The sequence below is a fragment of the Amblyomma mixtum genome, chromosome 9 (assembly GCF_055824585.1).
Source record: "Amblyomma mixtum isolate Tamu chromosome 9, ASM5582458v1, whole genome shotgun sequence".
Taxonomy (NCBI): domain Eukaryota; kingdom Metazoa; phylum Arthropoda; class Arachnida; order Ixodida; family Ixodidae; genus Amblyomma; species Amblyomma mixtum.
Genome location: NC_143020.1, coordinates 4,573,204 through 4,645,292, shown reverse-complemented (window position 1 = coordinate 4,645,292; position 72,089 = coordinate 4,573,204). Strand labels below are relative to the sequence as shown.

At 45.8% G+C, this 72,089-nt stretch overlaps 1 protein-coding gene, 1 non-coding gene and 1 pseudogene across 2 annotated transcripts; 2 read left to right on the top strand and 1 right to left on the bottom strand.

The window, feature by feature from the left end:
* Positions 1-22,366: 22,366 nt before the first annotated feature.
* LOC149328126 (uncharacterized) lies at positions 22,367-55,584 on the top strand (annotated as a pseudogene).
* On the top strand, positions 46,450-46,575 carry LOC149328127 (U5 spliceosomal RNA). Its single transcript, XR_016285886.1, has one exon. It is a non-coding gene; the product is annotated as a U5 spliceosomal RNA (small nuclear RNA).
* A 14,165-nt stretch (positions 55,585-69,749) lies between the features above and the next one.
* Positions 69,750-72,083, bottom strand: LOC149328125 (uncharacterized). The gene is made up of 3 exons (XM_089562138.1): positions 72,017-72,083; positions 71,148-71,201; positions 69,750-70,471 (listed from the first exon to the last, which is right to left on the bottom strand). The coding sequence occupies exons 1-3, from the start codon at positions 72,018-72,020 to the stop codon at positions 69,750-69,752; spliced, it is 780 nt and encodes a 259-aa protein (XP_089418264.1). The 5' UTR covers positions 72,021-72,083.
* Between the last annotated feature and the right edge of the window lie 6 nt (positions 72,084-72,089).

The following is a 72,089-nucleotide window of genomic DNA, read 5'->3' as shown; positions in this document are numbered from 1 at the left end:
GTGAACGTCCTTACCGTTGCGACTGTTGTGATAGCAGCTTTACAAAGGGGAGTCACCTGGTGGCACACATCCGTACCCACACGGTGAAAAGCCGTATCAGTGCCAGCTGTGCCCCATGACATTTGCAGTACGTTCAAGTCTTGAGAGTCATATTAGATCCCATAGGGGCGAAAAGCCCTACCAATGTGACTTTTGCCAAGAGACATTCGCTCATACACAAAATTTAGGACGCCACAAAAGGTGATTCACAAAAAATAGTAGTGGTTTGTGATGCCCTTAGTCAATACGTTTTCCGAGCTATCTTTTTATATGCAAGCTAACGAGATTCTAGCTGAATTTCCTATGAAAGGTGTTGGTAGCTAACCATCATTATTTACATTTGTAAGGTTTATTCACTTTTACTGAGTTTTCAGAAAACAACATTCGATGTTTCCTTAAACTGCACACACACTCGCTCTTAGTATTTCCTGAACATGAAGAGTGAGCCTGCTGTGCTTGTAAAATCGAATGCAAATAAAATCATGGCCATACATGGATTGCATCACTTCTTGTTGGAGGGAGAGTTTAAAAACTTTGTACCCAATATTAGAGAGAGATTTACCATACCGGAGACCTAATAGCATAGATGTATGCCGGTTTACTCCTAATTGTCCACGCACGCGCAGTAGAATGGGTGCAGCCAGGCGGGGTCACCACCCTTTTGGAGCCGGCCTTCAGTAAACCAGTATAAGTTCACACTACTACGCCTCCGCTACGCTAAATCTCTGTTGCTGGTGCGATTTGTCAGCCTGACTCCGTGAAGACATTTGTGGAGGTAAAACATGCGCAAATATTCTTTTTATTCATTCAGTCTGAGTGGGTGTATTTTTGTGACGTTCATTGTAAATTCGCTCGTTAATATCATTGAGCCTGTCTTATCTGTGTTTGTATGACAACACAGGAAAACCTGCTCTGCTGCTAATCTTTGTGTGTTTAGTCACGCAGTACTGATGGCAGGTAAGAGTGGTGAGAGGCAGGTGTCCAACATTATATTGATGTCTGTCGTGTTAGTCTGCAGGCTTTATAACAGTTTTCTGTTCTTTGGTATGAAAGCCAACAAAGAGAGTTCATGAACATCTACATCACCATTTCTCACAGTGCTATCTCTGCTGGATATAAATGGCGTAATACTTTTGGAGCATTATGTCCGCACCATTTTTAATCTGTTTTGGTTGAGAGAATATCAGCTGTTTGTGACCATTTCATTATGTGCTAGCTTCTGTGTTGTGTACTGTGTTACTTGAGAAATCCTTATTTTTTTGCATAAAGTGTTCATGATAACAAGCTGCAAATGTTTTGGTTGTTGAAACAAGAAGTGCTGCGATTCGTTCCTATGAAAAACATTGATGTTTTGTAGTGTATTGCAAAGTTGGCAATATAGGTTGTGTGAATTTCACATGAGTATTTTATTAAAGTTGCCATTACCAAATGTTGAATACATTGGGCCTGTTTGTAAAATTTACTTGACGTATTGTGCATTAAATTCAAAAGCAGTGCATTTCACTGGTTAGCCTGCCTCTTGAATAGCTAATGTTTCCTTGTTTTTTTAGTTTTACTTCGAGTATCCATAGACATGATTGTGCCTTGCATCCAGGAAAGAATTTTTATCGTCACTTGCTTCAGCACTTGATGCTGGTACCCACAGCAAGGCTGTCCTGTCTTATGGAATTGCATTTCCTGTGGCATGACAATGGGTGGTAGTTTCATCGGTTGCTTTGGTGAAGACTTCAAACCTTTTTTCTCAGCCACTGTGCATTTACATGCCACAACATACATCCGTTCTGATAAGAAACATTGAGGAACCTTTTCGTGGAATTCAAATTAAATAGCCCCACCTTTTCTTCGTTGCACGTTGTGAAGTCAGTTCCATGTCTTGCACTGGCATTCTTTGAAGCTCAGGCACGGTTAATCATATGTACGCCTTGCATCCCATATGTAGAACACCGCTTTTTTGTGCAGAAACTCAAAGTTCATTCTGTGAAAGCTTGCGGCTGTTAACGTAGGTTCAAGAGGGTCTAATCTTTTCCTATGCAAGGATCGCGTTGCGGCGGAACAAAGAGGTCGACTAAGTGCAGTGCTGGATCCCGAGTGATGCCTGGGAGTGTGCTGTTAGTGACGCTCTTCAGTCAACGACCTGCGCTTTGAAGAAGCACCTTTACACTTGGTGGAGGTGCCTCTATCTCCATTCCGGTCCTCAAACTGGAACTTCGGAGCGGAACTTTACTCGCCCCACCCACAATGCCAGACGCGCCAACTCAGCCATCGCCGCCCATCAGAGCCACCGTCTGTTCCGGGGTGCAACACTAGCGCGACCCTTCTCCATTCAGTGGTACAGACGACCACGACGTCGACGACTCGCTGGCCTCATACGAGCGCGTCACCACTTACAATCGGTGGGACGATTCTGTTAAGTTGAGCAACATACTCTTCTACCTCACAGACATTGCCAACCTATGGTTGCGTAACCGTGCCCAACAAGCAAAGGACCGGCCCATGTGCGCCCAAAAAAGATGGAATGTCCCAGTCCCAGTACAGCATTTATCAAACGTTTCCAGACCATAGAGGCAACACATAGAAATACAAGGAAAAAGGCAGTGCTCCCATTAGAGGTCTAGACACGTTTTTTCGAGAGTTTTAAGCAGCAACAAAGACGAATTATGCATTTTGGTCCCAGAAAGGTAACTGGGTATAATGTTTTCGGGACCAATGGTTTTCAACAGGAAACAAAAATCGACTAGTCGCTCTGTTTTCTCTCTCCCTCGCGCCACAAGCTGCGGGGAGAGAAGGTTTTGATCTTGCACTCATCGTTTTGTGAGATGAAACAGCAGTTTCATTCGAACAGCCGAAGGAAACGGTAAACCCCGCATCTCTCTCGGCGCATGAGTTTCTCGCACCTGGGTCGTCGGCTCCATGCTGCAGGCAGGCGGTGGGGGTCTGCATTTTCATCGCGCCGCCGGCAGCAGCGGTCACCAGCTTTCCCGTCTTCTAGCGTTTTCCCAGCTTCCACCCAACTTCAACATCCCAGTTAACCACAAACCTCGTACCAGATAGATCCAAATGTCTATGTCTAAATATAACGTCCACTGAGCGTTACCAGTATGTGTCACTTCATGGCAGACATCCATTGTATGTAGCATATGCCATGATGTTGTACATCTTCCGCACATACACGAACCACGAGCATGGGATGTGCAATGTCTGGCTACTAGTGGCCGACCAAACTTGCCACACAACGCATGATATATGCCGCCTCAATATCGCACATATATATACATCTCTGCTCAGCTCAGCGCTACGCATTATCCAGATAATAACCGAACCCGACTGGAACCACAGATTGATTACAAAGCCGACGCTTTTGGATACCTTCTTCACGGTTGATCGGGTTTGGGCAAGAGACGCGCTTTTGAACCGTCTTGCGAGTCACTTTTCGCAGATCGGCATCGTATGAGTCATTCCATGTCTACATGAAAAATAAAATCTTTTAAAGCGAAAGGTTTACTACTTGCACTTTCAGCCTTTGGCGTGGCGCGGCGGTGCCACCACCACCGGCGCCTAACGCCTGCGCTCTTCGCTAGGAGCGCAACAGGTTCTTTGTGACGTCACGCCGAAGAGAAGGGCGACAGACTCGCGCCGTCGCAAGCCGCGGCGGTGCCACCACGGCGTGGCCTCCGCTATCGAAGCGCGCTTTTAAGGCGGAAGCCTTTAATGACTAAACGTTGTAAGCAGGAGCTGTCGACAGAAATGTCACGCTTTTCAATTGGTCGAAACGGTCGTGACGTCACAGTGCGCGAATTTCAAACGGGGCCAATTGTACTTTGGCTACTAACCATGTAACCAATTAAAGGGATCGTTTAGTGATGCTGCAAGTAAGTTTGACTGAGTTTAATTAATTCCCTACTTAACCAATTAGTCAAACCTTTCTAGTCAGACCAGATAAATAAATAAAACCCAGTAAGAAATTTGCCGAGCTTGGCAATCGAAACCCGGTCTCCAGAGTGCGAGTCGAGCACGCTACCATTCCGCCATGCCAGCTTTTTTTTCTTTATTGCCAGGATTTTGCAAAGAAAATTGGACAAAACAAACAATCAACAAAACACAATAAACGCTATGTACATACGACTCGTGGCCAGCCAGCATGAATCTGGCTTCGTCTAATTAAAATTCAGGCAATGTACAGAGCGGCTCTAGTTTTGCGAGCCACTCCGGAGGGTCCACAGCTGCCCTCTGAATGGCCAGAAACATGTCCATATTTTCGCGAAAGTAAATCCTGGCAGGTCTTGCATCTCGGTCACAATGGTAGCCTGCCATTCTGGAGCGCCATATACAGTGGAGGCCTGCCAGCATTATTAAGTCGAAAGGCACCCCATCCTCATATTCAACAGATAAGTACCGAATGCCCTACGGGTCTAGCGGAAATTCTTTCTTTAAGGTTGGCTGCAACACATCCCAAAAATAAACCCCTTCCCAACAATAAAAAATAACTTGGTCTATTGTTTCCGGCTTCCTGCAAATCAAATAGTGAGATCCCCAGGGTAAAAAGAACTCCTTTCCCTCTAAAAACTTTTTAACCGGTACGGTTCCGGTGTGCAGCTTAAAAAATAAGGTATTTGTTCCTGGCGGCACCCGCATTTTTTTCACTCTCTTTAAAACATCTTTGCCTGGGCCTCCACTGTACAAGGCCTGTACAAGGGCACGGGGAAAACTACAGCGCACAAAGCACGGTACAGTTTCTTTCGTTTCACAGTGGACAGAAAGTCATTCGAAATCCGCGCGGTATGAAACCTTACACTGCAACGATTTCCCGATAAAAACCGCTGACCCTACTGTAAACCTCAGTAGTTGCGACTACGTACTCCGGCAGCAGGCGCCGCAGCCTAACTTGGCATACGGTGCGCAAAAACGGGTCTCTTGTGTCCCGAAAAAACAAGAAACGATTCACCAGCTGCCGAAGAAACAAATGGCCCAGTCCCAACCCACCTTCCTGTACCCGTCTGAACAGGTTGGTCCGGCTGCAGCGCTCCCAGTCAGACGACCAGATGAAGACGGCGAAAATTCTGTGCAGCTTTTGAATGCCTAACCGTGAACAGTGCAACACCTGCATGACGTACCAGAGCCTGCTGATGAAGAACAGGTTGCAAACAGTGGGCGTATTTGTTTTTCAGTCCCGGACTGTCCGGGACTACTTGCGGACTCGAGTCCGGTATTTGTTTTTCTCGGGCAGCCCGAAAGCTCCGCCTACCTTCCTGCATCGCCATAGCAACGCGTTCGTTTTTAGCCTATGGCAGTCCGCGGGCTGCTTGGGGCTGCTGAGAAGGCAGCAGACGTTAGCTGCGCGCCGCGCTGGCAGCCATATTGAGTTAGACTCCGTGTGCATTTTGAGTATTTTTTGTGCTCCTGGAGGTCGATATCATACGTTAAACCTTCACATGAGCTCCGTAGCTGCTCTCTGAGCCATCGCAATACTTTTTGTTCTTGCATCTTCGTTTATTTTCTTGAAATCCACCGCACAGGGACGCGCGTTCGAAGCTGCGAGCGCGTATTGTTTGCTCGTGTCGTCAAGAGGTTCTCGTTCGCTTGTTTTGCGACATGCTGTCTGTACGCTTACCTGAAAGCATCGCAGGTGAACCACTCGTATACTGGAGCAGCTATAGAGCTTGTTGTCAACATTTTTGCGAAGGCTTTCGTCTATCTGCCGATCCGCAACGAGTTGGGCTACTTTGTGCGAACTTCACCGCAAGCAGTAGCGGCGAGCATACCTCCGAAGCTGAGTTCTGTAATGCACCTACGCTAAGCTGACAGTACAGTCTTTAAATCGACTCAGTATCATGATCGAGCGCACGGCGTTGCTTCGGCGTCGTGGTGGCCGTGGCTTGCGTCGTCTGCTAGCAGATGACAGCGTCCTTGTACGGTAACCGAGGGGGAGCCCGGCTCTGGCGCTGAGTTCGAAAGCAGCCTATGGCAAGTAGGTCATATGACCATGACGTTGTTTCCTGTCAGAGCGGAAGCCGAGACCTGTCAGCAAGTAGTCCGGGACTGGAAAAACAAATGCGGCCAGTGGCTCTGGCGAAATTTGACAAGGTCGTCCCTTTCCACTTATCCGCTCTCTCCCGTATCTCTTTGACCTGCCCTGTCGAATAATGTTCGCTGTCACGGTACGCATCGAGCGGAACGCCCAAGTACTTATCTGGTGTCGTCTTCCAAGGCACACTGGGCAACCGTTCAGGCGTAGACGCCCACCCGCCATGCCACAGCCCGAGGCACTTCGACCAGTTAACCCCGCTTCCCGTAGCTTGGCTGAAATCGCGTACACATTTAACTGCCTCGCTTATGCCTCCCTCGTCCACGGCAAACACTGCAATGTCATCAGCGTACGCTAAGAGCTTAACTTCAGCTGCTTGCAAACTGAATCCGTTTATACTCCTGTTTTTCAGTATCTTTGAACAAAGGGTTTCCACATAAATACAAAATAAAAGGGGGCTGAGGGGACAGCCCTGGCGCACCGAACGCTGCACGCTAATGGGGGCCCCCAGACTCTTGTTAACGATCAATCTCGTCGTGCAGTTCCGGTACGCCAGGGCCCCACCCTCGCGAATAACAGAACCAACATTAACATGGCACAATACTGCAAAAAAAAGTTCGTGGGCGACGCAGTCAACTGCCTTTTCTAAATCGATCTGGAGAATTGCCACCAGGCCACTAGTGTCATCACAGCATTCTAAGACACTGCGCGCAACGTGAATATTTGTAAGAATAGACCGCCCTTTAATCCCGCAGGTCTGATGCGGACCAACCAAGTAATGAATCACGGTCTGCAACCTTCGCGACAGAACCTTCATGTAAATTTTGTACTCGACGTTCGTGAGTGCTATCGGTCGGTATGCTGTTACCAATCGTAATCTGTCTATGTCGTCCGTTTTGGGAATCAGCACAGTATGGGACGAACCATAGGATGGAGGCAGTGCTTTTATTTTAAAGGCTTCATTAAAGATAACCTTCAAGATCGGGGAAATTACAAGCTTAAATTCTTTGTAGAATACCGCGCTGAACCCGTCGGGTCCAGGCGACTTACCTGGGTTCAAACTGTCTATTGCTTGCGCAACTTCCCCTTGAGTTATCTCCTGCTCTAATCTTTCTTTAGTTTCGTCGTCCAGACGCGGCATCTCGGCTAGAAACGCCTCCTTAAATGTGATAGCATCTACCGGATGTATCTATGCGAAGTGCGCCTGGTAATGCTCGAAGAAAGCTGCTTTGATGTGGTCGATGTCCGTTTTCAAAACACCTCCCCATTCTATTTCGTTAATGTGATTTCTTTCGGCACGGGCCTTTTCTAAACCAAGCGCTCGTTTCGTTGGCGCTTCCCATGCAGCCATGTCTTCTGCCATTGCCTTCAACAATGCTCCCCGATAACGTTCTTCTTCGATAAGCTCTCGCTTTTGTTTTGTTTTTCTTATGTCTTCTATCCATTTACCAGGCGCTCGGCATTCATGTTTTATCATCTTCTGAAGCAGTGCCTTTTGCTCCATTTCCTGTTTTTTTTCCTCATGACGTATACAGGTGGCTCTTTCTATGGCTTTAAATTTTAAAGTTTCTTTAGTGAGCTGCCACTGCTGCCAAATCCCCATCTTGCTACTTGGTTCTATTTTTGCTATTTCTTCCCTTACCGCTCGGTTATAAAATTCGTCCTGAAGTAGCTTGTCGTTTAACTTCCACATTTCCCACGAAAAACCATTCCCCTTATTATCGATTCCTATGCAGCATTGAACCAAACAGTGCTCAGAGAAAGAAACCGGCAGTACTACATAACTATTGCATTTAGGTACAGTATCCGCGGATGCATAAATGCAGTCTAGCCGTGCGTGGCTTGAGCCCTCCAATCGTGTGTACTTTACAGCACGCGCTCCTTCAAGACACTCGGTCACATCCTCGAGGTTGCAGTTAACAATCATTCGTAACAACACTTGAGTGCTCTTATCTCGGAAACTTCGGACGCTTGACTTGTCGCGCGCACTAAGGACACAGTTGTAATCGCCCATAACAATGAGCTCTCTGTGCGTGCGAAGCCGTTCTTCGACACTTTCAAAAAACGCGGCTCGGCCATCAACCGCATTAGGTGCGTACAGGCAAACAATGCGCCAGTCAGTGTTGTACAGCGAAAAATCTATCGACACGTACCGACCCGACAAGCACGAATGATGACCGTGTCCCCGGCAACTTCTTAACAAACAGAATAAAACCAGCCGATGTGCCCACCGCATGGCTAACAACAGCAAAATATCTAGACGTGAAACGTCGCACCATGCTCCCGGTCTCTTCCTCACCGTCGACTTTAGTCTCCTGCACTGCCAGTATATCAATATCTTGCTCCGTTATAAGTCGGTACAGCTGGCTTTGTTTTTTTTTTACCTGCCAGGCCTCTGACGTTTAGGGTGGCGACTTTAAACTGAGTTGCAGAAGCCATTTTAACTTAGGAAGAAGAGACCGAAAGCATGGTGCTTACCTCCCGCGCCTAGCATGTCGATGCCGTCGCCGCCGGTGTCATCCGGCGCGAGCACGTGCTCCTGGTCAGGAGGCGCCTTGTCGCCGCCACACTTCTCAGCCGGAACCTTTGGCCGCGACCGCCGACTGGCCCGTCGTGCTTGCGGCGTCTTTGCAGGCGGTTCCTCGACGCTGGGCTCTGCTGCCTTTTCCCCGTCGGCCTTGGTCTCGGCGTGCGGACGCTTAGCAGGGGTAGTCACGCCGGTGTTCATGCGGGCGTGAACCTTCTTGTCGTGGTTATAGCTGGCCGCCTTTGTTTCTGCGTCCACGTGCGCTGGCGGGCTTGCTCCAACTTCGGGCGTCTCCACAAGCGTCGAAGATGGGTCTGTAGTTGGCGACCCGCTCTCCTTTGCGCCAGCAGCGTCGGTGTTGCTGCTCGAAACAGCAGGCTCAAACCCCGCCGTTTTGCCCGTGTCGTCGATGCCGCTGGCTGCTTCCTCCGCTTCGACGACGTCCATGAGCTCTGCGGTGTCGCTCGCCGCTACACGCCTGGTAGCCGACGCGTAGGTGCGCACGCAGTCAGCCTCGGAGTGTCCATAGCGTCGGCACTTCGAGCACCTGGGCACCTTGCAATCACGGCGCACGTGCCCCGTGCCGCCTCAGCGCAGGCACTGCATCGGCCGACCGGGCACCACCACTAGAGCCAACTCGCCAGCGATACGAACCTGGTGGGGCAGGTCGTCCACCTTCATGCCAGGCTTCATCTTTAGCAGCACGGTCCTCGTGGTGGACCCCTTCTCCTTCATGCCGGCGACGCGCCAACGCTCCCGGGTGACCTCGGTCACGTTGCCGAACGCCGCGAAAGCTGTCCGGATGTCCTCGTCGGCGACGCCGTGTAGCACCCAGTGCAGGTGCAGCTTCACCTGGTGGTCTTCTGGGTCGAAGACGATGCAGCGGCGTCCCTTGACTTCTAGCTCCTTCATGGCGGCCAGTTTCTTTGCGGCGTCAGCGCTGCTGAAGGTCACCGCCCACACGTGGTTTATCTGGTACGCCCCCAACGCCACGACGTCGGAGAGCGCACCAACGTTTGCGAGGGCGTCCCTGAAGTCTTCGACCCGGTAGGGTCGCACACGCACGTCACCGTGCAGAAAAACCGTGTTTAAAACAACACGTCCGGTGGGCAGGGTAGGCAGAACGATCTCGTAGTCCCTATCAGCGTCGCTGGCAAACCCGTTTCCGCGGCCGCCAACGGCCGCTATCGCCGCTCCGTGGGAGCCCATGATTCTGCGACCGTCTGCTATCGCGTCTGGAAGTATACTCCGCCATGCCAGCTCGATGGTTTGGAATGAAGAAAGGTGCGTCTAGTGAATACGGTGTCTTCGTTGACTCCCATCTTCCTCCCTTCCCGTTACGGCGAGGTTTAGGTGTCCACCGAGATATGAGAGACAGATACATTTCCTTTCCTCAAAAACCAATTCACCGACGAGCAAGGCGTATTTGTCCGCGTTTCAGATTGACCCAAGTTGTCGTGACGTCACCGCGCGCGAAATTTGACGGGTGCCCACCGAAATATGTGAGACAGTTACTGCGCAACTTCCTTTCCTCAAATAAAATTTTCGACTAGGGTCTACTCAGATATGTGAGACAGTTAGTGAGTAATTTCCTTTCCTAGAATACAATTTTCATTTCGTTCATTACGGCCTCTCTTTCTTCTTTCACTCACACTTCCTCCCTTCCTGTACGGTGCGGCTCAGGTGTACACCAAGATGACAGAGAATTACAGACCATTTCCTTTCCTCAAAAAGCGTTACGTTCGAAGGGCAACGCACCGCGCCGAACAGGTGGTGGCGTTCTTTGGACTCCATGGCAGCGCTGCAACACGCTGTCGCGTTGCACTCCTAAAGGCGAAGGTTAAGCGTCATTAATTGGCAGTTAATTAATGTACCAACAAAATGTGCAGTGAACAATCGCGTAGCAGAATGCAGCACTCAGGCTTACGCCTTTCAACTTGGATTTACCAGGACACTTATCATGAGTGCCAAGCATGCCGTTGTAGCCAGTGCAGGAACAGCAGTTCTACAGTCTGCATCAACATCACCAGCAACCAAGTATATCCTCACAGCGCAGCGATTATAGTTTCACTACTAGTTGTACATAGAATAGCCAAGTGATCACCACAGCAGCACCAAGGTATACAACAAGTTTAACACAAGCACCACAACAGCACCACTATCATATGAGCGAGGGCGTAGCCATGGGTATTGCTTTCGCGATTTCCCGGCTTAACCAAGTTGAGCCACAGTCATTTTTTTAATGGAGAAATCATATCACTGTCTGCGGAAACCTTGGAGGCACAAAGCACTAAGAGCACATTGCACTACGCTGTCCACGAAAAAGGGGGAAAGGGGGAACGCCCTGCATGCATGCATGCACGAAGCTCAGAATTATTAAATTGGTTTCAGTTACGGTTTTTTTATTGGTCATGCTTTTACTTTTGCATTTGCGTTTTTGTTGTTTTTGCAATTAAAGTTTTCATTGAGAAAATTTTCGTTAATTTGTTCTTTTATACCTTGAATTTTTTTGTATACTAAAGCTTTCGCCTGTGTACTGTGCGATGTCCATGCACCTTAATGATCTCCGGCCGGATGTTCGAAATCATCTGGAGCCATCCACTGCGGCGGCCTCATAGCCAATTAGTAGCCGACCCTGTAAAACCAAAACCAAAAATGTCCGTGCAGCGGCTCGAACGCATCCGCCAACTCTTTGTAAGCTTTCCAGTTTTAAAAAAATGTCAGTGTAAGTGAACCAAACTGCGGGTTTTACTGAATGTCTTGCCACCTTTGGTCAATATTGTGAGAAAAACAGCGGTTGCGAGACTGAGATTTTTGACAGCCGTCCCGCCTTTTGCATTGAATTTTAAATACTAAGAAGTATTAGAAAGTAAGGTACTTGAGAAAAGTTTTGTGTACGTGATGCATTGCGGCAGTGCGTCCCGCGCCGCCGCGCTGGCGCCGCAGCAGACGACAACCGCGGCCGCGCAAGCGAAAGAGAGACGGGAACTACGAGCGTAAAAGTCGTGACGGGCCACAGGCTTGGCTGGGCTTGGCCTTGGCCTTGGCTATGCAGTCAGTCAGTCAAACAACATGATCTGCGTGGCTACTTGAACTGTCGCTTAAGCAGCTGCAAGGTAAGTCATAGAGAAAGATATTGGTAAAGAGCGGACACTCGGCGAAATCTGGCCCCAGGAAATGACGCGCAATCCTCCTCCTCCAATAGATACTCTGCCGCCTACGGGATGGCCGGCGCGGCGGCAGACCCATCCGAGCAGCAGACGACGGAGCATCGTGGGGGCAGTTTTGTGCGCGTGAAAGCGTGCGGCGTTTTCGTTCGTGCTGGCAGGCCGCAATTTTTTTCGTCTCTCTTGCCCTTCGACGCAGAACTCCCCCTGTTTATGACGGCGGCAAGGTGAGTAATGTTTCTTTGTGGAAGTACCCTGCATTGCAAGCAATTTAGGCGGCCGCGCCGGCCGCCGGTGCAGTTCGTGAAGCGGCGCGCTCGCTCTGTGGCCTGCCGGCTGTTGTTCACGGCATTGCAGTTTGTGACAAAGTCAAGGAAGGAATGTTTTGTTTTTGCAAAAGTACGCTACATTTCAAGCACTTCATGCAAAATTACGCTGCAATTCAAGCACTGTAGCTTAGTACGCCGGCGCAGTTTGTGAAGGGCGCGCGCACGCTGTGTCATGCTACACCGTGGGCGGGAGCGGCGGGAGGAATGATGGTGCATGATGCAGCTTCGCCGGTCAATGCGTAGAAAAAAAAAAACCTGCCAACGGCCTGTGGCCCGACGCGCTGTGCCTAGCGGTTAGTTTTGCTTGGTTTCGTGCTGAGTTTCTCGGGACGTGACGTTTTTGTATGCCCCCCGACAATATGTGACTTCTTTTGGGTGCCATTTGTCGGTGTAAGGTTAAAATGTACTTTTTTGAAAGTGGGCGAACGGCGAAGACGATTGTTCCCGCGCAGCAAGTACGGGACTGTAGATTTCAAGACTGGTGGAAAAAAAAGAGATAACACAAGAAAAGCTCAAAAACCTGACTCTTGTACGTATGTATGTATACGTGTGAAAGACTCCGTTATCTGTGCTCGTGGAAACGCATATTTCACCCGTGCATTGACAACACAGGAATGCGCTTTTGAAAACCGGCAAAAAAAGGCAACGCGTCGGCCTTTCTAAACTCTAAAGAGCTTGAAAACCAAGAACTGTTGCGCCGATAGTTTAATTTTCTTAGCTTCTTAAACCATACGTTGCACCCGAGTATTTCTCAGTGCTCCTAACACTTTGTGTACTTGTGGTTCGTAGTCCATGTTGTGGCCGTTCGTATACGAAATATTTTTCTCGAACAAAACGCGTACTCTGCTGTCCACCAAGGTTTTAGAAGGTAGACAAAAATGTCGGGGAATGTAGAAATGCTTGACAAAAGTTGATTGGTATCTGCCGTGTAGTAGGGTATGTGTATTGTACTTTGCGCAACGGTGTTCAGCCCGCGAGGTTCGCAAAAACATGTTGACTCCACTCGTAATTTCATTCCCTCGCCGCTTTCGCACCTTTTCACTGTTTACAGAGTTACAATCCAGGGTGAAAATTTCTGGTTGGGAGTCTGCTGGACCCAACACTGCTGGTTTTTTAGCAGAATCCCAACACAGTTGGAACCAATAGAGCTGGGACCAGCAACAGTTGGTCCCAAGAGCAGTTGGGGCCAGCTGCTGCTGGGCACAGCAGCAGGCAATGGAACCAGCTCATATATCTCCAAATCTGCATGAAAAACAAGATCAGTAGAAAAATTCCAAAGACAGTGTTGTGCCTCAGGTATTTTTGTTCATTTTACTGTGCTAGTTTTTTGTGTGCAGAGTTCGAGGAATATAGGCTGTCCCAAAAACACTTGTTAGCTCTGACCATTTTGAATTTTGCCAACCAAACACAGCTCACTGAATGCCACTTGCTGCTTTAAGGCATATTTATGCATTCCGTGTTCCTCAGGAGCAGGACAGGACAGGAATAGGTACTCTTCAGATTTGACTGTTTATTTGCCTCATGGTTCATCACTTCTTGACTGTTTGTGGCCGCCGCGGTGGCTCAGTGGCTATGGTGCTCGGCTGCTGGCCCGAAAGACGCGGGTTCGATCCCGGCCGCGGCGTGTACTGTGCGATGTCAGTGCACGTAAAAGAACCCCAGGTGGTCGAAATTTCCGGAGCCCTCCACTACGGCGTCTCTCATAGCCTTAGTCGCTTTGGGATGTTAAACCCCATAAACCAACCAGCTTCTTGACTGTGGAGGGTAAGGCTGCATGCAGGCCAGTCGGCAAGGCATATTGTAATCATAAAAAACCGTAAAAGGCACAAGATGGAGCGCGGCAACAACACAAGACTGCCCGCTGCTGTTGCCTCCCTCCATCTTGTGTCGTTTGTGGTTTTTCATCATTGCGATCACTTCATACTTCGTGGCCTCATTGCCCACATTTCTGTGCTGATTTTACATCGCCTTGTATCTTCTCATCCAATATTCAATTGATGTTTTTTGCCACTGGTTGCACATCCACGCCCTATTCCTGGCTCCAGTGCTTGAGAGTGGCTGTAAAAAAGTTTCAAAATCTGTTAAAAAAGCTACACAGATATTAGTTTGGGCATGAAAGGGGAAAGGGTGCAATATGTTAAAAGCATTGCTATTTGAAATGCTTGAAGCGGTAGTTCTAGTGCTCAGAACTCCTAGCCTACAGGATGGTCCAAGCAACCAGAGATATCCATCAGCCGGCCGTTGGCCGTCCGTTTCGGATGTTCCGGACGGCCGACGGACGTCCGCGAACAGCCGGTGGACGGCCGTCCTATAGGCGTCCGAAGGGACATGTTTGTCTGGCCAACGGACATCGATTTCGGACGTCCGTTCCCGGATCTTTCTCGGATGTTTGCATATATGGCACATGCATACTTTCTTCGTGTCCGCGGGACAAAAAAATGAAAAAGCAACTGAAAGTACAGCGAGAATATTTTATTGTAATTGTACATCAGCACAGGCCTGACTTACTGTGAAGTGTGTAACTCCTCAATAAGATGTAAAACTTCGAGCGCACACCCATCTTCCTACTTTCATGATAAAGCGGAAGCGAACAGCTTTCTTCAAAAAATGAAAAGAAAAAGGTTAGTACTCAAGCCCACACCAAATCTAAGTAGACCATGATAAATTCAAAAATGCTTTGCAACTTTGTTATTATTCACGTTAATGAAGCCCAAAATAACACAGAGGTGAGAGATGCACCGACATAGTCATCATGCTTGACACCAGAAGGTATTCTATGCTTGCAAGAGGCCAAGAGCTAGGAAATTGAGCATTTTTCATGATGGCACCCGCCTTACAATCCACCTGTTACATGCAGTCTCTAATTTCAGAGAAGTTCTGCCCTAATTTCTCTAGACTCAAGCAAAAACCAGTGTCAGGACTGCTGACAAAAAGATTATGCCCGCGCCAAATTGCAAGAGATCATGATAACTTCAAGAATGTTCGGCAACTTTGTCAATGCTATTCACGTTAATGAAGACCACAACAGCACAAAGAGGAAAGAGACGTAGCACAAGTCTCAACCTATCTGTAGCGCACACCACAGTATAGCCATAACATGGCCCAACTCTCCCGCGAGAGAATGTTACAGATCCTGCTCCATTGTCATAAAAGTAATTCCCAAGCAGTGTACTGTACTTACCTCCGTAGACCATGCCGTAGGCAATCACACTAGGCCTTCTTTCATTCGAAGTCGGTGTAGTACGATATTCCAGCGTTCCAGGAGGGCTTCAGGTCTTGTTTCTGCGCATGTGAAACCCACTTGTTTCACATGCGCAGAAGACGCACATACAGAAGAAAGATGCGAACGCACACCAAAATGCGTCAACTGCAATGGCGCACATGGCGCGTACTCCAGGTCGTGCCCAGTCTGGCAAATAGAAAAACAAAATAACTTTGAAGACCACAGAAAACCTGTCCTACTTTGAAGCAAAAAAACGCGTCTCTTTCCAACAGAAAGGGACATACTCTGAAGCGATGACGCGGGGACGGCCGCCGCCTTCAGTTTCTGTCGGCACACAGGTCTATCCGGTGGACCTGGTATCGACACCCAAGTCCCCACCACAGAAGTCGGTGGTACAGTTCACAGGGCTGAAACTTTCGCGAGAAGACCACGCGATCCTCGCTGGAGGCCCTCAGGCCCCACTTTCAGCAGCGGCACCCTCGGCGACAGACACCCAGAACAGCTCAGCTGAACTGGACCTGTCGCCCCGCCCCTCTAAGAAGGCACCTGCTGGCCCAAAAGACTCCGCCGCTGGAGCAGGGCCTGGTTCAGCGGTGCCAACAAAAAAGACGAATGCGAAGGCCACGGGCCATCGCAACCAAGAAGCATCCCCCACGTCCACCGTGGAGGATATGGATGTCGGCGAAAGTCCGCCGACATCTAAAACACACGCATCCGCGGCGTCTCCGTGGAAATCCGGCGCCACGAAAGTGGCGATGAATACAACTCCTGGTTCGCCACCGCTGCAGCGGCGGCGAGACTCCCTAGAGAAGAAAGGGAAACCACGAATCACCGCTCCTGAGAATAAATAACTTTCCCCAATCCCCAACTGATCACAATGGCGTATATAATACAATGGAACTGTAGAGGACTACACAGAAACTACACAGACATAACCGAAATGTTCAAAACAATGGCACCTACAGCTGTGTGCCTGCAGGAAACAAACCTTGGGCCACAGCACACAAACATCTTTAAAAAATATAATATTTTCCGGAAAGACCGAGTGCAAGCTAGCCGACTCTCGGGAGGCGTCGCTATCATTACGCAAAGCGATGTCCCTACAAGAGAGATAGCACTAAAGACAAACTTAGAAGCGGTCGCAGTAAACATCGTTAGCCATAAAACGATAACAATATGCTATGTGTACATACCACCACACAACACAATTATATTGCATGACCTAGAAGAACTTCTAGAACAGTTGCCTGAGTCATATGTGATAATTGGGGATTTTAACGCACACTCCTCATTCTGGAGAAGTGAGCATACTGATTCCAGAGGTCAGCTCATCGAGGATTTTATTCTTTCGAATAACATATGTTTAATGAATACGGGAAAAGCCACGTACTGCTGCCCCAGGTCTGGAAAAATGTCCTGCCTCGATTTAGCTTTTGCATCTCCATCAGTTTTTAATGATTTTATTTGGGATGTTTTAGACGACCTTCGGGGAAGTGATCACTTACCTACGGTTTTAAAGCTAACATCAGCTACAGTCATCCTCCCTACGAAACCTCGGCGATGGAAAATTCACCTCGCCGATTGCGCACTTTTCAGAACGAAGGCCACATTAGAAAAAGAATACGCCGAAACCCTTACTATAGAAGAAATAAATGAAAAATTTGTCACATGCTTAATATCTTCAGTAATAGAAGCCATCCCAGAAACGTCTGACATTGCACGAAAAACACATAAAGTTTGGTGGTCAAATGAATGCTCATTGGCTAAAAACCAGCAAAACAAGGCTTGGGGCAACATGCGCAGATATCCCACTGCAGAAAACCTGCTCATCTTCAAAAGGGCTAGGGCCAAAGCACGATACACTAGACGCAACGCAGAAAGGGTATAATGGCAACAGTACATATCCTCCATAAAGAGCTCAATATCATCAAAGAAAATGTGGGAGCAGGTGCGGAAATTCACAGGAAATTTTACTCCATTCACATTTCCAATGTTAACAACACCCGGTACTCAAACAACATTAGAAGAGCAGGCCAACATATTGGGTGAGCATTTTTCCACAGTTTCAAGCTCATCCAACTACACACTAACATTTCAAAAGCACAAAACAATAGTAGAAAAACAAAAACTTCCCTTTGGAACATGCATACACGAAGACTACAATCAGCTTATTACAATGCAGGAACTAAACACAGTACTAACATCCGGTAAAATGACAGCACCAGGCCCAGACAATATACATTATGGCATGCTTGCTCACCTCTCTGAGATTGCCATAGAGGCTCTCCTAAAATTTTTCAACAAAATATGGATGAGTGGAGAAATCCCCCAAGCATGGAAAGAAGCAATCATAGTACCCTTCCTAAAACCAGGAAAACCACCAACTAGTCCCACCAGTTACAGGCCAATAGCACTCACTAGCTGTGTAGCAAAATCATTCGAAAGCATACTAAACATCAGACTAACCTTCATACTTCAGTCCCAGCAACTTTTAGATATACATCAGTGCAGTTTTAAAAAGACATGTTCCACAACCGATCACCTCGTTCGCTTTGAAAACACAGTTCGGGAAGCGTTCATCCACAAACAACACTGTATCGGGGTCTTCTTCGACCTGGAGAAGGCTTACGATACCACGTGGAGGTTCCGTATCCTCCGTGACCTAGCGGACCTAGGTATCCGCGGCAGGATGCTGGGCTGTTTGAGGGACTTCCTAAGCAACCGTACATTCAGAGTCCGCCTAGGTGCAACCTTCTCCAACACTTTTATTCAAGAAACTGGCGTACCCCAGGGGTGCATCTTCAGCACGACCTTATTCATCATCAAAATGAACTCCATAGGAAAAGTAATCCCAAAATCCATAATGTACTCAGTTTACGTAGATGACCTCCAAATAGCATGCACGTCTTCCAGCATACCTGCCTGTGAGCGACAGATACAAATAACAATAAATAAACTGGCTACCTGGGCATTTAGAAACGGACTTAGATTTTCCCCTCAGAAAACAGTAGCGGTTCTGTTCTCTTTGAGACGAGGCCTACAGGCCGACCCCACACTATATCTAAACCAAACCCCATTACCTGTCAAACAAGAGCATAAATTTCTAGGGGTAACTCTCGATAAAAAGCTCACTTTCTTGCCACATATAAACAGCCTAAAGAAAAAAGCTTCCCAGGCCCTCAATGTACTGAAACTACTGTCAAGAAAACGCTGGGGGTCTGATAGGGCATGCCTGCTACATATATACCGTTCTCTGGTTCGCTCTAAGTTAGACTATGGATCCATAGTACATGGCTCAGCAAGACCATCCTACATAAAACGACTGCATCCTATACACAACCTTGGTTTAAGGTTGTCTTTCGGTGCTTACAGAACTTCACCAATAGCAAGTCTGTATGTGGAAACGAATGAACCTTCCTTAGAAGATCGAAGAACTGCACTAACTTGTACATACATCCTCAAAATCCTTTCTCAGCCCAAACATATCTGTTACCCAATTGTGACGAAATGCCCATCCCGAATACTCTTCAACAACAAGCCTCACGCAATTCAGCCGTTGCTCTTGCGCTTCGAAGAAAAATGCCAAGCTCTGAACATACTAAACGAAATTAAAGATATTGCCCCAAGACACGAAGCGCTACCACCGTGGTACACTCTCCCCACAGTATGTGACGTCACACTAACACGCCTGAGTAAAACCTGTACTCCACGCAACCATATAATACAAGAGTATCTAGCACTACAAGAAAAATACAGAAATTACACTGCATTTTATACTGACGGGTCAAAAACTCATGCTCATGTAGGAAGCGCAGTAATACAAGGAAAAAATGAAAATGCAGTGCGACTGCCCTCATGAGCTACAGTGTTCACCGCTGAGTGTTATGCCATTAGTGTTGCGGTACAGAAAATAACAAATGAAAACATCAAAAACATCATCATTTATACAGATTCACTGAGCGTCCTTACAGCATTAAACTCCAAAAATGCCACGGAGCCAATGATTGGAAGCATCATACACAACATAGTAAAGATCACAACACAAAAACATGTTATAAAATTATGCTGGGTTCCCAGTCACGTTGGCATTAGGGATAATGAGAGAGCCGACATGTGTGCTGCACAAGCCAGAACCATGGAAATAAAACATGCGAATTTGCCTCCTTGGGATTACATGAATTTAGTGCATAGCAGACTAAAAGCCAAGTGGCAAGCTTCTTATGGTAATGAACGACACAACAAGCTGCATACCATAAAGCCCATTTTAAAAGAATGGAAATCATGCCGCCATAAAGAGCGTTTTATCGAAGTAATTTTATGTCGTTTACGTATAGGTCACACACATCTCACCCATAACTTCTTATTAACAAAAAAAGATAAACCTCTGTGTGAAATGTGTGGTGAGGAGCTCACAGTAAATCACCTTTTAATTTCTTGTTCGCGTCTCGAAGAACTTAGAAAAAAAAGTTTTTACGGTATTTTACAATGAACGCATTCCATTTCATCCCGCATTGCTTTTAGGCGTGCAAACACTTGTCGAGTTTTCACTTGTTTGTAAGTTTCTAAGGAAAGCCAATGTTTTAAATCTATTATAATGTAACCTCTGTACACTTGACATAACATCATCTAACCTTGTGTTTGGCGCATGATAGCCATAGTTGCTTATGCGCCATAAAACCCCATATAACTAACTAACCATTGTCATAAAAGTAATTCCCAAGCAGTGTACTGTACTTACCTCCGTAGACCATGCCGTAGGCAATCACACTAGGCCTTCTTTCATTCGAAGTCGGTGTAGTACGATATTCCAGCGTTCCAGGAGGGCTTCAGGCGCTTGCTGCATCCTTCGAATTGTTCAAGTTACACACCACTTTCGTCCGGAGACTAAAAAAAGGCCACACATTCTAGTAACAGAGCTCAAAAGGGGCACCACGCTTCGCAGCCAACTGACAACGCCGCCAACACGCCAAGGTAGATGTGCTATGGTAGCGTAGGCTGCATAGAAGCCCATACGTTCAAAACATGGCGGCTTGTGGTGCGCAGCCAGCGCCGTCTTCGAAATGCGTGGACAACTGAAAAGTGACGTCATGATTAAAACAACAACGCGACGTCAGTCACGTGTTTTAGTGACGTCATATTCGTGACGTCAGCGTCACGTGCTGCTTGGCGGGAAAAATAAACTGCTGAACGCCGCGAAGCTTCAGCGCGACACCCGACACGAGAACGAAGAAAGAAGACACGACGAGTGCCGACCACCAAAGCTATTTTTAGGCAGTCAGTTCTCGTTGTGCCTTTTTCCTTCGTCCTCACCTCAGGCGTCGCGCTGAATGTCGCAGGTGTCGCGCTGAAGCGATGAAATGTGACGCCGCCAGACAGGTTATCGCTCGCACATCGTGTAACCGCACACCTCTTTTTTGCGTACGGGGGCGACATGGCCACAGCCGATGCCCTTTTGGGGCAAAAGCGACAGAACCGCACTCAACGGAACGAAACTAAACAGAAGCGCTGGCAAAAGGGAAAAGCGGAAACTGTACACGAACGATGCACACCAAGAACTCGAACAACAAGCAGGGAGGAAAAAGTAGGGCTAGCAGAATCGAGTTTCAAACAAAAGCAAGCAGAATGGTCAAAAGATATGACAAGAGTATGACATCAGAGCACCGTCAACCTTGGCATCGTCCCTCTGCCATTGCCGCTGCTCAGAGCGAACGCTACATAAAATTTTTACAAAAGAAGCGCTATACTTTCTAACAAAATGCACACAACTAAAACATTTTAAAAAGGAATCACTGCAATTGTTTTTGAATGCTTTTGAAACACAAAATATGTCCTAATTATTTTCCTCTTCTAGTCGTGTTTGTCCACTCATTTCATTTTGGCGCTTTAGTTCCACGCCTAATTTTATGTCGCTAGAACTTGGTTCTGGACCGCATTCGAGCTCCGGCTTCGCGACCTATTTCGATTACGCCGCTGCACTCTCTGGCTGATGGATTGAATTGGGCTGACTACAAGTTGCATTTATGATGATGATGATGATGATGATGATGATAGCGGAGTTCGGCGGGAGTTTCGAATTTACAAGTGTTCAATCGCGTTTGACCACGGCGGACACGATGTCGCTACTGATTTTTATCTTTTCTAGATGTAAATTAGTAATTGATTTACTGTAAAATTGTGCAGCACTGGTTCCTACCATTAAATAAATGTAGATCAGCAGTGGCCCTTGCACTGCAAGTATATGACTAAGCAATTGCGCTAATTTACAAAAGTCCTCAAGTCAAACCCTGCAGCTCATGGAAATAATTTCTCCAAAACAGATATGCAGATATTAACGCAATTTCACGCACACTAGCCAATAAAACTGACAAAATTTCCTTCGCGAATAAAATTTTGTAGGTTAAAAAAGCGAACTGTACAGTATACATACTCGAACGGCGCGAATTTGCTGTGTTAAAAATTAGAAAAAAACTCTATACTCATATCCTGAGAATATACTCCACCGTACATCCCTCGGACGTACACCTTGTCTCTAATGCGGATATACAAAAGCGGATACTGTCCGTACGTCCGGCGGATGTACGAATACGGATATCCGAAATGGGATTGTGTTCGTAGGTCCGATGGACGTCCGATCTCAGCAAAGGACGTTCGGATCTAGCTCGTACGTCTGACGGATATCTGTGGTTGCTTGGGAATGCATGCAAGCCAATAGCAAAAATTTTAAGTGTAACTGGGCACATGTTCCACAGGGTTAGCTAGCTTCATGCCAGTTATATTAAAGCTTGTATCATTTGGCTCATTACAAAATGTTGCTGGGGTGAGTTAGTCTAAATGCAGTAAGGCTTATGCGACCAGCTGAAACTATCGAATTCCCAGTTGGTCCAGAAAGAAACCAACAAGTGTTGGTACCAACTGGCCGAGCACCAAACCAGCAGATTGCCATTTGGGACCAACTGAAACCAGCAAGTGTTGCTGTAGGGACCAACTAGCCCAGCACAAAGCCAGCAGATTCCCAGTTGGGACCAACTGAAACCAGAAAGTGTTGCTGTTGGGACCAACATGACCAGCACAAAACCAGCAGATTCCCAGTCGGGACCAACTGAAACCAGCAAGCGTTGCTGTTGGGACCAACAGGATCAGCACAAAACCAGCAAGGTTACTATTGGGACCAACTAAAACGAACACAAACCAGCAGATTCCCAACAAGAAATTTTCACCTGGGATATAAGGAGACAGTGAATGGCGATACTTGCGAATTTTTCAGGTGATGCCACCCGTCGCCAACACCAGCTGTGTGCCGTGGTGCCGCAACAGGAGCACCTTGAGCAGGAGGCCAGGAACCATCTTCTTCCGCATCCCACGGGACAGCAGGTCTCTCGTGCTTTGGGTTTTCAGCGTGCCATTTGTCATAGTTTAATATACAGACAATCGTCTACTTTCACAGCGATGTATCTGTGAATGTGTTTATAAGCATAAAATAAATGACCGTGACGCGCTTTTCTAGAATCGGGCAATGTACCATTTCCCCAAATGTCTCATGGTCTGTTATGAAGAACACTTGCGGCGACTTGTTTGGATGCTAGTGAAGCACTTGATGCTTATACATTCAACAATGACGCCACCGCGGTGGCTCAGTGGTTATGGTGCTCGGCTACTGACCCGAAACACGTGGGTTCAATCCCGGTCATGGCGGTCACATTTTAATGGAGACGAAATGCTACAGGCCCGTGTACTGTGCGATGTCAGTGAAGTTATAGAACCCAAGGTGGTTTAAATTACCCGGAGACCTCCGCTGCGGCGTCCCTCATAGCCTCAGTTGTTTTGGAACGTTAAACCCCATAAAAAGCAGAGCAGTTTCAGCAATGAAGTAATGGAGTGCCTTAAACACGTACGCAGGTCGACAGCATGGGTGTCATACAGTGGAAGAAGTGACCTTTTGGAAAAACCGCCCAGTTCAGTGTACACCAGGTACCGGATGTGCACTGACCACTTCACAGCAAAGGACTTTATGGATCCTGGGCACACGCGACTCACTAAATTGGCTGTGCCTTCTGTGTGTCCAGGTTTGCAAGGCAAGCTGGTCACAGCATATATATTTATGAAGTAAGTATTGTAGCAGGTAACCAAGAATTAAGCTTACGTGCTATACAGAAGATAATGTATACGTGCCTAGTTCGTATCTTTCCTTATGCTGGAGTTCACTTCAGTTGGCTTGAGAGTTTTTATTTTGCTTCATGGTCAATAATTTCACTCTTCTGCTGAGCCTTTCCACACTGTTTTTCAAGCAAGAGGCACTGCATTCACAGATGTGCGCTCATATGACTGCCGTACTCATTCTGAACATTGATTAGTTGCCGTGGTGGCTTAGGGCTGGTGGTGCCTGGCTGGTGATCTGAAAGGAGTGGGTTCGATCCCATTCAGATTTCGATGCAGGCAAAATGCTTGAGGCCCTGTGTACTGTGTGATGTCAGCACGCATGAATGCACACGGGTGGTCCAAATTTCCGGAGTCATTCACCAGCATGTCTCTCGCAGCCTGATTCGCTTTGAGACATTTGCTCATGTTTTCTGCCATTGCCTGCAGCGCCGCATCTGCTCGTGGACCATGGCCATACCACAACAGACGTGGCAGATCATGGGTGTTCTCTTTCCCCAAGCAGCAGCCGCTTTCCTGACTTGGCTGAAAGCGGTGGAAGCCCTCAAGAAAGCAGCTGCGTTGGTTAGTGGTTTTTCGTTTAAAGCTGCTTAGTAGCATTTTCAGTAGTAGTGTCCAGAAGCATATGCAGCATATTCTTCGGATAGTGTACACTGTATCATTTTTGCCCATTGTGTGAACAGACAGTTTAAGATTAGTTAGGGAAGCGTTGATTTTGGTGTCTTTTGAACATAAATGTTTAGCATGTCTTGTTGCATCATACGGAACGTCTGTAAATCGTTTTTCCGCTGATGGTAAAGTTTCCATGTTATGGTCGAAGTGCTCGTACAGCTCACTCGATAGATTTGTGAACTGTTGTAAACATAAACATAGTTCCTCACTTCTGTACTTGCACAAGCTCCTTAATGTTTCGTATATGCAGTTCGAATAAATTTTTATAGTGTATTTGTTATGTATAAAGTTTATATTTCAGGTGGCCTGGCTAAAGTTTGGTTTTCGCCATCGTGTGTCCCATGTTGAAATTAGGCTAGACGACTATTTCGTAGTTTCGACAAGTCATCAATATTCTGTACTAATATGGTTGACCTGTCACTAAGTAGAGTTGGACCTTGCCTAGGCTGTAGGTAATTGGCATGCGCCGGACAAGGTCCCGTGACCCGCAAGCTGGTTGGCACGCTGAGTACAGCTATCACTCAGTGAAACTGCAATATGGAGGACACTAACTGCAATTGAGAAGAAATGACAGGAAATGCCTTACAGAGGCATTGCAAACAAGAACAGAGAGGAATGTGTGCTTGCCTCAGCACCACTGTTACTACCTGAATTGCATGCGCCAATGCAAATTTATGTATTCCATGACGTTGTGATTGGCTCTTGTGTTCCCTTTAAACCTCAGAAACACAACTTTCCACTGTAGAAAATCTCAACTTTCATGCCTTAAGAACAAACAAGCGGCAGTATTCTGCAGAAAACGTCAAAATGCGCTTCAATGCCCCTCATGTAATAATGAGAACTATTAGTTTCATTTTTTCCCCACCTATCCGCGGTAGGCAAACAAGCCTTTGCCATTAGGCTCATAAGCTGGTAAGAGAGGCCATGTTTTCAGTGAGCTTGCGACTTGGTGCGCAAGTGCAAGGATGGTGGCTGTGTACATACAAAAAGTTTACACCCATAGTACCTGTTGGTCAGAAAGAGAAGACGCTGGCAGAATTGAACGCAGCAAAGAACAGCAAAGCACTGGGTGGCTGGAAACAGTAGTGACTGCTGCTGGTGCTGTGTGGGGAGCTCCATGCATTAATGTGTCGGAGGTTTGCCCTGACTGTTTTGGTACAGGCGTCTGAAGCAATGCCTTTTTATGTTCAATTAATTTAAATATCTCCTCAACCCTCAAGCTCCCCTCATTGTATTCATCCAGATAAGGTAAAAGTCATTTGTCTGACGTGTTCCTACAGATGTCGGTAACAGCATCATCCAAAAAGAAAAGGCCGCTCTTTACAGAAATGTGCGGCAAATGCTTAAGTGGACGTTTTTTTGTGCATTCACAGGAAACTAGGGGTGTCAACCATAGCATTAAATGCATAATGTAACACTAGAAGCGTTTTTCTTCACATGCAGGAATCGTACTCTGGGACAAGTTATATTCGGGACAGTCGTGTAGATGGGTTGTATGAATGAATCGCGCAGAGTGTATTATGCTCATAGAAAAATAACCGAATGCAATACGTTGCACTTACTGCAAGCAATGTTTACTGTGACGGAACCATTAAAAGGCATTGTGCCAAGATTGACTTTATTGCTACCTCTTTTTCTTCTATTGCAGTTCTTGGCAGCGATCCTGCAATGGGCTCAGCATACACAAATTGTCTGCAGTATTCCAAGTCCAGGGCCACAGCAACTATAAGGAGGCTGCAGGCGAAGGTGAAGAGCTGCCGCAAGACCATCGCAAGGTTGCGCAGACAACAACACAGCTTGCCGCCAACTATTTCGAGGGCACTAGATGTCATCCGGCCATTTGTTACTGAAGAAGCGTTCAAACTTCTAACTACACACGTGCGTTCATAGCCAAGGGGCAAAGGCAAACGATTTCCTTTGTGGCTAAAGAATTTTGCGTTGCACCTAAACTTTCGTGGACCACGGGCGTATAGAGTTTTAGCACCCATTTTCACCTTGCCAACGCAGCATTCGCTGAGACGATGGTTGGTTAACGTCAACATGAAACCAGGTGTGATTCCTAGGGTCATTGAGTCGCTTTCAGCGACAAGTCAGACTTGGGATAAAAGAGATCAAGCATGCACTTTGATCTTCGATGAAATAGTACAGAAAAAAAACTTGTGCTACGATTCCAGTCAGGATGTTATTCATGGCTTTGTGGATGATGGTAATGTGCGGACATCGACCACTGCAGACAAGGCTTTGGTTGTTCTGGTGGGTGGAATCTCTAAGAGGTGGGTTCAGCCAATAGCATTTACAATTGTCAACACCAGCACCTATTATGCGTAAATTGCTCATGTCCCTTATTGATAAACTTAAATAGCCAAACTGACAGTGAAAGCACTTGTGTGCGACCAAGGGGCGTCAAACATCAGCTTGTGTTATCAGCTGGGTGTGTCTGTTGACAGGCCTTTCTTTGAAAGAAGGGGTGAGCGGATATATTTTACTTTTGACTTCCCCATCTCATTAAAACTACTCGTAATAATGTGCAAGCTCACAAGTTGCTAATTGGGGAAGAGATTGCCGACTGGGCTTACATTGAGCGCCTGTACAATTCGTCCCACGAGTGGCGCTTGCATTTAGCCCCAAAGCTGACCGAGCGGCACATTTTTCAAAAACCGTTTTCTAATATGAAAGTAAGCAGAGCAGCACAAGTACTGAGTGCTTCAGAGAGTGTGGCCATTATGGCTTCAATATATGCAGAGGAGCTGCCCGCAGCAGCAATGGCTAAAGTGCAGTTTTACAAATGAATGGATAAACTGTTTGATGCACTGAACAGCTCAACTCCTAAAAAAATAGCGCAAAGATATCGCTATGCGATTAAAAGGGGTGATGAAGAACTTGTTCACTTCCTTCAAGATCATCTTCACTGGATTAAAACGTGGAAGTTTGCTGTCAAGCGTCAGCCACAAACAATCATAGGCTGGCAGATAACTATTCAGGCTGCTTTGCTTCTTTGGAGTGAACTTTCTGAAAATCATAATTTTTTGTATCCTTACCCGTCGGCTGCAGCAGGATTCGCTGGAGAATATGTTTGGGCACATTAGGCAGAAGCAAGGCTGCAACATGAATCCGAATGTTTTCCAGTTTATCTCTGGTTTAAAGCATATTTGCATTCAGAAACTGTGTAAACTTTCTAAACAAGGTAATGTTGAGCAGGATAGATGTGAATTTCTACTGGAATGTTCACCATTCTCTGTTAGCAGGGCATCTCTAGTTGATAATGTTGGGCAGGCTCCTGCTGACGACTTTCCGTCCTTGCAAGATGTTTCAGAGCTAGCCGCGGATAAGCACTCTCATGTTATTGATGATTCTGTTGTCTATTACGTGGCAGGCTTCTGGGTAAAATATTTTGCTGGTAAATATGCAATGAATTCCATTTGCCCTCAGTTGTTGAAAGATGAAGACAATACATTGAGGGGTTCTCATCAATATTTTACGATGCTGAAAGCATATCATTTACCAGGCAAAGTGTTTGGAAATTTAGCTGTACCATCGCAAAAAGCATGCACATTTGTGCAAGCACTTGAGACCCACTTTCTTGCTTTGGTTGAGGATACTGCACATCTAGAAAGGGTTTGTTATGTTTTGCTGCGACATCTCCAATGCATTGGGGATTTTGATTTATGTTCTCTTGAGTGCCGGCAGAAGTTTGTAAAAATGTATTGTAGAATTCGTTTATGCTGGCATGTGAGATTTCTGAACAGAAATTTAGACAAAGTTCGCTTTCAATCGTCAGTTTCTGGTGTACAACTTGATAACTTTAAAGGTTAATGTTGCGTTGAAGCATACCGTGAACTTGGAGCCAACGTGCCTCAACATAATCTTTCAGAGAGGTACACGAGATGGAAGGTCAGCCCACAGGACTTGAAGGGTGGGGGGGACTGGATTTAAGTGCACAAGCAATGTGCAAGCCTCTGCAGGATTGCTCTAGGTGCCGCCTAATTTATCGAGTGCATTCCATGTGTTCCATTATGTTTTTACACATAAGCGCTTTCTGTAGTGGCCCTCGTTGCTCTGCAGGTTGAAGAAATGAGCATACGGTTGTCGTTTCACAACTCCTACTGCTTCCTGCTTTGCATTGAGTAGCACCGCCCGCTTGGGGCGCTGCAGTCAAATGCAGTCAGTGTCCGCTCTTTACCAATATCTTTCTCTATGGGTAAGTAGTGTATGTACAACTACATCTGGGGTCGTGCGTAATTGTTTTTGTGTAGGTCAAGTTAACACACTCGTAACGAGGGGCCAGAGGGGCTTATTGGCTTTAGCTCGTAACCATAGTAACGGCGGGTCCATTTAGGGCTAGCGACGAGGATATGCGGTAGCACTGGCGTTACGCCGTCGTTCTTTGTTGCGAATCTGTGCTGGTAGTGGCGGTTGTGTGTGTGGCAGCTCTGGCAGCCGGAGCACCCTGAGGTGCGTCGTACGGGACGTGGCTACGCGAACTGCCGTTTAGCTGCTCCAAGGCACATGTGAGTTCCCGGTAATTGTTTTTGTGCAGGTTGGCTTCGTGTGACGAAAAGGCGGGAAGTTTCTGTCACCCCCGTTTGATGCAATAAGTTTTACTGCTCTTTGTTATACCCAGAGCCATATCGAAGTGCCACGGTTTGCGTCGTATTGCAAAATTAATGAATCGATAGCTGCTTAATTGCTCTGTCGTATGGTCAATTGCAGCAATTGGTACTCAGCCATCGAGCAACGAGTTCTATATCAGGATATTTTCTCCAGAGAAGGTGCTGTTTTGAGTGAATGCCTTTAATTGTAACCTGTATCGCGTACGCGAAGCCTGCCACATTACCTTCCTTGCTTTTGTCGTGATTACTCGAAAAGGCGGGAAATATTAGCGGCTGAAATATCCACCGGTTCGTAATTCACGCAGAGGATTAAGTAACCCGCCGTTTGATGCTGTATTCTCTTTTACCTCAATTGAAGTGTGATTTGCCACATATATTTTTGATCGGTGTGTTGCGAGAACGAAGTGCCGTCTAACTGCTGCAAGGTACAACTTAGTCATCAAATAAATTTATAAGATCATTTTCTGCAGAGACGGATGTTTGGTGGAGACTTCAATTGTGCCCCCCAAACGTCGAGTGCAGATGCGGAACTAACCACCTTTTTGTAATCGTTGAAATAAGATGTCTAACGCTGTCTTTTCTTTTATCCTGGAAATCTCATTTGATTATTCTTTCCACAGCCGTGGAAAGTCGCACAGGTTGCGTCGACCCGTTGCAAGGGACAAGCAACTTCTAACTGCAACAGGGTACATATCTGTAATCAGTCGATTCATTGCAGTTTATTTCTTCCCCGTTATGTGTGCCTTTATTTTGCCCTGTTTAACATATGTTATACTGCCTTGCCTTCTTATGTTACTCCGTAAATGCAGGAAATGTGGGCTGCGATGTGGGCTGCGAAAGCAGCCACTCTTTCTATGTAGGCCTCTGGCTGACGCTAGAAAGTTTCGTTTTGGTTTTCGTTTTTGTAATTTGTAATTGAATGCTCAGCATCGCTGTGTTGCTGTTTTTGAATGTACAGACATGAATCAGACATTCTTGGTATGCTCATTAATTTTCATGTGGTCTTTGGCAGCTGCCATGACTGCTGTGCACAACTGCAGTGAATTCGTGGTTGAGACTGCCCTGAGAGATTGGCTTAGCCATGCTCCTGCGAGGCATCGAGATGCATTTGGAAAGGTATTTCACTCAGTTTTCCTATGCTTCAAAATTTGCACTGTGTATTATCAATTTGTTGCAAAATTTGTTCTATATTTTTGCATGGGCTGAAGTGGTTCAACTATTTCACACGCCGCGTGATATTTTCTGATAGAACTTTGGAAACATTTTAGTGCCTAGGCAAGGGAGCATTCAGCTGTTCTAACAAAAACTGAAAATGAGCAGAGCATGCAGTTCGCATGCATAGGGCATACGCCAATCTGTTGCTATTGTGCTGATTTTATAGCAGTGAAGATTCCACTTGGAAGTTCTCGATAGTGTCCCATGAATTTTGTACTAGTGCAACTGTGATCACCAAATTTTATTGTCAGAACTTGGGGTCTCTTACCTAAGACTACAAAACTTTTGCCTCAACATGTAGAGAATCCGCCTTTTTACACTATAGTTAACGAGCTCGTTCGGCTGAAAACCCGGCAAACCCCTCCATGACTCTGGAAAAAATCTCAAATTTCAAATGAAGTTAGGGGAGGGTCCAAATGTAGGTACAATTAGCCAGGAGGTTGCTCTTGGGGGTATTTCGTAAAGTAGAGGTAATTCGTTAAATTCGTGTATTGCAGCTCAAACCCAGGCCCTTTGTGTGGCAGGTGGGCATGCAACACAAACGCAATGAAGTGCTATCGGTTGAGCGCGTTACAGGAGCGACCAGCTAGCGGATGCGTCATTTGATTATAGAGATTGTTCATCGATAATTTTAATCAATGGTGTAATTCAACATTGAAAATTGATAAATTCAGAAAGTGTCAATCTTTCACAGATGGCCATCAGGGAGAGAGTAGGCTGTTATGATGTGTGAAGTTTCCATCAGGTGTGCTTGCAGCTGGGGGTACTGCGGAGCGATGACATATCACATGAGGTATAAACAGTTAGTACTACTGGTCACTGGGGGAGCACTTGTGATGGCGCTCTTAGTGTCTACTAGTGTGGACGCTATTTTCTCTACTGTTAAGATGAAGCTTAGCCATCACCCTAATTTTTCACATACCTCGTACTCTGGTACCTGAAAATTTAAGCTGCAGGAAGATTGTGTTTAGGTGCAAGCATATGATTGCCTACATGTGTTGCGACAGTCCAGAAGGCAAGCCATTCAGCTTGTTAGATGATTGCAGTGTCTGTCCCAACTGAAATAGACTTGCATTTAAGCGGGCAAATTTAAAACAAAAAAAAGGTTTGATGTCATGACTGAGTTGATTTTGAAGCCCAACTTTTGTGTAGTCTACTGCAGTGTTTTATGAGTTGGAGTGCCTACGTGACAGATTACAATGTGGAAAATTTGTTTATTCACTTCAGCCAAACTGCCATTACAAAATAGCTGGCTTGTAAACTGGTGCGAGATATTTTGCCTGTTTTATTTTATAGTGAAGTCCAGAGTTAAGGCATAAAATGAACAAGGGGCAAGCTGGAGGAGAGGATAGCTGTTTGTGTCTGCTAGAGCCGATTAAGGCTCCTTTTGAATTGGCTTGTTCGTTTTATGCTGTCGAGAATCTAATCTTCCCCACCTTCTTTCTACTGTAGTGCCACATAGATGCAAAGATTGCTTTGTGTTTGTGATGTCTGGTGAATGGACATTCTGAAAAATTGGAAACCAGTGGTGATGCGTTCTCATTTTTTACTATTAATGTGGGATTCGGAAACTGTAAAAGGAAGCAGGACAGAAAGATCACAAGAGGAAACAGGCTCCATTGTTCATTTCTAAAAGCGTAAAACTTAGCGTTGATGCTGTATTGTAGATAGTCCAAGCATGCCCATGGACCCTGTTCATTTGTAATCAGTATAGGATGCACACAGCTAGTTTCAGGAAACTAAATTTTCAGCATGCTAGAAGTTTTGAGGTATTTTATTTATTTTGGGCACAGCGCTGAAGTTTCTTTGTCGCTTTTGCTGCCCAGCGGAGTGCCCTATGCACAGCTGAACAGTGAACCCATTAACTTGAAGCCAGAACAAGAGCTGCAAGGCCTCGTCGCTTTTGTTGCCCGTTGGAGTGGCCCATGTGTAGCTGTACTGTGAGGACCTGCTGAAGCAAGAGCTGCCAAGGGGTCTTTACGGGACTGCATATTTTTAGAAATTATAAATGCGTGAAAAAACAAACTGGAAACAGTATGCAAGCAAAAGCTTGTAGGCAGACTAGAAACAGGACTTGTCACAAAAAAATCTAGCATCCCAATTCAAATCACAGTGAATGGGCTGGCAGGGACTGAGAACAAAATGTTATTGAATAAGCTGGTAATTGAATATCCACCAACACAGCTAAAGTTGCTTATGAAGTGTTATGCTAGAGTTTTTTATGACAACTCCAGTTGATAGTCTTTACAAGCTCCTGCTTGCATATTCATTTCAGCTTTCTTTTGTTCAACGCAGCATTTATTTCTTATGGTAGAGAGCAAAGCAATATGCCATATGGTCCTCATTCATTTGGACTTTTATATGTATAGGTGCCGTCAAAAGTAAACGGAAGGCAATATTCAGGAAAAAATTTAATCATTGGCCCCCAGTTCATGCATCCTTGAATACATATGCGCAGCCCAATTGTGATTGTGCGAATTCCACTGTGCCCAAACAAGCATGCACCATTATGCTTTAGATTTAAAGAAATTAAATTTTTTTGACAAAGTCGCCTTCCATTTACTTTTGACGGCGAGTGTACAGTGGTTCTGTTATGTACACCTCACAGCTAACGTGAATAGCATTTCATGTCATCTTTTCTTTTTTTGAAAATGTGCTTTTTACTGCAATTTCTATCTGCCTTAAGTTGTCACTGTTCCACTCAGTTAAGTAGTTTTAGTCCTTTCTGTACAGTGCTGCGCCTAGTCTGCAAATAACAGTAACAGCTATTATGTTTCTTTGCATTTCTTTTGGCATTTGTCTGAAGTGATTGTTTTTTACTTACAGTAAACAGTGAATTTGTTACTTTTCACATATTTGTTTTCTATTCATTTGGCTAGGAGGAAAGCTAGCCTGTCCGCATTTATTTGAATTTTTGTGTTTCTTTTCGTTTCGGCTCTTATCATTTAACATCGATGTTGTCATATACATTACTTCCTTTTCTATTCATTTTGAAAGAAGTATCTACTAACCAAGCTTCTGTTTGCACATTCATGCTGTATTTTTGGGACAGCAATTTGTTTTTTTGGTCTACAAGCTACTGTGTGCATATTCATTTTAGTTTCATTTTTTGTTTTATTATTATGACTTGTTTTTAATCGGCAGCCGATCTAAGTACTCATCGTTCTGTTCAGTCTTTTGCAGTGGCTGTATGCATATTTCACAGTGAACTCAAGTAGCACTCTGCTTGCGTTTTGTATTCTTTTTGAGTATGCCTTTTTATTACAGTGCTATGTGTCTTAATTGTGACAGCAAGAGTAGCCACTGTTAGCATGTTTTAGTAGTGTTTTGCTGAGACCTGTGCTCTGTATACTCACCTACCAAGCACATTAGGCACAGTTATTGACCTGACTGACTTAAGTGACCATTTTGGTGCCGCCGCGGTGGCTCAGTGGCTATGGTGCTCGGCTGCTGGCCCAAAAGACGCGGGTTCGATCCCGGCCGCGGAGGCTAGAATTTCTTTGGAGGAGAAATTCTAGAGGCCCGTGTACTGTGCGATGTCAGTGCACGTTAAAGAACCCCAGGTGGTCGAAATTTCCGGAGCCCTTCACTACGGCGTCTCTCATAGCCTTAGTCGCTTTGGGACGTTAAACCCCCCAAAACCAAAACCAAACCATTTTGGTGTTTAGTTCTTCTGTAGTGTAGTAGCTGTATTTCGTATGCTCATTTTATAAACACTAAAGACAATCCCTTTCCATTTGGGTTTTCTTCGAGTGTTTTGCTGCTTACTGTTAAAATGTGTTATATGTTGTTGTAAGACATTTTTGTAAACAATGAAGATATTGATGCCAATTTAACGCAGCTGCGAAGATTCTGGAAAGCTTGATGTACAATGACTATCTTTTGTAAGTTTTTTCTTGACCTTAGCTAGACTAGAGGATTGAGATCCTAATTATTGCACATCATTCAAATCTTATAGTTTACATTTACTACAGCGATTGTCAGTCAACCTACATGCTATCTGTATTAGCTAGCCTAAATACAGTTTATACACAGGCTTCAGGCAGATACCAGGTGCTATACACCTTTCCAAAAAGGGTTCCCTGTGCGCTGCCATATTGTTCCCTGGACTGCAGTGGGCACCTCGCGCTAGCAGGGTGGAAGCGACGGGGGAACCGGTTTCCAGATATCCAGAGAGGTGTTTCGCCGCTTCTACCATGCTAGCGCGAGGTGCCCACTGCAGTCCAGGGAACAATATGGCAGCGCACAGGGAGCCCTTTTTGGAAAGATCTATATACTGCCAATAAGGCATCTGTTGCAATGCATAGGAGGCACTATAGATGTCTAACTGCCCTATGTGCACATCCATTATATGCGACAAATGTCCAGCCGTAACATCTGTACAACATACTATTTTAGAGGTACGGATGCATTTCTGATAATCCTGTGGATATCCCTCAATGTTATGCAGACATATTTGGAGATCTATCGGACATACACAATGTCCAGCAAGTGCTGTATTTGATGCGTCAAAAGGCTGTATGTGGTTATCTGGGTTCCCTCATGGAGGCTGTAGCCATGGGGAGACTGTTCGCTTTCAACAATTTCCCTTTCTCTCTCTTCTTTTTCGACTTTGGATGCTGCCGATTTGGTGAGCGCACAGGCCCTTGTAGGCCATCCACTTACAGTTTCAAAGCTGCCTTTTTACTTCTCTGTAAGGTCGACATGCTCTTTCCGGGGCGGTCTCGCGAGGGCTAAGATGCTCTTCGATCTCCGCGCATACTGGAAGCGCAAACCCTTCATATTTGGGGGTATTAACGGTACCTCCTTGTTTGCTATAACCGACTGATGCGGCCGTAGTTGTATCTGAAACATATTGCCATTGCCCAAGGCATACTTTGATGGTGGCACCGCACTTGTTCATGTCAAGCAATTGTTTGTTGTGTCTGTGGCAGTTATAAGTGAGCTCTACTGTACTGCACGTGCATCATGCCACAGACACAAGCAGATGCATTTAAGATAGGCAGGTGCCTGCTGCATAATATGTGCTCTATATGCAAAGCGTATAAACAATGCTGTTGTGGCTTTGGAGACTCCTGCTTAGTCTACTGTGCTCTGTTTCGATTTTCAGACATGAGGACCAGTATTACGAGGCCAGGGTAAAATGTGCCTGAGGATGAACCTTCGAAAGCAATGTACTGCTGCGAATACGGGCAGAACCTTACTTTCACTTATTTGCATCTGCAAAGTTAGGTTCATGAGAATCCACCTGGATCTGCCAAGAGAACTAGCCTGACCAGCTGGGCCGAAGTGACAAGCATTGTTAAAGATACCGTAACTGATATTGCATTTCAGCTGGTGGAAAACATCAGTTTCAAATTTTTTTACTCGCAGTTAACAGCACATTGCAAATTGCTCTTCTGTTTCCTATCCATATCCTTTCACATTTTGTGTCTAGAGAAGAAAGGCTACAGAAAGTGTTGTTAAATGCGCTTTTTGTGCATTGCCGTCTACACAAAAGCGCACATGTTCCGATGCCTGTGGCGTTTGTGTTCATTCCAAAGTGACACTCCTTTGCTCTCTGTTATTTTGCAGGCCATGACAGAAAAGCCAATGCGTACAAGGTTCCACGCCTGCCACCCTTTCATGACTCCATTACTTCATGCTTATAACCTGGAAAATTCCATGTGCAGTGATCTCAGTGCATTGTGTCTATCACAAAGTGGATTGGAAATAGTTTTGATGTAATTGCTTCAATTACAGGGATCTTAATAATGATTAAAGTGGGCATTACCGTGAAAACAAAAATTTTGTTTAGTGAACTTGTTTCGTAAGCAATATGGTTCTTTCCCCTGAAATCACAACAGGCTCACTTAAAGGAGAAGGAAGGAGGGAATAACGGGTGGCAGCATAGTTGTCGCTAACAGTTGTTCCTGTTGTTGACGAGGCACAAGGTTCTTTTTGTTCGTTTTGACTCGATAGTGGTTGTGCAGAAATCACTGCTGTGGAATGGTTGACCAGTTTAAATTAAGCTCTCGGTGAGATTCCCATTTCTGTCGTGGTATGAAGAGAACACCTGAAGTTGAACGTAGCCTATTACCTATGTACTCTTGCGGTGTACACTCAGTAGTAGAAGTATTAGAATCATGATATTTGGTCACTCAGAACCAAGCACCAAGAGAGGATTATGCCTGTCGTGCAAAGGACATTGGTCTTCCAGCTATCTTAGCCAAGCCAGGCACTCCACATAAAAAGGGGTGGATAGGAGATGGGAGGATACTGAGTGGTCGTCCTGCATTCCACAACACAGTGAGTGAAACTGGGGTATGTTTCAGGGCAGTTATTATATTCAGGTGATTTCGCATATTTTTGGAAGATGGCCTGTGCCGGTGTCTGTAGGGTGTTGCATGTCAGTTTGTCAATTAACTTTGTGATGTGGAGAGTCGAAAAAAAATAAGCAGCTGGTGCTCATCTTTAATAAAAGAGCGGCAATGGTTCCAAGACATTATGCTCGGTTAAACATGCAAACGGCAGAAAATGACGCCTTTACTTTTGGTGCAAAGTGGGGTTAATCTGACTCCATTCTATTATTCAGAGATCAAAGCAGGATCTCTGGAACTGAAGAGATGGTCATTGCGCAAGACGGTGTGCGAGATCACACGAACGAAAACAATGTAATTGTGCTGGACATTGTGGTTGCTGTGATAAGTGTGCAAATTGGTTATTTCATTTATACCAAATTCTTTCGTGTTTTTCACTTAAAGCAGAAAGATCGTGTGAATATTGCATGCATTGAAATAATTTCCGTTTGGATGAATGTGTGATTGACACATCAATTTTTATATTGATTCTTGTTCTGTACAGCCACACATATTTTCAAAATGCTTGCTGTCGTCCTTCGGTGTGACTCCACCGGGTTTCACTTTGCTCTGTCCGCTAGGTGGGGCTTATGAACATTGGGGCTCTGCAGGAACCCTGCTGTCAGTATTGTGTGGTGAATTATAGATGGTATCGTATCTGCTGCCGTTCACTGGTTTATGGGCATTTTTATGGCTTTGCTGAAGAGTACGCTATGATTCCTTGTGGTTGGTCACAGGTGACTGTCCTCACTTTGTCATGTGCGAAGCATTCCTTACTCTGTCCAAGCTATGTTTGTTGCTGTGTGCATTTAGCCTGCATTCTGACGTCTTCCGTTCTGTTTTGAGGCTCTTTTAAGAGCAGGCGACATTTGGCTGTACGGGGTGACAATGTTTTTTTTAGTTTTCACATGCTTAGTGCTGTTGTGCGCATTTGTAATTCATCAGGTGTGGACTTCAGTTCGTGATTATTGTATGTACCTTGAATTATCTTTGAGGAGGAAATTCTTTTGTTATGATGTGAAGCCATTTGAAAAAATTTGCCTCCCCAGTGTTTCTGTATAGCTCTGTGCTCTGTTGACCCTGTTTACCTTGTGCGGTGCTGACCTATAGATGCAGTGCTCTTTGCCGTATTTCCCAAGGCAATGCAAGCTGTAGCAGACTTACTCGTCTAAGAACCACACTGTTTCTGTCTTTCTTTTCTGATTTTGCCGGAGTGAGTTCCTGACACGTGGCAGGTCTTCATGCCTCACAAAATGCCTGTAAAACTGATTTAGTGTTGCTGCGATTCTGATAAGTGATGACAAGTTGTACTTTTATTCTTTGTCTTGCTGCGTTCACTCTCCCCGCATCAGTGGCATAGTCATTGGAGGATGCACCACGCATGTGGGATGTGCAGGGTTGTATTCTCAGTACTAGCACTGGATACCCACCAGTGATGCAATAAGCAAGTTTTCCCCCTAGCTTGTGCTGGGTGCAGTGCTTGGAAATGGGCCTTTAACCCTAACCTGTGTCGAAAAAAGTGCCTTGAGCCATGGCCTTCTTTAGCCAAAGCTGCCCTTTCACCATCTCACCTATTGTCGTCATCAGCTTTCATTCTCATCACAATTTTTCATCCCACATTCGAGGCGTGGGCCTTACACAAGTAAATATGTTACGCTCAAACTGCACTTGACACACAGTAGTGTGCTGTTTCAGATGTGCTTCTACTGGTTTGTTTAATGCCACTCTTGGAGCTTCTGCAGGGGAAATACCGTGTTCGGCATGTTGGCCTCACTTGTGGGCGGCTGTAATCTTGGCTCCAAGCAAGTCTCCTGACAATTTTTTACCAGTTGTCAAGCTCTGAAAATTTTTTTCCTACGTGCTGTACAAAGGGTTTAAGAGGTCTTCAAAAAAAAAACAGGAGGAATAATGTCCCAATGTGTTTTGTCTCTAACCATAACTCACACTCGTTAGTTTTTAAGCCTACGTAGGCAGACTTGTAAAGTCCTTCCCATGAAGCCAGTTACTGTACTAGCGAACAGGTCTATAAAGTGGCTGTTGGTTTGCTTGCAACCGCTTTCCGATATTTTTAGGTAACTGATTCTTTCATGAGCATAAGTATAGTTCTCGTCTGGAGGCAGAATTGAAAGTTTTGAATGTTTGCTTTGGAACTTGATTGTTTTTAAGCCTGTCCTACTCAATTTACCTGACCTAGCACAACACTTTTATGAGATGGTATGCTATTTTCACCGTCTCATCCACATAACACCATGTGAGTTGTTGCACATGTAATCCTGTGTCTTATGGATGTAACCTGTCTTTCACTTGCAGGCTTGACCACCGGTGGACGCAAATACGGTGGATTTTCTGGACAAAACTCATCAGGTTAGAATCTTCACTTTTTCTTCATTAATCTGTTCCTGAAGGTTGTCTTTCAAAGAGCAGTGTGAAGAATACAGAAGCTTCAGTTCATAGAGCTCTGGTGAATTATGATGATATTTGCCTTTGATATTCTGGAAAGTTGTTTTCCAGAATATGTGAACTGTTGACCAAACTGTCACCCCTGTGAGTTCTATGCATTGATGTTAGGACTTGCGCAGGCGTCCAAGGCCTCATCAGGTTTTTAACCTTTAGCTTTTGCTTCCTCTTGTACCCTGCCTAAGGAGCAAATAAAGAAAACAAAAGTGGCAGTGTGCTAAACTTAGCTAATTGTCATTTGTTGGGTATTAGGCCCACTTTGGTGGGCTTAGCACAGCGTCTATCATGATGGCAGTAATGCAAGTGCTTAGAATGGATTTCAAATGCTACCCTATATTGTTGGCAAGGATGACATTTTTTGCAGCTGAAATGTTTTCAGCTGCTTGCAGAATTCATTCTAGGGATATCTTTCTTCAGACCTGAATTCTTCTTAAGGCCGACCTATTCAATAAAACTTTTCATAAACATCCACAGCTGTTGACAATTATGTCCTGCACATTGATCTTCATTTCCTTAGCTCCAGGTGAGCTTTGCAATGTTGGTTCCTGCATTTGATTGAAAGTATTCTTCCTTTACCACACAGGTTCGCCGCCGCGGTGGCTCAGCGGCTATGGTGCTCGGCTGCTGACCCAAAAGACGCGGGTTCGATCCCGGCCGCGGCGGCTAGAATTTCTTTGGAGGAGAAATTCTAGAGGCCCGTGTACTGTGCGATGTCAGTGCACGTTAAAGAACCACATGTGGTCGAAATTTCCGGAGCCCTTCACTACGGCGTCTCTCATAGCCTTAGTCGCTTTGGGACGTTAAACCCCATAAACCAAACCAAACCAACCTTTACCACACAGGTTCAGTCGTCACACCCAGCGACCATGGTGCACCTCCTGTGCAAGATTCAACTGATCAAAGGCACCCAGTGAGCCACTGCATGGAATCTACTCCTTCTGGCAGTTGTAACCACCGGGGTAAACTTGCAGTAAAGAAGGTGCACGAATGCACCCACTGCAGCAAGGGGTTCGAGAAAAGATCACAGCTGGTGGTGCATCTCCGAGTCCATACTGGGGACCGCCCATACCATTGTGATGACTGTGGAAAGAGCTTTGCACAAAAGGCCCACCTGGAGTCACACCAGCGCACTCACACTGGCGAGCGTCCTTACCATTGTGACTATTGTGATAGCAGCTTTTCAGACCGGAGCAACTTAGTGAAACACCAGCGAACTCACACAGGTGAGCGTCCTTGCCGTTGTGACCACTGTGGTAGCAGCTTTAAATCGAAGAAAAGCCTGGTGGCACACATCCGTACCCACACGGGTGAAAAGCCGTATCAGTGCCAGCTGTGCCCCATGGCCTTTGTAGTACGTGCAAATCTGGCAAGGCATGTGAGATCCCATAAGGGCGAAAAGCCCTTCCAATGTGATTTGTGCCATAAGAGATTTGCTCAGGGAAAAAATTTAAAACGCCACAAAAAGACGATTCACAAAGAATAGCAGCAGTTTCTAATGCCCTTAGTCGATATGTTTTCCTATCTACCTTTTTATGTGCGATCTTATGAGAGTCTAGCAGAATGCTATATGATGGGTGGTGGTAGCTAACCTTCGTCTTTCTTTACATTTGTATGTTTTGTTCACGTTTAAAGTTTTTTCAGGAAAATACATTTGTTCTTCCCTTAGGCTAGACACACACTCGCGATAAGTATTTCCTGAACACAGAGAGTAATCCTGCTATGCTTGTAAACTCGCATGAATGGAAATGAAATCTCGGTCATACGTGGATGGCATCACTTCTCGTTGGAGAGAGATTTTAACAACATTGTTCCCAATATTACAAAGAGATGTAGCATACCAGAGACGTAATAGCATAGACGTGTGCCAGCTTACCGCAAATTGACTACGCACGCGTTGTGGCATGGATACAATCAGGCAGGGCACTGCGCAATCGGAGCAGGCGTTCAGTAAACCAGTCTACATCTACGCTACTTCGTCTCCACTGCGCTAAATTTCTATTGCTAATGCCATTTATCTGCCTGCTTCAGTGAAAAGATTCAAGGGGGCAAAACATGCACAACCATTCATTTTATTCGTGCAGTCTGAGTGGGCGTGTTTTTGTGATCGTCATTATAAATTCCCTCATTAATATCATTGAACCGATTTCTGTTTGTGTGACAACACAGGAAAACCTGCTCTTGTGTTCATCTTAGTGTGTTTATTCTGGCAGTGCTAGTGGCTGGAATGAGTGGCGAACGGCAAGTGTCCGACCTCGTGTTGATGTGTCTTGTGTTAGTGTGCACGTTATAGAACAGTTCTCTGTACTTCGGTATCAAAGCCAACAAAGAGTTTACGAGCATCTACATCACCATTTCTCAGACCACTATCTCTTCTGGATATAAATGGCATAATATTTGTGGAGCTTTATATTCACACCATTTTTATCTGTTGTGGTTGTCACAATATCAGGTGTTCGTCGCCATTTCGTTTTGTGCTAGCTTCTTTGTTGTGTTGGTGTTACTTGAAGAAGCCTTGTTTTTTACATAAGGTGTTCTTGATAACAAGCTGCAGGGGTCATGGCTGCTGAAACAAAAATACTGTGATTAGTGCCTAAGACAAACATTGTAATCTTGTAGTGTATTGTAACGCACGTAATTTGGGTCATTTTTGTGAGGTTGCTTAGTGCACATAAGTATTTTATTCCAGTTTCCATTACACATTGTTGAATACGCTCTGGCTGTTTGTAAGGTGTTCATGATAACTAGTTGCAAGGGTCGTGGCTGCTGAAAGAAAAAGTGATTTGATTGGTGCCTATGAAAAACATTGTTATTTTGTAGTGTATTGTAAAGTTAGTAATTTGGGTTTGTTGTGTGAAATTGCAGATGATTATTTTATTACATTTGCGATTACAAAATGTTGAATACCTTCTGGCTGTTTGTAAAACGTACTTGACATGTGCACTAAATTCAGAAGCAGTGCAGTTCTTTCGTTAACCTTTTTCTTCGAGTAGCTGATGTTTCCATTTTTTAGCATTTTGCTTCGAGCTTCCACAGACATCATTGTGCCTTGCATCTAGGAAAGAATTGTTATTGCCAATTGCTTCAGCACTTGGTTCTGGTTCCCACAGCAAGTCTATTCTGTCTAATAGCATTGCATTTCCAGTGGCACGACAATGGGCGGTAGTTTGGTCGCTTACTTTGGAGAAAACTTTCAACCTCTCTTTTTCTCAGCCACTGTGCATTTTCATGCCGTTACATGCATCCATTCAGATAAGAAACATTGAGCAACCTTCTGGGGAATTCAAATTAAATAGCCCCCGCTTTTCTTCGTTGCACGGCAGTAAGTCCTTTCCATATCTTGCATTCGCATTCTTTGAAGGTCAGGCACAGTTAACGCATATACGCCTCGCGTCCTATATGTAGAACACCGCTTTTTGTTTGTTCTGAAACTCAAAATTTATTCTGTAAACGCTTGTGCCTGCTAACGTAGATTCAAGAGGGTCTAAACTTTTTCTATATAGGTATCGCATTGCGTTGGTTATGTATTGTGCGTTTTATGCATTCAGAAAGATTGCGCACTCTTGTCTGGAGTCCAGTTTTGAAATTCGGCCTCAGTGACTATATTGCAATGCTGCAAGGAAGACACATAACATTTTTGCATTGTCATAAAAGGAAACCACTCCGCGTTATGAGAAATGAGATTTTTGTATTGGATGGTCACAACTGTCATACCGTGATTGGTGTCTGCGAGAAACATTGTCATCTTGTAGTGTACTGTAAAGCTCGGAATTTGATTAATTGCGTGAAATTGCTCAGTGCACATGAGTATTTTATTACAGTAGCCTTTTCAAAATGTTCCATGCATTCTGGCTGTTTGTAAGACTTACTTCTTTGACATGTCGTGCATTAAAATTGTATTGCTGTGCGGTTCTTCAAAAAGCTGCTGTTTCTCTCTTTTACCGTAATTTTACTTCGAGCATGCACAGACAGAATTATGTTTTTCATCCAGCGAAGAATTTCTATCATCACTCTCTTCAGCACTCAGTGCTGTTCTCTGATGGCGTAGCATTACCAGTGGCACGACAATGTCAGGTAGTTTTCTTGGCTGCTTTGTAGAAAAGTTTGAACCTCTCATTTTCTCAACCACCATGCATTTACGTGCTATTCATACATCCATTCTAATAAAGAATGTTGAAGAACTTTCTTGGTGAATTCAAATTAAATACCCCACTTTGTTGTGTTGCACATATTGAGCAGTCCTCCCCATGCCTTGCACTAATTATTATGTGAAACTCAATCGCAGTTACACTGCATGTGCTGCCTGCTCCTTTGCAGCTACTTCTTTGTGAACACCCCCACGAGGCATATACATAGGTGCCAGTCTGATTTATTTCATTCAAAGACTATAAAATGTATGCTCATGCTACCATCTTTTATTGGCCTGAGGAGTATAGTGTTCTGCCTGACATTTATGTCCACAGCTATTTCGATGGAGGCTAAATTCTAGAGGCCTGTGTACTGTGCGATGTGAGTGCACGTTAAAGAACCCCTGCTGGTCGAAATTTCCGGAGCCCTTCACTAAGGCGTCCCTCATAGCCTGAGTCGCTTTGGGACGTTAACCATTCACTTAGGTTCAAGTAAACGACATATACAAGATGTTCCACCTAAAACTTTGCACAATTTTTAAATATAGACTTTTTTAGTTGGAACGCTTTTTTCAGCGTTGCACTGTCAGGAGGGAAACACGACGATGAGTGGGCAGTGCCGCGGGACGGAGCACTCGCGCTAGGCCAGCTGCCAAGGCTGACAAGGGACGATTTTGTTCGGGGTGGGTATCCATCGGGATAAAAGCTGGCGCACTAATAGCACTAATAGGACTAATAAACCGTCGTACGTACAAGTTAAGCCGAATAAAATTCAAAGCCTGCAAGGATAGCGATCCGCCGAATGCGATATCGAAACCAAGAGCAAACAGCGTCCAGTTTCGGTTTTTCTCTTGCCTTAATTGACGGCCAGTTTCAAATCAACTATACCTTGTGCGCGAGTGAAACCTTGCAGCCTCATATAAGATATAGTTATCTTAGGTTGTCTACTTGATGCTCATAATGTTTATTCGTATTTTAAATGCGTCCACGCCAACCATGCAGCAAGTGGTGTGACGGCGAAAGCTGCGTCGCGGGCGGCATCAAAACTCGCACGCTTTTCCTGTGTTGCCGGTTGTGCCCGTTCCTTATCTGTTGCTTTACATATTCGTGTTTGTGTGTTGTCAGTCTGTGAGAAGGAGCTTTGAAGCAGGAAATCTATGCGCATACAGAGCAAGGATAACTTCATTGCAGCCCTGTGAACGTCACTTTTGTAGCGTGTGGTAATGAAAGTGAAGACATAGTCCGTCTTTTTGCGCGCGTGCCGAAGTGTCAGCGTGCAGTCATGAAAGATTCAGGATTGCTTGTTAACGCCTTAACTAACATGAAAGCCGGAGAAGGGTATAACCACAATACCGGACAAATTTGCTCCAGTTATTCCTTTAAACCTGCTATTTCAACACTTGCATCTGCGGGCAAGTAAATGCAACATGCGGTAGGGTTGTAACTGACGTTAACCTATCTAAATTCATTACGTGTGCCTTCTGCCATGACCCTGTCACTCACTCGTTCGAAAGTGAGATTTGCTTGCTTAATTTCTCGTAGCGGGCTTTAGCACAGACATCACGTTCGTGGCGATCGATGTATGAGTTCTTCTGTGTCCGTAATCGCGTGGAAAATGCTACCGTTCTTTCGGTGTTATGTATGAAAAGTGTTCACGGTGCACTGTGGTGACTAGTGCAAGCTGGTGAACCATATCCCAATGGCGGTACCTGTAGCCAGCAGCCTACGCCGAAAACTGCTTCAAACCGCCACTAGTTACTGCGACTCACCGGGCTTTTTTTTTCTATGTACAAGTCGTCCCCCTCTGCATGCTGGCATGGCATGCAAGTATTAAATCCTTTTTCCAGGTCCTAATAGCCGCGACCCAGGAATGAAAAGTGCATGTCACCCTCAGTGTTGTCGGTAACGCGTTACAAGTAACGGCGTTACCGGTAACGCGTTAGTTTTTTCGGTAACTTAATAACGTACTCGTTACCATTTGGGAACTGTAACGGGTAACGTACTTACGTTAACATTTTTCGGTAACGTGAGGTGTCACGTTACTTGTTACTTTTTATTTCAGTTGTCCTCCTCCGCCTCTTTTAAAAAAAAACGAAAATGATGTTGCAAATAAACAAATTCTACCGGTTTTCTCGATGACTCTTGTTGCGGCTCATGCATGCCAAAAAACATCTGCCCTTGACGAAGCACTCAACTAAAAAAAAAAAGCACGAACACGCCGTCACGCACTTGTCTTCACCCCCAAACCACTCACACACACAACTCTCTAAAGGGTGGACGCATGCCGAGCCACCAATGGACCATTTGCAGAAATCTGTACGTCAGTTTCTGCGTAAGCTTGTTTTCCAACCAAAAGGTCTCGTTCCCAGGCGACACTCTCGCATTCTTGGTGGAAGCAGTTCCCTCTTCTGAGCAAAGCCAGGAATGTCGCCAGTTTACTTCAAGATGCCCACAAGAGAGCCTTCGAAGGAGTACAATGGTACAGCACAGAAAAGGAGACTGCAGTCAACAGGGCTGTTTCCAACTGTGGCTATGTTTCTAGTTGAGTTCCTAAGCGAGCGAAGCTTACCTCGAACACCCTGACGTAAACACTTGAATTTTTGCGATAATTATGCAGGTTCAAGTAAAAAAAATTGTTTATGTGCGCAAATATATCTTTTCCCCAACTATGACATTTAAACATTTCTTTATGGCTACACAATTTCCGCGAGTAATTTCGTAAGAAAACGCACGCCAGAATTGGTGTAAATTTGTTATGTTCAGCTATGGTTTTTTTCTGAAGTTGGAATTAAATGAAGCATGAGCTTTATAAAATTGTTATCTTGAGTTCTTATAGCGAAGACGCACTGATTAAAACTAATGGCCATTGAGTAACGGCAAAGTAACGAGCGTTACGTTTTTTCGGTAACGGCAACGGTAACGCGTTACCTTTTTTGTAGGTAAAGTAGGGCGGTAATGCGTTTTTTTAGTGTAACGAGTAACATATTTAGTTACTATTTTTTGGTAATGCCTATAACACTGGTTCTATGCTTGCCTCGCAGTCTGGAACTCCTGAATTCAATATCCTGCATATTCGCACTCAGGCTATGAGGGACGCCGTAGTGAAGGGCTCCGGAAATTACGACCACCTGGGGACCTGAAATGTGCACTGACATCGCACTGTACAAGGCCCTCTAGAATTCTGGATCCATCGAAATTCGAGTGCCGCGGCCGATTTCGAATCCGTGTCTTTCGTGTCAGCAGCCGAGCGCCATAACCACTAAGCCACCATGACGGACAGGCAGAAATTTTATTTTTCTTTCCCTCGTCACATGGATTTTCGAAAGTCATTGTTTTTGGACGTCTGGATTTGTTGCTGATGAGTCATATAATTCTCTCGCAATGAAAACCAGCCTCACGGATACCTTAGTAGGATAAACGCTCGGGAGAGTATATGAGCCAGAGCTTGGTCAGGTTTCTTGAAGAGAATATTCTCAACCACCTACTCTAGCTTAACTTTCTATACCATATATGGCAAGTGTTCAAAACAAAAAAAAATGATCCCCAGCGCTTCGGTCAGTACATAACAAAGACGAGAAAGGCCTCTCCTCAATTCCGCGAACTGATCTTTCGCCTTTTGCTAAAGATCACCGCGGGGAGGGGCATTCCAATGAGCCTATAGGCCAATTTTTGTGGGGCCTTGCCCGTTTCGGTGAGGTCTAATTTTTTTTTTTCGCAGAAGCGTCGTGCTTCCTCGTCACCATCTAAATCTAGTTCTCATGAGAAGAAAGCTAGAAAAGTACCATCAAAACTTCTTCCCAATGTTGATATCCTCAAAGAGGCGGTGTCTGCCTCTTCAATTCGTCAGTAATCATGGCAGGTATCAAAGTGTTACAATGGAATTGCCGCTCCATACTCTCTTCTCTTCCAGATCTAGAACTACTTATTCAGAAACATAACCCTGATATCGTGCCTTTACAAGAAACGTAGTTATCACCTTATAAATCATTTTCAATGAAAAACTTTCGAATTTTCAGATTAGATCGAAATGCTGGTAGGGGAGGTGGATTGGTAATCATGCTTTCTAAACACATATGTCATCAGGCATCTATCTTAAAATTCTTCTCCCTGACCGTGAACTTTTAGCGCTCAAAATTTCATTTCCGCAGTGTGCTGATATTACAATTGCTAATACCTACTTTCCTTTAGGTGTCCACAGGACAGACTGCTTAGACAGGTTGGTGGCTGGCGCAAGCAGTGTAGTTATTGCGGGAGATTTTTAATCCCACCACAGTGAATGGGGAAGTCGCACTGATTCCTGCGGCCAGCTTCTCTGGTCGTGGCTGTCTGCAAATGCTGTACGCTGCTGTAATTCAAGAGATATAACATTTATGCGAGGTGGTGCTCGCTCAGCCATTGACTTAACGTTATCAGCAGGTAGGCTAGAGGTGACCGATTGGTTGACAGAAGATTCGGGTACATCTAGTGATCACTTTCCTGTAACTTTCACTATCCGGTTATCTCCGCACAAAAATAATTGGGTAAACGATAAATTTGTCAATCAAAATATTTATAAAAGTTTGATGTCCGCCTCACTTGCCTCTATAGTCAGTACTAGCCGGGATGACAGAGCTCAGCAGGCGGTTTCATTTTTGCAAAGTGCAGTAGACCTAATAAACAGCCGTCTCCCTGGTGGACCCAAGAATGTGAGAAGGCCTATCGTTGCAGTGTTCAGCAAATTCGTTAAATTACACATCTTTTTCTGCATCTTTGAAAAGAACAATTGCAAAATCCAAGGAGGACTATAACAAAAATTGCTCAGGGACTAGCGGTACGTTTCCAGACTCAAAGAAACGTCCCTCTGCGCGGAATCACACCCTCTTCGGATTATACCGAGGTTGATGCATCAGAGCTCCTCTCAGTCCTGGCAATGATGCATCCCTCAGCTCCCGTACAAGATGGTGTCACTGTTGGTAAGATTAAAATTTTAGCCCAGGATTTTACAAGCAACCTCTTAGAGATTGTCAATATTTCATTGAAAAATGCATGGATTCCAAGCATTTGGAAGATAGCGAAAATTATTTTATTGAGGAAAGATGCAGGTAAAGGGTACGTCTTAGATAATATTCGGCCAATTGCGCTAACTTCAAATTTAGTCAAATTAATTGAAGGGGTAGTGCACAGTCATCTCACAAAACATGTCCAGGATGTTAATGGCCTTAGCTCAGCACAGATTGGCTTTCGTCGCGGATGCTCTATATGGACAGCGCATGTGGATCTAGAAAGTAGAATCCGGCTCTCGATACGCAGAAGAGAAGTTTCAGCTTTGGTGACTCTTGATGCAGCAAAAGCCTATGATAGTATAGAACATACTATTTTACTTAACAGACTTGCGCAGTTACATCCTCCAACCTACATTTATGCATGGATATCTGAATTTCTAAAGGACAGATACTTTTACTGCGCAGAGGGTACCATATGTTCTAATACTTATCATCAATCAAGAGGAGTGCCGCAAGGTTCGGTGCTATCACCGCTGCTTTTTAATATTTTGGTCAGTGACATCCCCATCCGTCCTGATATAACAGTTTTTGTGTATGCAGATGATAGATTTTTTCGCCTCGGCCACGGATATCCATTCAATTTACCAGATTCTGCAGGGATATTTAGGTGCTCTTGGAGTTTGGTTGCACCGTATTAATTTATCCCTGAATGTTAACAAATGTGGCATACTGGTATTTCCTCCAGACACGCCTTTGCACATTTCATTAGCCCATCACTCTCATCTGATTCCACAAGTGGAATCTGTTACATATCTAGGTGTTACTTACCATCCAAACTTAGATTGGAGCCTTCATATAAAGAACAACGTGCGTAAAGGAGAACGCGCTCAAGGCCGGCTGACACGAATCGCCAATAAAAGGTTTGGGATGCGCCGCGACACATTATTGTTACTATAAAAAGCTTATGTAAGACCTATACTTGAATTCAGTTGCATTCTGTTCTCTGGTAGCGCAAACTACAAGGTCACACCCTTAATCTTACTGGAAAGGTGTGCTCTCCGTCTCTGCCTTGGTCTCCCAAAATCAGTTTCAGACGCCCTGCTTTATCTCGAAGCCAGTATGCCCGATTTAATTTCCCGCTTTCAAATACTCATGGTGCGAACTTTCCTCAGGTCGTTGGACCCGATGACTAATGTCAGTGCTCCTATTTTTGTGTCTAAGCCGGCCTTATTTTTTTACCATCATTGGCCACGATATCAAATGCCACAAATTACCTTAACGCAGAAACTTTTATCACCGGTTGGTGTTGATCTCAGTTCTTTTCAGTGGGTTGACGACACGCCGGCGGCAGTGGAATACCATTTTGACCACATCTTCCCATCTCATGCGAAACACATGCCTACAAACATTTTAAACGGCATTCTTTCTGGTCATATAGCGGAATTCCCCCATCATGTGGTGATTTCTACCGATGCCTCCGTCAGCTGCCAAAAAGCTGCAGTTGGCACCTTTCGCAGGATTGGGCATGGAGCTATTCTGTCCGCATCCCAGATTATATCCCTATATTCTTTGCGGACTTTTTGTCTCTTGGAATGGCCCTGCACAAAATTCCGTGTCATGTATCTCACGTTATCATCCTGGCTGATTGTTTGTCAGTTTTAGTCTCCCTTGAAATTTCCCAAAAAGATTTTTTGTGCCGTTTCCTGCGATTTTTTGTCCCATCCACTTTAAAGGAGGTCCGTTTTTTCTGGGTTCCTGGTCATGCAGGCATTCATTCAAACGAGGTGGCTGATTATTCAGCAAGGTCGGCTCTTCACGGGTCAGTAACGTCCGTTCGTGTAAAACCAGGCAGTGTGAGGTATCAATGACGCGACTGCGGTGCAGGATTCCCAGTTTAAATTTATACCTATGCAGATGTGGGTGGTCACCGACAAACCTATGTGAGTCTTGCGGGGACGTTGAATCTGTCGACCATTTCCTTCTCTATTGTCCAAAGTTCGCACTTCAGAGAAAGATTTACCTGGAGGTCCCTTTCTCCAGGTTAGGGCTCCCGTTATCTCTGCCAGAGTTGTTATCGTTCGGTGCGAGCGTCAAAGGATTTGCATTGGGTTCAATTTGTGGGAATCTCCATGATTACATAATTGCAACTGGTAGGTTGATTTGCTAACTCCTTTAAAAGTATTGGATTTTTTTTTATGCGAAGCATACTACTTTAGCTACCACTTCAGCCCTTCACCGTGGTTATGCGCCTCCAAATCACATGATACATGACGTCACATCACGTGACACGATGACATCACGGCAGTGGAGAAACGGGGGCCCACCTCGCGCCGTCGCTGCGGTTGTGCGCCTCCAAATCACGTGATACATGACGTCACACCACGTGACACGATGACGTCACGGCAGTGGAGAAACGGGGGCCCACCTCGCGCCGTCGCTGTGGTTGTGCGCCTCCATATTACGCGACACGATGATGCTTCGCATTCTCCAGGCTTAACCAAGTTAAGCCTCAGCTATTTTTTCTCCCTAAACGTTCTTTTTTTTTAACTTTATATATTCTTCTGTCGTTTTTCATGGACACATTTTCAAAATTCACGTTCCGATATTTTGTCGTCATACTATGAAAATTTCCTTATTTATGCCACTACACCTTGGCCAACCCCCCGTGTGGGTATGTGCCATTATAGAGAGGAAGAAGAAGAAGGAGAAGATGGAAGCTCGGCCGACGAGAGAAGACCTACTTTCGCCAACTGGAACCGGTCGCCCCTGGACTCGGACTTCCATCCTGCGAAGTAAAGAGTTGCGATCGGCAGGCGTCTGCCTGAGCTGCGCAACTGGGGCCGCTTTAGCCACCGCCACCACCGCGCTGGCCTGACTCGCTGTTCACTGGGCTGCCAAGAGGGTGAGCACGCGTGACACTGCGACGAAGTTCTGCTGCCCCAGCGAGGCAGCCACGCTTTTCGCCGCCATCGGCGCCAACCAGCAGCCGTGCACAGATTTCTTCGCGTACATCTGCAAGAACGCCCTCGAGACAGGATTCGTCCAGCGTGACGTGGCACGCGACCTGCTAGTGAGCAGCTTGCGCACGGAGAATACACTTCTAGTTTCCGCGAGGGTGCACTAGCAAAAGGAAAAAAAGCGCAACAGAAAATGGCTCAGTGCTTATGGTGCCCTGCTGCTGACCCGAACAACGCGGGTTCGATCCCAGCCGCGAAATTCTAGAGGCCCGTGTACTGTGCGACGTCATATCACGTTAAAGAACCCCAGTTGGTCGAAATTTCCGGAGCCCTCCACTACGGCATCCTTGATAGCCTAAGTCGCTCTGGGCCGTTAGACCCCCATAAACCGTAAACCAAACCAGAAAAATGGGATGCCTGAAGCACTAGGCACGGCAGGTTTTCTGTTTTGCAGTCGTAACCTTGCTGGTTTACCCCTTTGACGCCAGTAGTAATCCGTGCTTAATAAATATATGCTGCTATTTCCTACCCTTCCACAGGCATTTGGAAGTGGCTGCTGTGATGTTCTTTTTTTCGGCAAAAGTCTTTCTTTCGGTGAGTATCGGAAGCGAAGATAGCACAAACTGTTTCGGGTTTACGGCGCAAAAATTGTTTTTGAGGAAAGGAAATGGCGCAGTAACTGTCTGACATATCTCGGTGGATATCCAAACCGCGCCGTAAGAAAGGGAGAAAGAAGTGAGTGAAAGAAGAAAGGATGATGGAGGTCACATAGTGGAGGGCTCCGGAATAATTTCGACCAACTGGAGACCTTTAACGTTCGCTGACATCGCACAGCACACGGGTGTCTTTTGCGTTTCGCCTCCATCAAAACGCGGCCGCCACGGTCGAGTTCGAACCCAGGTACTCCGGCTGAGTAGGCGAGCGCTCTAACCACTGAGCCACCGCAGCGATAGCTATGGTGCGGTAATTTTAAATAATGGCTTTTAATCCAGTGTGCAGCTAATAATTCTAACTGCTATTGATTTGAAAACAATTTGCATACCTCATCGATGCGGCCCTTTTTGGAGAATTTTTACGCCATAAAAAATATCCCACTGCTCACGTGGTCGTACGGGGCAGTCTTGGGGAGAGGGACCTGGCGTGAGCGATATCAGCTTCAGCAATTGCTCGGCACTCTTTAACTTTAGCTTCTCAGATTTTGAGAGCCGTAACCATGTCCCTGGTGTATACCAACAAGAAGAAAACAAAAAATTCGTGTTGCTCAAAAATGTACCGAGAAATTGTTGATTCAAAAAACCGTACCGTTTCGCATAACTTCGACGTTTATGCTCAATAATGAAAGTTTGCTTGCTTAGTGCGGGTAGGAAAATTTTTAACAATTTTGCACCTCGAGATTTTCTACGAAGAGCACGATGGCGAAAAAGAGCTGCAACTTTTATTTAATGGTCCCAGTAGCAAAATATACAATCTTATTTACCTGCTGACTGCAATCTATATCAATTTTCTTAATTTCTAAAAACCTGAAGGCCCCGGAACTGCCTTTGTTACACAATAGACTATATCGGACTCGTCATTGCCTACAAGGTATTTACTGACGCAATTGCGAACGGAACAACCAAGGAACCAGGCTGCCTGTCTCAAAAGCAACCCCACAAGACCCCATATTCACATTTCCAAATAGATGATAGATGCTCAGAATATAACCAGTCGCTATATTTAGCTTTCATTGATTACTAGAAAGTAGTTGACTCAGTCTAAATTACAACTATCATGCAGGCATTGGGGGGGGGGGGGGGGGGGGGGCATAGAAGAGGCATGCGTAAAAGTACTGAAAAATATCTACAGTGGCTGCACAGATGCCATAGCTCTTCTCTAAAAAATAAATCAGGAAAATAAATCAGGGAGATACGATCTCTCTGGTACTCTTCATCATGAGTTTGCACGAAGTATTCATGATCTTGATTAGAAATAGGCAATAAAATTAAATGGAGATTAACTTGTAGATCGATGATTCGCTGATGTTTCCTTGTTAGGTACCGCAAGGGACAAATTGCAAAGCGTGATCAAAGACCCAAACACGCAAAGCAGAATAATAGGTTCAAAATCTAATATAAAGAAAAGTTGTTTTCTTTGGTTTGGTTTATGCGGGTTTAACGTCCCAAAGCCACTCAGGCTATGAGCGACGCCGTAGTGAAGGGCTCCGGATATTTCGACCACCTGGAGTTCTTTAACGTGCTCTGACATCGCACAGTACACGGGCATCTAGAATTTCGCCGCCATTGAAATTCGACCGCCGCGGCCGGGATCTAACCAGCGTCTTTCGGGAATATAAAGAAAACTGATGTTCAAAAGTGTCGGAAGAGAACCCAACTTATATAACACAGGCAGCGAAGCGTTGGGATTGGTGAGGGAATACCTATATCCACTACATAGGACAGGTAGTCACCGCAGGTCCGGATCCCGCAGATGAAATAACCAGGAAAGTAAGAATGGGTATCGGATCGAGTGCACTGGAGAGGTACTTTCAGGTAATGAATGACAGTTTACGATTATCTCTCAAGAGGAAAGTATATAACAATAAGGGAGTAATTACCCCCCTCCCCCCCCCCCCCTTATTACAAATCTACTCCACCTTGGGGGATTCCCCTAAAAACCTTTGTTAAAGTATATAACAGTTGTATGTTTCTGAACTCACCTATGAAACAGCGACATAAAGGCTAAGGACAAAGCTTTAACTTAATTTCAGCAACCCTAAGCGGCCAATGGAAAGGAAATTTTAGAGGCACGATGAGAGCAGAGTAGCTTAATGAGAATGAAACACGAGTTATTGATATTCCTAGTCGAATTGAAAAAAATGAGAAACATGAAATGGGCATGAACAGAACATGTAATGCAAAGGCAAGATAACCGATGGTCGTTAAGGGTAACGGAGCGGATTCCAATAGAGGGCAAGAGTAGCTGGGGGCGGCAATGTGCTAAGTGGACGGCGGAGACTATGAATTTTGTGGGGATAATGTAACCACAGCTGGCACAAGATTAGGTTACGAGACAGCCCTTTGCCTTGCAGTGGGCATATTAAGGCTGATAATGGCGGTTTCAGAATTTTAATTTTTCTTTTTTGCGTAACGTCAACAACATACCCGGCAGTTTCTCACCACCTAAAATTGAGAAAGTATGTTCCGTGCTACTTGCTCAGGCAAACTTCTGGGGTGTTTAAGCGCCCGAGCTCGAAACTTCTGCTTCACTTTACTCGAAGCCTCCATTTCAAAGCCGTTGTGCGCAAACGTACTACGGTCATATGACCTCATTTGACCAATCGTAACTAGCGCCCATTTTCCAAACCACGTAGGTGCGATGTCAGAGCACGTTAAAGAACCCCAGGTGGTCGAAATTTCCGCAGACCTTCACTGCGCCGTCTCGCATAGCCTGAGTCGTTTTGGTACGTTAAACCCCCATGAACCAACCAACCAATATTTCAATTGACCGCGGAGGTTTATATATTTGACATGCAGTACCCCGTATAGTTTCCCGGAAATACTGACCAGCGTAGTTCCTGTTGAATATCAATGAACCACAACCTGCATGTCAGCCTTTGTCAAAAGTTTGGAGCGCAGGGGGTCTTCTTTTGAGCCACACTCAATGGGTCCCTAGCGCTCCAATGGGTCTCTAGCGCTCCAAATTTCCTGGACAAGAGAAGATTTCTGGTACTGCCCCCTGCAATAGGTACGACTACCATAAAAGCTCCTGAAGTCTCAATATAAAGCTTGGAAGTGAAACCCCTGGGCTCTAAACTTTTGACAAAGACTGTACGCATCATTAACGGACTAACCAGTGGCTACGAACAGGGGCATCTCTGCTTGACAGCTGTGGCATGAGACGGTCTAGTGTCGAGACGCGGCGTCTTGTTCTACTTAAGACATGTGGTTAATAATAACATTATATTCGGTTTAACATTTCTCGAGCTTCTCATATCGTTAGTACTAGGCTACCTACCAAACACACACTAAACATTGCTATCAACAATTATGTTCTTCATTTCCACTAGATGCCCTTTGCTGCAGTGAATGACGGAATGATGTTACGCGAGTCTCCTTGAGTGGCCGCGTTTCGGGAGATTTCGGTTCCTGCAAGGCAACTTTGTAAGTTGCCTAACAGATCATAAATGAGGCGCTTAGCTCTATGCCATTATTGTGTTTTAAAGCCAGATTCCTACTACTGGTGGTACAACTTACGATTTCGATGCGGATGAGACAGTGACCTTCAATGCCTCACAAAGTCAAACCGAATTGTGTGGTGGTATGGCCCAAGCTATAGTAGAATACGAGCACGTGATCATATCACTGTGACCACAGGGTACCGCACCTTAACCTTTACCCTTGACCTTTGGCTTGACCTTTGATATGAGACAGTGGGCACCACATTGACAATGACCTTCAGTGCACCACAAGGTCAAAAGAAACTTAACTGGGTCGTGGTATGCCCAGAGCTATATTATTACGACCACGGGATCATATGTATCTGACCATTGGGTACCTGACCTTGACCTTTAACTTGACCCTTAATCTTGATATTTTATTTCAGACAGTGTAGACTATGGCTAACAGACCTTTCGCTCGTGTAACTAGCTTCAAGGCACGTTGAACCCAAGTCATTTTTTTTGCAGTTGGGTGTCACCTCTGACATCATCAAGGGCACCCAGGACTACGGCAGTCAGGCGGCAGTCGCACTTCACACCCTTTACACATCGTGCATCAAAGAGATATGGTAGGAGCACCAGCGAGTCCGGGATGTTGCGGCGGCCGTGCTAGAAATCACCAACACCACCACGCGAACAAGTGGCGCAAGCTTACTTCGTTTGGGCCTTGTGGTGAATAAGCGGTACGGCCTGCCGTTCATCTTCGAAGTATTGAGTTCAGCAGGCAAAACACCGTGGCTCATGTTCGTTAGATTTACACCTCGTGTCGGTGACCACCAACATCACTGCGATGCTTCCTGCTACGGTGTCACTCTCTCCATCCTTAACTCCCACTTTGGATGTAATTATACCAATGAGGACGTCTCGAAGTGTGAACAGAAATTTCCGGCTGCCTCGCCAAAACGATCATCCGTGTCTTTGAAGGAGATTAGAGATGCTTTCGGACATCTTGAAGCGTCCCAATTCAAGAACATATTGCTCGAGTTCCTTCTAGATGTCGACCGTGCGAAAATAATTTCTGCCATAGCTAAAGCGGGCCTCTTTGCGGACATTCGGCTTCTGATAGACGCAGACCATCAGCCGTTGGCGTCGTTGTACGTGATGCTTCTTGTCACTCTGCAAGCCATGCAGTTACATTACACAGGGCAACACACTAAGTTCACCTGATATGCGTAGCGAGGACGTCTGTCAAAGACACGTACGCCGGAGCTACCACCTATGGCACGTAACGTACGTGGCGGCACTCGCGACTCCCGCTAAAGACCGCCAGCTGCACAAAATATTCGAAGCTACACGGTGACGGTTCATTGACTATGACCCACTTCGGCGGCTGATGGCAGCCGGAAACGCCACTGACAACTTCCGGGCCGTAGTCGCCAACGTATCGCTCATGCTACCTGGAGACCCTGTCTTCAGAGAGCCAGCCGTGCCGCAGCTGACCTCCCAGGGCTTCCCCCGCAACTTGTTCTTGGCTTTGAACTTCGAGTTCGAAGCTAAAAAGGAGACAGTTCGACGTGGCGTGCCCTGGTTTCGAGACAACCCCGACAGCAGAACGGCGGACCGCATGCTCTTTGCGAATGAGACCAGTCTGTACGTGTCATCACTGAGCTACGGGTGGCTGAGTTCCGGTACCACTGACCCACTGTTCGCCGATGCTGCGGTCATTGCGAGTCGCATGGCCGCCTTGATGTGGCTCAAACTGGTCAGCTGGAAGGACTGGTCACGAGAAACGAAGACAGCTCTTCAATCACACAGGTGACGATAATGCGAAAAGGAAGCGATCACTCCCGAAAGAACGCGTTCTTGCATGCAGCAGACTGTATTTGTTGCGGCTCCCATCACGTTCAAGATGAAGTTTACTCTATTCCTTGCATGCTAGCGTCGTGAAAATGGTTACAGAGTAAGTGGCGTCCGAGGCAGGCGCCTTCGCTGCGAACGTATTTTCAGACGCCTCTGGGGCTCCGCTTCTGGCAAATTGTACATGCTTTAGTCGAGGGTTTGACGGCCTACCGTCTGGTCAGGTATCATGCTGATGAGGTGTACTGGTCACCGGCCAAGGCCAATAAAGTTGCAATTTTTTTACGTTTCGGGAGCGCTGCGGCAGTCTTGTTCACTATCGTAACAATTACAGTGAACAATTATAGTGAACAAGGGAGCCGTAGTGCTCCCAAAACTTCAAATTTTTCTTATTTATTTGCCTTCGCCAGTGACCAGTACTCCTCATCATTGTACATGCTTGACATGAAACCCGTGATTATCATTTGTTTGGTAACAGCTAAGCCTTAATCGCTTAAGATACCCTCCGTTGCTTATGCGCCGTGAAACCAAAAAACACTTCGTCTTATAAAGTGTGGCAGTAAAACGAGTCCGTTCCTCCTTTATGTCCATAAGTTTTCGCGCGTCTATAATTCGGCAGAGTAGACCATAGTACGAAGTTTCTTTGAACAGAGGCGCGAACAGATCAGCTTTGCTGGTCACTGCACGAGAGCGCTATGCTATCGCCGCAGCTGATCATGCCTCGTGTTAAACTGCCACACGCACTTGCATTGTGGATTGGTCGTCGTCATCATAAACTTCCATCTGTGCGCGTCACGAAATAAAAAAAGCGCTTTCAATCATGCTTCCAGGTATGCGGGCGTTGGTGTCCACCTGCAAAAACCTGCTTTCGCACAATATTTTCTACTTAGGAAAGCTAAACCGCCAGCAATGCTTTGCACTTTGGGCGAAGGACCAGACACTGTGCACAACAGAAAACTGTCCGTTGTATTGCGTGGCACACATCTACACACGAGACATGCGCTTAGGAAGGGGTAATTACATGCAGGGACGCACTGATTATAGAGCTCACAGTTCGCTCACAACGGCTGTGATACACACCGTGATCATAAATGTAGTCCGGTTTCGTCACAGCCTCTACCAGAATGCAACAAGAAAACACGACGATCCCTGTCTTATTGCCACATAACATCTACGTGTTAGTAGCGCTGAACGCACAGCAGTGAACAAAAAGATAATTTCAGTTTTTAGAATATTTTTAGCGCACTGGAGGTTTCGCTCAACTTTGGTGGGACGATAATTTCAAGACATTTTACATAATAGCAACCACTCTTATCGTCACAACAAGCTACAGTTGTTCCTACAAATTTTTTAGCGCTTAAGCGCTGTTCCGATGGGTACCGACCCCGAGCAAAATCGTTCGTTGTCTGTTCCGTTGTTTGTTCGCAGTTGGCCTATCGCGAACGCTTCGTCCCGCGGCACTGTCCGTTCATCGTCACTTCTACGCAGCACAAATGCATGCATTCTCCCTGATTCGTATGTAGTGAACATGCTGTGTAGATTTTGAAGTACTGCTTTCTGCGCTCTTTCAAGTTATAAATGCGCAGTGTATGTCTCATATATCTCAATGGACACCTTAACCGCGCCGTAAGGAAAGGGAGGAAGGTGGGAGTGGAGGAAAAAGAGAGGGAGAGGTGTTATAGTGGAGGTCTCCGGAATAATTTAGACCACCTGGGGATAAAGAAAAGGGTTTACATTAAGAACAATGCAGCGAGCTATGGAAAGAAAAGTGATTGATGTAATGTTAATAGGCCGCAAGTGGGCAGAGTGTGAGAACAAACGCGGGTTAATGACGTCCTAGTTGAAGTCTAGGGGAAGAAGTGTGCTTGGGCAGAGCATTTAATGCGAAGGCAATATAACCGCTAGTCCTGCAGGGTAACGGAGTGGATTTCATGAAAAGGCAAGCGTAGTAGGGGGCGGCAGAAAGTTAGGTGGGCGGATGAGATTAAGAAGTTTGCGGGGATACGGTGGCCGCAACTGGCAAAGGACAGGGTAACTTGGAGAGACATGGGAGGGGCCTTTGCCCAGCAGTGGGCGTAGTCTGGCTGATGATGATGATGAGAATGATGACATCTGGAGACAACTTTTTAACCTGTTCTGTTACGGAAGGAGAGATGGCTGCTTTCTACAGCCGCACGCGCCGCTGTAGTAGTAGTCCCTGGTGTAGCTGGTGGGTGCTTACCATGGGGGACCACTCGGAGGTCGGCTATCGTGGACGGAGGATGCTCTGATGTGAGCAGAAGAATGCGTAACCAGTGAGTGGTTACCACCAGAACAAAACGGAAGGCGATTACCGTACAACAAGTTGGGTATAGTCACAGCGGAGGATTGTCACACGGTCAGTTTGCGGCAGCTGCTACAACGCGCACCGCCGAGGAGGGGATGATCGGAAGCACTGTGCGCCTATTGCAGAGCGTCGGACTGGAGAGGCGAGGTAGTCAAAAAGCAAGTATGCGTGTAAAACCAGAAACAGCTTTCTAGGACTATGAAGAAATGAAGTCTCTTTCATAATTGCTATCTCAATGTACCATGAAACATAAATACATTGTCAGCTGTCACTGAATCTCGCGTTACAAAGTGATAACCATCCCGTCACTATTTTTTCTCAATTTTTAATTACCTTTATGACGAAACAGTTCCAAGAAAACCCTTCGCGATTTCGATGGGTTTTATTTAAGGCTCACGAATCAACCACCAACAAGGCCTTTTAATCACAAAATTCAATAAATTCTAGGCTGCGGTACTTTATACCACAGCGTCGCAATCGATTCTGTTCATTTCATATCAAATACATTTAAATCTACTGACGTGAATCTTGTACCAAGCCCTTAAGCAATACTGATGGCGGCTTCCAGGGAGCGCGGTAAAGGTAAATATATTTTTTATCAGAATAAAAAATTTTTAAGAACAGCGATGCTAAAGATTTATCGAAGCAGTATTAAACTCAATTTTTTATTTGAATACTGTGCATGGTTGAGAGGAGGGACAATCTTCAAATGACATTTACTTCCGCTATTTCATAATTACGAATTTCGTTGCAGCGACGCTTATGTTATGAGTAGCTGCCTTTTTGATATAGAAAACCCCTCTTAACTATTTTTCAGCAGCCTACTGCGACATGTATAAAAATGAAAACTTGTTACAAGAGATCAAACAAGTTTGTTGAATATGAAGCTTCTAGAAATGGTCCCAATGTGGACAGATGACGATAACTGGTCGTACTTACAGTGAAAGGTTGTCCTTCCGTACACAGCTGCTCGATTTCCAATGTTTTAGAAGCACTTGAAAATAAGAGAAACACGCGCATTCAGGTCACACTCAGGTCAACGCAGGTGACTCCAAAAAATTTTGTGCACGGCAATAAAAAGGGAGGCTTTCTCAAGCTCATATTTGTTAACAAGCTATTTAGACAGATAAGAAATGTTGAGCGTCTACAAGCACGTTAAACCGACAGTAAAACTGACGTCACGATAGGCAGCCCCACTGCCTAAATATTTTTCGGAGGTCACACAAACTCATTCCGTTAAGTCTGCCTACGCAGTGTTCGAAAAGTACTGTCAGTGAGTCGATTAAAAAAATTATTGATTAGATTTATACAACACATTAAAATGTTTAAAAATATACTTCCCCTGCGTGGATATATCCCTTTCAGGGAGATTTCCAGGCATCGAAGGCATCACAATAGGCTTCCTCCGGAATGTATTTTGGAGCCTTGGTGCAAGCCTTTTTTACTTTGCCAACTCTCTCAAAATGAGGTCCTTTCATGGGTGTTTTCAAATACAGAACCAAAAAAAGTCAGGGGGTACTTTGGCTCTCTAATGTGCTGCAAGGCGAAAGCCCTTCCTGGCGCACTGTTTGGCATTGACTGCGAGACTGTTTCCGCTGTAGTAGTGCTTTATTCGACTACACACATTGACTACACATTACAACTACACACTTTGACTGCCGACTTTGACTACTGCTTTAGCACGACTCTCTGCTTCTCTGCTTATTGAAGACCTTATTGCACAATTGCTGCACAAATATTCTGCCAAAAACAGGCAAAAAAGCAGATATGAAATAAATAAAGTGATGGCTAGAAGAAGACGCATTACAACAATTAAGAAAGGCAGGACATTTTATGAATCTGGAGGAGCTAGTGCATAACTAGCAAGGAACTCTTAGAAAACCACACAATAGCAAATGAGCCATCAGACTAAAAGAAAGATCAGAATAAAAAAATTGCACAACACATCACAGAAATTTAAGGAATACAGCGTAGAATACACAAAGTAGCCTTCAATGGAAACAAATAAACATAACAGGACAGAAAGATTACAAATAACAAAAGGGGCAGGAAGATGTTCTCCACTGTTACTCTGAAAGTATGATGATTAAACATAACAATATGGCAATACGGACGGACAACCACCAACCAACCAAACCAAATTCAAAAGAGTATTTTGGTTCGCTTTTAAAGGGTTTAACGTTCCTAAAATGACTCAGGCTACGAGCGACACCGCACAGGAGGGCTCTGGATAATTTTGACCACCTGGAGTTCTTTAACATGCAATGACATTGCACAGTGCACAGGACTCTAGCATTTCGCCGCCATAGAAATGCGACCGCCGCGGCCGGGACTGAACCCTAGTTTTTCGGGTCAGCCGCTGAGCGCCATAACCACTGCAACACTGTGATGACTGATAGAGTATTTTCAATTTGGGAAGTAAGAATGTGCATGACAAACCATAAGATTTGCTCAACCAGAAAAATATTTGGTCAGCTGCGATTTCAAGCTGAAGATCCAACTGCATTGCAAAGAGAACTACTGTCTTACTTTTATACAATCTTTTAATCTGAGACTTCCAAGCACAAATATTTTGCCAAATAACTGACAAAAAAGCAGATATGAAATAAATTAAAAGATGGTTAGAATTAGAACGGGCATAATAACAAATAAGGAAGGCAGGACATTTTGAGAACCTGGAAGACCTAGCGGATAACTCGCAAGGAACTCTTAGGGGACACACACTGGCTAATGAGCCATCAGACTCCAACAAACATAAGAATAAAAAAACTGCACAGCACACCAAAGAAATTGAAGGTATATAGCGCAGAATACAAAAAAATAGCCTTGAAGAAAAAAGACAGACAAGGATTCAAAGCTTACAAAGAAGGAAGGGGCAGTAGAAAAATATAACAATGAACGACTTTATCTTACTAGGAAAGGTGGCATTCGCCACAGCCCTGATACAGAGGGGATGCCAACAGTTATCCATTTAATCTAGTGGAGTGCGTGGTACAAAGACATGTCCCGCAATACATAGCAAATAAACCACGTTCCGCAGTACAAAAGAAATAAAACAATTAACCACTATAATCTACTAGGCAACGTGACACTCGACAGAGTTCAGACAGAAATGGGGAATTTATTAGTGCATTGTACAAAGATATTGTCACCGACAAACGCAGCAGAAAAGCGGCAAGCACAGCGTTTCCTAGGAAGAAGCCCGCCGAACCGCCGAGCTCATCCAGAACGAAGACGATGCGCGGCCACGCGCCTGGAGCCAAGGCTCGGCCACTAGGTGGCGCCGGCAGAGTGCCAGCAGTGTGGCATTGCCCCCCTACCTTCCAAGAGGCATCGACCCGATGCCGCACGGGCGGAAAAAAAATAATGAAGGGAAGGCGGAAAATGAAGAGCGCGAGTGTCTGCGTGAAAAGGGGCTAACGGGAGTAATACGGCTTCAGTCGCGCCACTTGGACTACTTCGGGCGTCGGTTGTCGAGAGGACCGGACAGTTCCTTGAGGGAGCGCCTCGCAGGTCACCGCGGTGAGGCGGCGTAACACCTTGTAGGGACCGAGGTAACGGCGAAGAAGCTTCTCAGAGCGCCCCCGCAAGCGGATCGGGCTCCACACCCAGACTTTATCACCTGGTGTGTAAATCACTTCCCTGCGGCGGAGGTTGTAACGCTCGGCGTCGCGAGCAAATTGGTTCGCTACGAAAGAAGAGGGAGCAGGATCCGGAAGAAGCATGGCGTCCAGCATGGTCAAGGCTTCGCGACCGTGCACCAAATGGAACGGAGTGAAGCGTGTCGTTTCGTGTAGAGCAGTGTTGTAAGCGAACGTGATGTAAGGCAGTATCCGGTCCCAGTTCCCATGGTCATCGTCTACATACATCGAAATCATGTCGGCAATTGTTTTGTTAAGCCGCTCAGTCAGTCCGTTCGTTTGCGGATGGTAAGCTGTAGTCCTTCGATGGCTGGTGCCACTGAGTCGAAGTACCTCGCTCGTAAGTGCCGACGTGAAGGCGGTGCCCCTCTCAGTTAATACGACTGCAGGGGCTCCGTGACGAAGTACAATGTTGTGAATGAAGAAATGTGCAACTTCTGCTGCGGTACCACGGGGAAGAACCTTGGTCTCAGAGAAGCGGCTAAGATAGTCAGTGGCAACAGCAATATACCGGTTACCCATGGAAGACGCCGGAAATGGGCCGAGTAAGTCCATGCCGACCTGTTGAAATGGGAGGCGTGGTGGATCGATCGGCTGCGGGAGCCCGGCTAGTTTAGTCGGCGGCGTCTTCCGGCGCTGGCACTCACGACAGGTTCGGACGCAGGGGTGGACAACCGCTGCAAGCCTGGGCCAGTAGTACTTGTGACGTATGCGCGCCAACGTGCGGGAAAATCCGAGGTGGCCCGAAGGAAGGTCGTCGTGGCACGCACGCAGAATTTCGTCACGAAGCGCTGTAGGTACGGCAAGCAGATAGGCAGTGTCCGTTGGGCCGTAATTGTTTTTATAGAGGACACCATCGCGGAAGCAAAACGGTGACAGCCCGCGCTTGAAAATTCGAGGAGGAGATGGAGCGGTTCCTTCGAGATACTCGATGAGAGGAAGCAGTTCGGCGTCGGCCCTCTGTTGGCGGGCAAGGGTGGACGCGGTGACAGCACCGAGAAAAGCGGAATCGTCGTCGGACTCGCCCGTGGGGCAGGGAATAGGAGCGCGGGATAGACAGGCAGCATCGCTGTGTTTCTGGCCGGACTTGTACACGATGGTGACATCAAATTCTTGTAGCCGAAGGCACCAACGAGCAAGCCGCCCCGAGGGATCTTTCAGATTCGCCAGCCAACACAGGGAATGATGATCGCTCACAACCCGAAATGGGCGGCCATACAGGTATGGACGAAATTTCGTAACGGCCCACAGCACAGCCAGACATTCCTTCTCCGTGGTGGAATAGTTGACTTCGGAACGAGACAAAGTGCGACTGGCGTAAGCAATCACGCGTTCTAGACCATCCTGCCACTGAACGAGGATCGCACCGAGGCCAACGTTACTGGCATCAGTATGTAGTTCCGTGTCGGCGTCCTCGTCGAAGTGGCCAAGCACAGGCGTACATTGGAGACGGGACTTGAGTTCCGTGAAGGCTCTTTCCTGGTCCTGCCCCCACAAGGAGGGTTCAGCGTCTTTCGTCAGGCGGGTCAGAGGCTCAGCTAGCTTGGAGAAATTATGAACGAACCGGCGATAGTACGCGCAGAGGCCCAAGAAACGACGCAGGCTCCGTTTGTCTGTGGGCTTGGGGAAGGCAGCTACGGCGGCCGCCTTTCGGGGTCTGGACTAACGCCTCGAGCGCTGACAATGTGACCAAGAAACTTCAGCTGATGAAACGCGAAGTGACATTTCTCTGGCTTGAGAGAGAGACCAGCGGAACGTATGGCCTCGAAAACAGCACGCAAACGTTTCAGGTGCTCATCGAACGTGTCGGAGAAGATCAAGACATCGTCGAGATATACGAGGCACGACTGCCACTTCAGTCCAGATAGCACGGTGTCCATCATTCGTTGGAATGTGGCAGGGGCCGAGCACAAGCCAAAAGGGAGCACCTTAAACTCGTATAAACCATCAGGGGTAATAAAGGCGGTCTTCTCTCGGTCGCGTTCGTCGACCTCTATTTGCCAATACCCACTGCGGAGGTCAAGAGACGAAAAATAGGTGGCATGGCGCAGGCGGTCTAGAGAGTCATCAATGCGTGGCAGAGGGTACACATCCTTTTTTGTGACGTTATTGAGGCGCCTGTAATCCACGCAGAACCTGAGGGTGCCATCTTCGTGGAGAGGACAACAGGTGATGCCCAGGGGCAATGCCATATAAAATGGCCAGGCTCCCCGCAGTGGTAGCAGAGCGGGCGGTCGTTGGGCGTGCGCCACACGTGCGCTTTGCTGATAGGAGGGCGCAGGTTCTGCTGCTGCTCGACGGGGCGCACGTAACGGTGGGATGTTCGAGGTCCGGGAACTGGGCGAAACTCTTGCGGCATGGGAGCAGGTCGGCGCAGGGCATCGCTGTAGGACATGACGTGTGGCTCCGGTAGTGGTGCTGGTGGTGGCTGCACCACGCGCTGGATTTCGTCACGGATGACGTCCCCTGTAGAAGGTATGCTTGCCGACGGAGCATCCATGTGGAGGTGTCGCAGTTCTTCACGGACAATGCTCCGTACAATCTCTCGCAGCGCCTCATCCCCGGGGCCTGGCAAGGGCGCGAAGTATTGAGTGGCCGCTACATTTGCCTGACGGCCGTATTGGGCGCTCCGTTCCAGCAACGAACGCTCCATGGAGGTAGCTTCCTTGGCGAAGGCGGCGACGGTTAGCGGAGGGTCGCGCATGAGGCCAGCAAACAGCTGCTCCTTCACCCCACGCGTAAGGTGCCGCACCTTTGTAGCTTCTGGCATGGTAGGGTCGGCCCGATTGAAGAGGCGTGTCATGTCATGTCCTCTATAAACATGGCCACGCTCTCGTTGGACTGATGTGACCTGGAGCGAAGGGCAATTTCAGCGTTCTCCTTCAGTTGGCTCGAGCTGAATGTGGCGAGCAACTCACGGCGAAAAGCTGCCCAGTTGGAAAAGGACGCCTCGTGGTTCTCAAACCACGTTTTCGCCGAATCGAGCAGTGCGAAATATACATTCAGCAGCTTCCGCTCGTCGTCCCACTGGTTAAATGTGGCCACACGGTCAAAATTGGCCAGGTGCGAGAAGGACGCACGGCGGGACACTGCCGGAGGACTGACCTGTCCGGCTGCCAGTGGTGGACGTCATCGCTCTGACAGGCCTTGTTAGTGGCTCGAACTCGGGTCAGGCCTCGCAGGCGACGGCTCGTTTTGTGGACGGGTGTGGCGTCCGCGGGTCGGGGAGAAGCGTCACGGCTGTCGTCGGGGTCAGCGTACATGGGATGGTACCCAGCACCTCCACCAAATGTCACCGACAAACGCAGCAGAGAAGCGGGAAGCACAGCGTTTCCTAGGACGAAGCCCGCCGAACCGCCGAGCTCATCCAGAACGAAGACGACGGGCGGCCACGCGCCTGGAGCCAAGGTTAGGCCACCAGGTGGCGCCGGCAGAGTGCCAGCAGTGTGGCAATATGTCCTCCAATACATTGTTTTACAGGACAGTAGTATCAAGCTATGGGTCGGAATAAGTTGGCAGCAGTTCCTCTGGAATGTTCTTACCCTGGCTACTGATGCTCCTCTAATGCCTGCAAAACGAGAACACAGAAAACAGGCCAAGCACAAAAAAAAGAAAACGGCAATCGGCACCAGCGTTGTTCAATACGGCGGGCAGTCCTGTATTTTAAAGTAGACCATTTAGTGCAGTGCTATGGTAGCATGCACTTTTCATTCCTGTATAGCGCCTAATGGGACGCAGAAAAATTTCGTACTCGCATGTCATGGCAACATGCAGAGGGGGACGACCTCCATATACAAAAAAAGGTGTGCTGAGTTGCAGTCACTAGTGCCTGTTTGTACCGGTATTCTATGAAAACTGCTGGCTACAGGTACTGCCGACTTTTTGGATATGCTCCGCCAGCCTGCACAAGTCACCGCAGTGCACCGTGAACACTTGTCATACATTACACCGAAAGAACAAACGATAGCATTTTCTGTATGACTACGGACACAGAAATACAAATACATCTATCTCCACCAACGTGCTGTCCTTGCTAAAGCCCGCTACAAGAGAAATTAACCGTGGAAAGCTCACTGGCGACCGTGTGAGTGACACGGTCAGAGCAGAATACACACACAAAATGAATTTAGACAGGTTAACGACAGTTACAACCCTGCTGCCTATTGCGTTTAGTTACCCGCAGATGCAAGTGATGAAATAGCAGGTTTATAGGAAAAACTCCAGCAGGTTTCTATGGAGCAAATTTGTCCGGTATTGTGGTTATAAACTGCTGTGCCTTTCAGGTTACTGGTAAAGGCATCAACAAGCCTGCATCTTTCATGACTGCGCAGTGACAGTTGGGGACGTGCACACAAAGACATACCATGTCTTCACTCGCGTACGTTGAAAAAGTCACGTTCAACGGTTCGCACGAAGTCATGCTTCCTCTGCATGCGCATAGATTTCCTTCTTCAAAGCTTCTTATTCTCACAGACTGACAATACACAAACAGGAATGTGTAAAGCAACAGATTGAAGAACTGGCAACAGGCAACACACGAAATTTATGCAATTGTTGATGCCACCCGCAATGCAGCTTGCGCCATCGTACATCTTGTCTGCACGGTTGGCGTGGGCACATTTCAATACAAATAACAATTATGAGGACCATCTAGACAACCTAAATTAACTGTATTTTATGATGCTGCAAAGTTTCATTCATGTTGATTGGAAACTGGCCGTCAGTTATGACAATTCTGACCATCCAACGCAAAGAATCAAATTTCTCATCACGCACGGTGGTTTCCTTTTAAGAAAATGCAAAAATATGTGTCTTCCTTGGAGCATTACAATGTAGTCAGTGAGGTTGAATTTCAAAACCGGCCACCAGACAACACTCCGCAATCTTTCTTAATGCATACAACGCACAATACACAACGAACGCAATTCAATCCCCACATAGAAAAAGTTTAGACCCTTTTGAACCTACGTTTGGCAGGTACAAGCTTTTAGAGAATAAACTACGAGTTTATACACAAAAAAGAGCGGTGTACTACACATAGGACGCGAGGCGTATATGGGTTAACTGTGCTTGAGCTTCAAAGAATGCGAGTGCAAGACATGGAAAGTACTTCCCATCGTCCAACTATGAAAAGCGGAGGCTATTTAATTTGAATTTACCGAAAAGGTTGTTCAATGTTAATTATCAGAATGGATGGATGTAACCGAATGTAAATGCACAGTGGCTGAGAAAAAGAGAGGTTTAAAGTTTTCTCCAAAGCAACCGATGAAACTACCGTCCATTGTCGTTCCAAAGGAAATGCAATGCTATTAGACAGGATAGACTTGCTTTGGGAACCAGAACCAAGTGGTGAAGCAAGTGGCAATAAAAATTCTTTCCTGGATGCAAGGCACAATGATGTCTGTGGAAGCTCGAAGCAAAATGCTAAAAAAAAGGAAACATCAGCTACTCGAATAAAAAGGCTAACCAAAGAACAGCACTGCTTTTGAATTTAATGCACAACATGTGAAGTAAGTTTTACAAACAGCCAGAAGGTATTCAACATTTTGTAATCGCAAATGTAAGAAAATAATCGTGCAATTTCACACAACAAACCTAAAAAACTAACCTTACAATACACTACATATTAACAATGATTTTCATAGGCACCAATCAAAGAACTTTTTCTTTCAGCAGCCAGGACCCTTGCAACTAGTCATCATGAACACCTTACAAACAGCCAGAACGTATTCAACAATGTGTAATGGAAACTGGAATAAAATACTTATGTGCACTAAGCAACCTCCCAAAACTGACCCAAATCACGTGCGTTACAATACAATAGAAGATTACAATGTTTGTCTTAGGCACTAATCACAGTATTTTTGTTTCAGCAGCCATGAATCCTGCAGCTTGTTATCAAGAACACCTTATGCAAAAAAATAAGGCTTCTTCAAGTAACACCAACACAACAAAGAAGCTAGCACAATATGAAATGGTCACAAACACCTGATATTCTGACAACCACAACAGATAAAAATGGTCTGAAGATAATGCTCCACAAACATTATGCCATTTATATCCGGCAGAGAAAGCGGTTTGAGAAATGCTGATTTAGATGTTCGTAAACTCTTTTTGTTCGCTTTGATACTGAAGTACAGAGAACTGTTCTAAAACGTGCACACTAACACAAGACGCATCAATACGAGGTCGGACACTTGCCGTTCGCCACTCATTCAAGCCACTAGCACTGCTAGAATAAACACACTAAGATTAACACAAGAGCAGGTTTTCCTGTGTTGTCACACAACTGAAATCGGTTCAATCGGTTCATAAATTCACTCATTAATAAATGAGTGAATTTATAATGACCATCAGAAAAATACGCCCACTCAGACTGCACGAATAAAAAGAATAGTTGTGCATGTTTTGCCCCCTTGAATCTTTTCACGGAAGCAGGCAGATAAATGGCATTAGCAATAGAAATTTAGCGCAGTGGAGACGAAGTAGCGTAGATGTAGACTGGTTTACTGAACGCCGGCTACGAATGCGCAGTGCCCTGCCTGATTGTATCCATGCCACAACGCGTGCATAGCCAATTTGCTGTAAACTGGCATACGTCTATGCTATTACGTCTCTGGTATTATACATCTCTTTGTAATATTGGGAACAATGTTTTTAAAATCTCTCTCCAACGAGAAGTGATGCCATCCACGTATGACCGAGATTTAATTTCCATTCATGCGAGTTTACAAGCATAGCAGGATTACTCTCTGTGTTCAGGAAATACTTCTCGCGAGTGTGTGTCTAGCTTAAGGGAACAACAAATGTATTTTCCTGAAAAAACGTTAAACGTGAACAAAACATACAAATGTAAAGAAAGACGAAGGTTAGCTACCACCTCCCATCATAGAGCATTCTGCTAGAATCTCATTAGATCGCACATAAAAAGGTAAATAGGAAAACATATCGACTAAGGGCATTAGAAACCGCTGCTATTCTTTATGAATCGTCTTTTTGTGGAGTTTTAAAGTTTTTCCCTGAGCGAATGTCTTATGGCACAAATCACATTGGAAGGGCTTTTCGCCCGTATGGAATCTCACATGCCTCGCAAGAATTGAATGTTGTACAAAGGCCATGGGGCACAGCTGGCACTGATACGGCTTTTCACCCGTGTGGGTACGGATGTGTGCCACCAGGCTGTTCTTCGATGTAAAGCTGCTATCACAGTGGTCACAACGGTAAGGACGCTCACCTGTGTGAGTTCGCTGGTGTTTCACTAAGTTGCTCCGGTCTGAAAAGCTGCTATCACAATAGTCACAATGGTAAGGACGCTCGCCTGTGTGAGTGCGCTGGTGTTGCACTAAGGTGCTCTGGCGTGCAAAGCTCATACCACAGTGCTCACAATGGTAAGAACGTTCACCAGTGTGAGTGCGCTGGTGTGTCTCCAGGTGGGCCTTTTGTGCAAAGCTCTTTCCACAGTCGTCACAATGGTATGGGCGGTCCCCAGTATGGACTCGGAGATGCACCACCAGATGAGATCTTTTTTTGAATCCCTTGCTGCAGTGGGTGCATTCGTGCACCTTCTTTACTGCAGGTTTACCCCGGTGGTTACCACTGCCAGAAGGAGTAGATTCCATGCAGTGGCTCACTGGGAGCCTTTGACCAGTTGAATCTTGCACAGGAGGCGCGTGGTCGCCCTGTGTGACGACTGAACCTGTGTGGTAAAGGAAGAATACTTTCAATCAACAGCAGGAACCAACATTGCACAGCTCACCTGGAGCTAGGGAAATGAAGATCAATGTCCAGGACATAATTGGCAACAGCTGTGGATGTTTATGAAAAGTTTTATTGAATAGGTCGGCCTTGAGAAGAATTCAGGTCTGAAGAAAGATATCCCTAGAATGAATTCTGCAAGCAGCTGAAAACATTTCAGCTGCAAAAAATGTCATCCTTGCCAACAAAATAGGGTAGCATTTGAAATTCATTCTAAGCACTTGCATTACTGCCATCATGATAGACGCTGTGCTAAGCCCACCCAAGTGGGCCTAATACCCAACAAATGACAATTAGCTAAGTTTAGCACACTGCCACTTTTGTTGTCTTTATTTGCTCCTTAGGCAGGGTACAAGAGGAAGCAAAAGCTAAAGGTTAAAAACCTGATGAGGCCTTGGACGCCTGCGCAAGTCCTAACATCAATGCATAGAACTCACAGGGGTGACAGTTTGGTCAACAGTTCACACATTCTGGAAAACAACTTTCCAGAATATCAAAGGCAAATATCATCATAATTCACCAGAGCTCCATGAACTGAAGCTTCTGTATTCTTCACACTGCTCTTTGAAAGACAACATTCAGGAACAGATTAATGAAGAAAAAGTGAAGATTATAACCTGATGAGTTTTGTCCAGAAAATACACCGTATTTGCGGCCTCTAATGGTCAAGCCTGCAAGTGAAAGACAGGTTACATCCATAAGACAAAGGATTACATGTGCAACAACTCACATCGTGTTATGTGGATGAGACGGTGAAAATAGCATGCCATATCATACAAGTGTTGTGCTAGGTCAGGTAAATTGAGTAGGACAGGCTTAAAAACAATCAAGTTCCAAAGCAAACATTCCAAACTTTTAATTCTGCCTCCAGACGAGAACTATAATTATGCTCATGAAAGAATCAGTTACCTAAAAATATCGGAAAGCTGTTGCAAGCAAACCAACAGGCACATTATAGACCTGTTCGCAAGTACAGTAACTGGCTTCATGGGAAGGACTGTACAAGTCTGCCTACGTAGGCTTAAAAACTAACGAGTGTGAGTTATGGTTAGAGACAAAACACATTGGGACAGGATTCCTCCTGTTTTTTTAAGACCCCTTATACCCTTTGTACAGCACGTAGGAAAAAAATTTCAGAGCTTGACAACTGGTAAAAAATTGTCAGGAGGCTTGCTTGCAGCCAAGATTACAGCCGCCCACAAGTGTGGCCAACATGCCCAACACGGTGTTTCCCCTGCAGCAGCTCCAAGAGAGGCATTAACCAAACCAGTAGAAGCACATCTGAAACAGCACACTACTGTGTGTCAAGTGCAGTTAGTGCGTGGCTTATTTACTCGTGTAAGGCCCACGCCTCGAATGTGGGATTAAAAATTGTAATGAGAATGAAAGCTGATGACGACAATAGGTGAGATGGTGAAAGGGAAGCTTTGGCTAAAGAGGGCCATGGCTCAAGGCACTTTCTTCGACACAGGTTGGGGTTAAAGGCCCATTTCCAAGCACTGCACCCAGCACAAGCTAGGCGGAAAACTTGCTTATTGCATCACTGGTGGGTACCCAGT

Excerpts from the sequence above, each read along its gene's own strand:
- LOC149328125 (XM_089562138.1), bottom strand. Across the intron at positions 70,472-71,147 it reads TTCTGGACAAAACTCATCAG|GTTCAGTCGTCACACAGGGC; the intron begins GTTATAATCTTC and ends TTTACCACACAG.